Raw genomic sequence first — 72,089 nt, 5'->3', positions numbered from 1 at the left:
CGTTCGACACCCCACCCCTGAAGCGTCTGCGCACTCGCAAACTGCTGCTAGCGCGATAACTGCCACGCTTACCGCATCATGGCCGCTTCGCGATGGCACGCTCTGTGTGTTATATTTCCCCTGAGTGTTACACAGACTGTATATAGTGTGTCTCTGTCTTTCATAACAATAAAAGTAGCCTGGCTGCTTCGCATATATTTTCCTGAAAGCTATGCACTGACAACCTTTCTGTGAAAAAAGTTATGTCAAGTTGACCGACTGATATCTTAGACGTGCGGCGATAACGCAAGAAAACAACGCAATACACATATGATTATTTAGAGTTTAACGTCGCGAAACGACGATGAGAATATGAGAGACGCCGTAGTGAAGTACTCCAGACATATCAACCACTTGCGGTTCTTAAACATGCACCTATATCTAAATTCAAGGGCGTTGAACATTTATGCCTCCATCGAACATGCAGCCGCCGCATGCGGGATTCGATACCGCGATCTTCGGGTTATCAGTCGATCGCCATATCTACTACATCACCATGGCGGAGGGGGGGGGGGGTATACATGTTTACTTTTACATGCCAAGAAGACATGCCATATATGACTTGTGGCTTGAAATATTTCATAATAATGTATTCAAACAGTCAGGCCGAAAAAAAAAAACATTGAGTCGCTGAAAGGCTGGAAGTGTCAGGGAGCCAATCAAGAAGAATGGTATCACCGTGCGGTATCACTGTGGGCAACGTAAGTTGCTCCCTTCACTCAAAGCTATGCGCGAGAGCACATCTGTTTCCGTAGACTAAACTCAAGCCACAAACACAGGTCACCGGCTTTCAGCCTGGGTATTCGAATGTGAATGTAGACGCAAGCTTCGCTTAACTCCTGCCATCGCCTGTATTTTTAGAACAGACCACACGCGAAAATGACAGTTGTTAACAAATTTCGTGTAGTTGAGCCAGAAACAATTATACCCACATGTGGCGAAATGAGTTACGCACGAACATTTGTACAAGTTTTGCTCGTGATTGCCTTCAATCATTAGGAGCTTAGGCAGCTGGAACAAGATGCTTCGTTTAGATTCTTCCCTACAATACAATGTGCTTACGCACTATGTCAAAACATGAATATGGTGCTCAGTTTAAATTACTTGTGTATGTAGGGAGAACAAAAGCAACACACATCACTGTAGAATTACAAGATTGCAGGAAACAGGTTCACGTTGAGAAGTACAGACAGGGTCTAGTACCATGCTTCGACTTCATCAAGTCTGCGTTTCTCTTTTCAGACTTCATTAATCAATAAAGACTGCCCTCGATATCCCCTGGAAGTGTACTGAGGGACCACACTAACTAGTTGAACCTAGCAAACTATGTCGTTCGAAGGAGTGTTTCACATGTTATGCTTATGAAACAGGAAAAGAGTGGTCGAAAATGGTTAGAAATCACTGGTGTACTTATTACGTGTAATGCCATACGTTTAGACTCACTTCCGCTAGGCGTAGTACGTAATTCCCAAGAAAGCTCACCTTTCGTTCCACTCACTCGCTTGATCTTCTTCTTCACCTTAGTAATGGCGGATCACACCGATTGGTAGGCTTTGACAAAAAAAAAAATAGGTGGATCATTCCACGATAGTTTACAGATTATAGTAGCTCGACTGCTATTGGCAAATATGGTATGGATTTATTTTAACGTGACAGCAGTAAATTGCCCGTTTCGCAGAAATTTCAGCGTCAGCGTCAGCATAATTGGTTGCGAGCGAAAAATCAAATTGCACGTCAACCAAAAATGATCATCATGTGCGTGACCGAAAAATCGAGATTGACGCAAATAAATAAATAAGACTAAGTTACCGGTCTTACTGGGGATAGAACCTTGGTTTTAAGCATTGCAAGCGGGCATGCTACCATAAAACCGTGCGTCTGCTGGTAAATGCAATGTATATACCGTCCACTGCTAGGAAATGCAGTGAAAGTAACTTCCACTCTTTAAAAAAGCACACGTTCTTTATACATATTTCACAATACAACATGAATTATTGCTGTAGCGTTGCAGTAATTTTGAGAGATACAAGCGTGAATTGCCATCGGGCAAAATAACACGTGATTGTTGCAATAAATTTATTGTTTAAAGCCGGGCGCACACTACAAAAGGCACACCTGTTCCCACGCCTCTTCTGTTAAGGCCACGTAGTGGGTGCATAGCGATTTCGAAAAGATTTCACAAACCAAATTTTTGATGTGCGTACTAGGGACACAATATCGCTATTGCGTGCAATTCTTAAAGGCGAAGCTGAAGAGTTGCCTGTGTTTAAAACATGAATTACTTTTTTTATTTAAATAAATATATGTATTAGACCGAGCAACACAATTTCCGAGGTCATCGGTAATCTTTCTGAACCATCCTCATTATTCGAAATATGAACAATATAATTTAAAACCACTAAACTCTTGGCCAATCTTCCGTAGTGGGTGTGCGCTATGGACACCATGTGAACAAGAACAATAATAGGAACTATAAAAACGTGGATATGAATTCCCCCCTGAAGTGAGAAGTTGCATAATGTGCGGTGTCATTTTGAATAGACTAAGCCGTACCCGCCTCTGCGTGAACAGCAATGCATAAAGATGGTGATAGATAAGTATGCTAATGAACTAGTCAAATGTTGAGCCCGAGCAACTAGTGGTTTATGCTAGCTGATTTTTTCTGCCACCGTCTTTGCATGGCAGAGTGCGTTTGAGCCCACCAACAATAAAAATCAAAACACTGTTCTCTGTGAACTTATCTTTATGCTGAATGTTTTAAGAACACAAGAAAGCAAGCGCATCTTTCTGCCAATAATATTTCGTTGCATGTAGCTGGATGCTACATTGTATTAGTTTGGACAAAAACTTAGCACTTTATATAGCACTATATAGGAAAAAGAACAGATAGCACACAATAATACGTTCGTTCATAAGCGTTTATTCTGTACCAAGCCAAATATTTCGAGGATCTTGCAGAAGCCGTGTAGTGCAGGCTATATATTGCAACAATGTAGCCTTTACAAGCCATAGTATCAAGTCAAATGCGCACTGGATGCATCTGATTATACGAGTAAGTCACCATCAATATACAATCTATGTGACCTAACACATAAAAAAGACTGGCTGGCTTTAAAGATGAACACACGTCTGGGATACAGGACTGCGAATACCTAAAGACCCTTCCGGTCCGAAAGTCACTCAATTATAATGTACAGTATTATCCAGACAGGAACAACACGTTGTTTCGCGAATTCATTATAATGCTGGGAATTCTGAACGCCAAGTATAGCCTAATTAAGAACGAAGTTTGCAAAAGAGCTTCAGTTGCTTCGTTTTTGGATTAGCAGTTTTGCTACTTATTATCATAGTATCAGCGCATTGGCTTCAATATAAGAACAACAAAGGATACCAACATGCTGTGTACAAAAAATTGCGTATGTCCTTGCTGTAGCCTGATACCGGGAACAGGGTAGAAGGCCTTCATTTTTGAGGCGCACATTGTCAACGTCAGCAAAAAGAGGCTGAACAGAAAAATAAAACCCACACTATACTTTGGCCTGTATATATACACTCGCTATCACTTGGAACATGCGTAAGCAGCAGTAGCTTGTGAGCACGCAATCAGTCCACCCGACTGACGTCACAACAGTCATCGCAAGGAAGAAAAGGTTTATATGTGCTTTGGTGCTAAATATATCCAGATATTATAGCTGTTTCTTTCTACCTAACCTTGTTGAATGAAATGCAAGACGGTCCTCTGTGTCCATTATTTTCTCCAAAATCTTACAAGATTTTGTCCTCCATAAATTTCAAATGATTAAGTGAATTTGCCAGCATACCCCGTGCCGGATGTACACAATGAAATATTATAAAATATAATCACTTTTTTTTTCAGAAACTTCTTGTGTTTCGAGCTAAAGTAAATTCTAGACAAATGTACACACTATGCCTCTGAGTTTGGACATTTTCCGTGAGCGAACATAGCAAGGTCTTGCTTGAAACATTGCTTTCATATACCTCGTACAGTTTGCCTATATTTGTGCGGTCCGTGCAAAAAAGAGACGAATAGAAAATTTTATTTCTCGTAATCTTCGTGGATGCCGCTTTCTGCAAACTTTCCACGCCATGGTGCCATACAAGAGATCTAACCATCAACAACAGCTCGTGTTGCGTTGATTTTTATTGCGTTCTTACTTTCTCCTTTACGTAGGCATTGTTATCCATACAAATGGTGAATTAATTTTACAGAAGTGAAAGCTGTCAGCACGCTGCTAAATTTTTTTCTTATTCATTTCGTTTATCGTCATGATTCCCCAAACATGCTTCGCAATCAACTTATCAGCAGCTATTTTTGAAACGACTACAGATGGAGTAAAACGAAAGCGAAAACTTATTTCATAGGAAACAAATCCATTCAGAGCGTTGCAAACAACCTGGAGACGGTGGATCATTATTGATAGTCTGTTTTTCCTCATAGCAATCGCCTCCGCTGGAGACAAAAGCACTCGTATCGGTATCTATTTTTTATACAATACTGCAGGCCTTGGGCGGCCCAAGCAGGAGTGGTTTGTTGGTATACCAATGATGAAAATCAGTTATAAACAAGATAGAAAAGAGGGGGAAAAAGGAATACTAATTAAGAGCAAGAAGAAATAGACAATGAGCAATCGAAGAATACACCAAAGAAAAGGAGGGGACTAATCAGTGCATATTTCACACATATGGCACATAAAAAGGTAATGACCAAAACAGCGAAGCAATGCAGCAATGATCAAACACAGTACCGTAGCTCAGATTCCTACAAAAAACCAATGAGCGAATAAAGTCACCGTTACAAATTTATTCTACGAGCTAGTTGAACAAATGAGGAACAATGTTTCATAAGAAGAAATCACATGGTAAGGCATTCAAATAACTTATGGTGCGTGGGGGAAGAAGACGAAGTTTTTCCTAAGTGGAACGCTGGTTTCAGTCTCTGTTATTTTTTCTCGTTTTCTTTGGTGTTAGTGGAAGACGCCGCTCTTCTGCCTGCGGAAATGGACGTAGGATCACCAGGGCCTCAACCCATACGTCCCGCGTCATCTGTGGCCACTCTAAAAAAGCGTTCCGGCCACCCAAGTGACGTCGACAGTGAGGACACGCTCATGTACTCTACGGCCAGTGATGAGAGCTCCGATGAAAGTGACTTTGTGCCCGTGGCAAGACACAAGGCGAAGAGGAGGCTGCTTACGACATCTCCTTTCCAAAGTAAGGCCACCACGAATATTCAAGAGCCACTGGTTCACACTATTTTGTTTGTTCCGCTGAATGCCGCTGACAGCATGAACCGACTTAATCGCCTCTATGTCACTTGAGGCGCTCGTTCCGGGACAAATAACACACGTGAGAATCAATGGCCGCAAGAACGTTCTGGCGATAGACGTTACGCAACGTACTGCTCTCAACGTATTGACCAAGGTGAATGTGCTCGGGAACATCAACGTACGTTCTTTCATACCAGATGGCAAGGACTCTAGGGCAGGCGTTATCTACGACGTCGACACTTCTATCAGCAATATTGATTTTCCCACTCTAATCAAACCAGTGACGGAAGTTACTATAATCTTGCAAGCCCACCGTCTCGGGAACTCACAATGCGTGAAGCTAGTTTTTAAGGGTGACAGCCTCTCAACTCAAGTAAGAGTTGGTCATTCTCCACACAGTACGGCCGTTCGTGCCGAAACCTCTGCAGTGTCGGAAGTGCTGTAAAATAAGACACGTGAGTGCTGTTTGCACAAGTTCTGCTGTGTGCTCCCGATGCTCGGAGTCGCACAACACGGAAGCCTGCCAGGCAGAACATCGCAAATGCGGCAATTGCCAAGGTCCTCACGAGGCGTCATCAAAGCAGTGCCCAAATGTGAAGAAGGAAATGCAAGTGCTGAGGCACATAGCCAGAGACGGTTCTACCCACAGGGAGGCTGCTTCCAAAGTGCGACGTCGGCGTTCGCGCCATAGGAAAACTTCTTAGACATCCTCTGCCAAGGCCAGGGATACACCGCTACTTCATATCACGCACTCACCACCACAAGCATCAACAAGTGCCAACAACAAGCATCCTCAGAAAGACGCAAGAAACATTGACTCTGACGCGTGGCCAGCGCTGCCGTCAGTGACACCGCCAGTAGAGCGGCAGCATCGCCCACTCAAAGCTACTTCAGGGCGAGTAAGTCATGACAGTCAAGATAACGAAATAATAGACGTGATTAAGACCCTCATCAAGACAATTCGAGTACTCCTGAATAATATACAGACTCCGGCTGCCCACAGCACTCTTCAAATATTGGACGCTTCAAATCCGGTGCTATCAAATCTACAGAAGCACCATGGATCTTTCCCTGCAGCCCTTCCGTAAACAAGTGAAAGAGGCATCAATTTTCAAATGGAATGCCCGAGGTCTTAAACCCCGCATTTCGAATTTTCGACCATATGTTTTCAAGAATCAGTTTTCAATTATCGTAATTTGTGAACCACGTCTTCACAATGCTATACGACTTTCTAAATACGAGGCTTTCAGATCGGCAAAACGTAACGAAACCAGTAAGGTCATTGTTCACATCAGGTGCGAACTCACATATATTGAGCATCCAGTGACACCAGACGACAGCAACCAATACGTGTGCCTGACAGTCAAGCGTAAGAACGTGAACTTCACGCTAGTGGCAGTATATATTTCGCCTTCAGGCCGCTTCAACCCAGCAAGATTAAGCGCCATTATATCAGCGACACCTGGGCCATGCATTATTACCGGTGATTTTAACGCTCATCACCCCCTGTGGGGAAGCGAGAAGATGGACCGTCGGGGAAGAGATGTGTCCTCCTTTGCATCTGACCACCAACTATATTGTTTAAATGATGGCGCTCCCACGTTTTTACGGGGTCTGACATATAGTAGCTGTCTCGACCTAACTTTTGTGTCAAGTAGCCTGAACACCAAGGTGCAGTGGTTTGCGGACAATGAAACGCATGGCAGTGACCACATCCCCACCTATATAAAAATCAAGGGGCTAAGCAAGTCGCAAATCGCGCCCACTTCACGGATAGACTGGTCAAAGTACAGATCATCCACAGAGAAGCAATGCGAGAGAAACCAAGAAGGTTCTCTTAAAAGCCTAGAAGGTATAATGGAGGCCGCTATTCAAGAGGCAACGATTAATTGTGGACCTTTGCCAGATTTTTGCAAATATGAGGCGGAATTGGAGCGACTTCGCGCAATCCGTCGTCGCGCTGAACGACGTTATAGGCGCACGAAATCCATCTACGACTTGAGGGAAGCGAGACGTCTACAAAAGAAGATTCAACGTCGAATCAATGCACTACAGTCGCAACGATGGAAGTCACTATGCGAGTCGCTCGATCCCAACAAACCTCTTTCGCAAATATGGAGAATCCGCGGCCTACGAACATTGCCACAACAGAATTGTCCGTTCAAGTGCCTTGCTCTCCACCAAGGCCGGCGTGAAATCGAGGTAGCGGAAGACTTGTGTGCCAGGGTTGCAAACAAGGGGTCCGGGATCAACATGAGTAACCTACGAAACGCGCCGGTGTCCAGAGACACTCGGAAGGACAATATGTTTTCTCTAGAGGAGCTTCAGGCAGCACTGGCAGCATGCAAGCGCTCGTCATCGCCTGGACCCGATGGAGTCACTTACATGGCCCTTGCTAACTTAGGACGAACAGCTCGGCGTGCTCTTCTAGCTGTATTTAATGACTCGTGGAGCAACGGTTCGGTTCCTTCTTCGTGGAAGTGCAGCCGCCTTGTGCCCCTGCTCAAACCAGGCAAATCACCTCTGGACATGGCCTCCTATCGCGCCATCGCGCTTGCCAGCTGTTTTGGAAAGGTGATGGAGAGAATGGTGCTGACTCGCCTGGAGTGGTACTTGGAACATAACAATATATACCCCGATACTTTGACTGGCTTTCGACGTGGACGGTCTTCCATAGACAATGTTGTTGATCTTGTCGCGTCTGTACAACAGCAGAAGAGCCTAAAGAGATTATCAGCGGCACTTTTCTTGGATATTAAGGCTGCATACGACAATGTATTACATGAAACCATCCTGGACGCCTTGGGCAGCATTGGATTGGGAGGCCGCGTTTACAAATGGATCTACATCTATGTGAAGGACAGAACCGTCTTCGTTCAGACAGAAGATGGTGCAGCAAGGCAACATCATACTTATCGCGGCGTACCTCAAGGTGGGGTCCTAAGCCCCATACTTTTCAACCTTGCGCTCATTGGCCTCGTTGACGTCCTGCCACACTCCGTACATCTGTCGATATACGCGGACGACATCTGCATCTGGGCATCAGGGGTCACGCGTCTACACGTACGAGCCAGGCTTCAGACAGCGGCTACACTGACGTCAAACTACCTTCAAGGACGAGGACTGGAGCTGTCATATGAGAAATGCTCACTAGTTGCGTTTACGCACAAGACAATGACGCCATACCGCATCAGAATTAATGGACACACAATCAGCTATCAAAAGACTCACCGTTTCCTGGGAGTAATAATAGATCGTGATTTGTCTTGGAGCCCTCATATCGCTTACATGAAGAAGAAACTGACCATGATCACCCACGTCCTAAAGTTTCTTGCGGGAAAATCATGGGGTGCATCGGTACGAGCCATCCTTCAGCTGTATAATGCACTTTTTCTTGGCTTCATGCGCTACAGCCTACCTGTGCTTGGCAAGGCCCGCATAACAAACGTACACGTCCTCCAGTCATAACAAGCTCAAGCACTGAGAATATGCCTCGGGCTGCCGAGATGCGCATCCTCAGCAGCGACTGTCGCAATCGCTCATGAACACCCTATCGCAACCTACATTCGTGTCGATGCTTTAAAAACGCACATAAGACATGCCACCCGGTTAAATTGCATCACCTCGCCTCCCTTCCAACTTCCAGGCCATGCTCTGCGTTCTGCTCTAATATTGCCCCACATCGCACGGTGATTCCCACAAATTTCACTCACGCAGCAAGACCGTCGTTACCATTGTGGTGTCTACATCCACTGGAAGCCCTGATAACCATCCCCGGAATGCAAAAGAAGAAGAATTTGTCAAATTTGGCCCTAAAACAAACAACAATACTGTTTCTGCATGAGAAACACAGTGGACGCATTCACATTTACACGGATGGCTCGGTCACTTCAACAAGTTCAACAGGCACAGTGGTAATTCCGGAGAAATCCATCACGATAAAGTTCAGGACCTCGCATCTGACATCATTCACGGCGGCAGAACTCGCCGCCATTCGTGCCGCTCTGGAGTTCCTAGTTGAAGAACCGCAACAGACATGGTCAATATTCTCCGACTCCAAAGCAGCTCTCCAAGGAATTGCCTCACCATATCGTCATGGACGAAACGAACAGCTAATGGCTGAAATACGACTGCTTCATCACCGGGCTATAGAGAAACAACATGACATAGTGTATCAATGGATACCAGGCCACTGCAGCATTGATGGAAACGACCGTGCAGATGAAGCAGCCCGAACTGCTCATGATGATGCCCCTTGTGTAGCTATACCATTATCAAGAACGGACGCCGCTGCAAGGCTTCGATCACTTGCACGAGAACTGACACTCGCTCAGTGGAATTCACCGGCATTCACCAACGTCCGCCTTCATAATTTGGACCCACACCTACAGGTCCTGTCTTCCATCAGGAATAACCAGAACAGAGGAGACACTTTTGTGCCGTCTGTTGATTGGGGTGGCCTTTACGAATGCTTATTCGTTTCGAATCGGAATGGCCAGAAGCCCGACATGTGACAACTGTGGCTGCGCAGAGACTTTCTCCCATCTTCTCTGCGAGTGTCCCCGCTTCAGCGTGCCAAGAAAAGAACTGTCAAAAGCTTTAGATAGAATAGACAATCGCCAATTGTCGGAAGAAAGGGTATTAGGACACTGGCCGAGACCATCCTCTGCACGCAAGGCATTGAGAGCGTTGTTGCGCTTTCTGCGGGGAAGTGGTCTTAGAGACAGACTGTAAGCAGCGTCGTGGATCGTCTGATGACCTTCTCTCTCTCGTCTCTTTTCTCTCATCCTTTATACCCCCTAACCCCTTCCCTAGTACATGGTAGCCAGCCGGTCTGAGAACTGGCTAACCTCCCTGTCCTTCCTCATTTATTCCCCCTCCCCTTCCTTTATGGTGCGTGGAAAAAAGGAATGTTTGAAATGGTTTGTACATGCAAAAATCGAGTTGAATTTACAAGGGTTAAAGTTCCTGGTGGGTCTATGGGACAAAAGGTATAGATAAGGAGCGGGGTCGAGTGCTAGTGTACGGTTCCAAAGCTGATAAAGAAATTTTAGTCTTGTTATTTTTCGGCGGCTCTGTAAGTTCATGATGTTGTTTCTTCGCAGTAAAGAGGTAGGCGAGTCATGTCGGCGCTAATGATTATATATGAACCGTACAGCCAGCCTCTCAATTTTTCAAGTTTGTTAATGTCTTTTTTAGTGTACGGGTCCCAAACGATACACGCGTATTCGATACGAGGCCTGATTAGCGTGTTATATGGAGCAAGTTTAACATGGAATGGGGATTTTTTTAGATTGTGTCGTAAGAGGCCGAGCTAATGCTGAATTGATGCACAGATCTTGTCTATATGCATTGACCGGGCCAGATTATTTGTAAATGCTAAGCCGAGATAATTAAAGCTATTGGTCTGAGAAAGTTCGACTCCCTTTACAGAGTAATTGAACATAAGAGGACATTTTCTATCAGTTATACGCATGTACACTGTTTTAGTTTGGTTTAGCTTCATTCCCTAAATGTCGCACCAGTTAGATAATGTATTCATGCTGTCGTTGAGGGTAAATTGGTCATTAGTTGATTTGACAGCTCCGTACAGAAGACAGTCGTCCGCAAATAAACAATTACTAACGATTTCGTGCACACAAGAGGTTATGTCGTTTATATATACCACAAATATTTAAGGCCGCAGGACACTTTCCTGAGGCACTCCGGAGTTAACTGATCCAAGATCTGAAACGTGACCACCGACATCAACAAATTGTTTTCTATGTTCAAGATATGAGGCAATCCACTTCATTATAAGATGCGGGACAGGAGTGTATTAAATTTAAAGAAAAGACCTGAAGGCGAGACCCTGTCGAATGATTTGCTTAGATCTAAGAGTGCATTCATTCATTTCATTCATTCATTTATTGATACTGCCAGCCCTTTGCGGGCTATTAGAGGAGTGGAGTTGACTCATATAAAACAGAAATTTGCATAAGAGAAACATAAGAAAAAGAACCTTCACTACTGGAACAAATCATTTCAGAGCACATACAACAAATATATCATAGTGGCTAAGCATATAGCTTACAGAGAAGTTAGTGAAAAATAAGAATGCTGCGTCAACTTGGCCGGACTTGTCGAGAACTGAAAAAAGGTATGCACAATAGAAATGACTTGAGTGGTAGTAGATAGGCCCCTACGGAAACCGTGCTGGAAGGGTGTTAAAATATTGCGGGAATCTAAAAAGTTGACCAGATAGTTGGAAGTAATATGCTCCATGAGTTTGCAGCATGAATTGAGAAGAAAAATACGGCGATTGTTAGTAACGATGGCTCGATCGCCAGCTTTAAAAACAGGAACTGTGCGAGCAATACGCCACTTGGCGGGGACAACACCTTCAGAAAAGGAAAGATGGAATATGGAACTAGAAATTTAGCTGTGCATTTGGCATACCGATATAAAAATATTTTTGGAATCTTATCAGGGCCTACAGAGGTTTTCAATTTAAGAATAAGTAACATTGCAACTATTTCTTCATAACTGATAATGTCAGAATTCAGTCCGGTTGCATTACTTATCTCTCCAATGCCATTACAAGACACTGAATTCGAATAAACAGATTGAAAGAAACATTTGAATTTATTCGCAATCAGCTGTTTATCTATTATAGTTTGATTCCCATTTTTATGCTAATACTGTCATCCCGCCCTCTCGCATTTAGTAGACGCCGAATCATCGAAGGATTACTTTTATAAAATTAGGCAAGGTGGTCGAATAAAAAAATCCTACTTGCACGAGTAAGAAATGTACTAACTTTGGAGCGAACAAAGGAATAAATTTTGACACGCGTGTTTTTCGCATCATCCAAAATGTACGCATCATTGTCAATGTGAGGTTACGCGTTGAGGAGGTACACGTTTCTACCACTGTCTTTATCTGCTTTGGCACTTTTCTGCAGCAACTTTCTTTTACGGAGCATTTGCCGAGAGTAGTCGTTTTTTTATGAATACCTGGTCGCTTTCAATTTGTTTGCGTTTTTGAGAATATTCACTTATTCGTTAAAGTCTTGCAAGTACAAAAGGTTGTAAGTTGAACCTGAATACCCTAGAGAAGCGTGTATTCTAAGGGAATAGACAAAAAAATAAATGGCATGCAGAACAACGACCGATATATCAACCATCTTCTCGTTGCTTGCGTGCCATATTCCACATAACCAATGCATGAAAGAAGCTGAATGCTTTGTTGTCCCTAAAGAACGTTGGCCGAAATTGTCAAGCTTGTTTTGGCTCGAAAGCCGTTCGCGAACATCCTTCTGGTTTTACGCTGTATGAAAACTTGAGTCATTACCTAAATGTCGAAAATGTGGTGTTTACTGTAAAGAGACGTATTTTGTTTAGGTGGACCGACATTTGAAATGTATGTTTTCCTCAATGAAATGCAAACATATAAACACAAAAAGGACTAATTGTACTAACACTCTCAATATTTTTTTAACTTTTGCCCCTGAGGTCCTGATTTAGGATGGAAGTTTCGTTAGTGAACTGAACTAAATTAATATCGCTTGTTGATGTGTTGTGTATTTTTATGACTCTTGGGCAGACGTACTTATTCAGAAGACTGCACAAGTTTTTTTTTGAAACCCTTGTTTAGGCAATATATGTAAAAGAAAACATATTCACCTGCATGTGGAGAATAGTCTTCTTCAGGTGAAGAAATCTTCTCGATTGCGTGTTCCACTTCTGCAGTGAGTGTAATGCAACGCGACGGTGAAGAGCTGTATAATTTATGTGGACACCAGAGTAGTAACCTACTACGTTCTCATGTTTCCCTTGATCTCAGACTGTAGCTGCCACTCTACCGATATCTGTTTACAACTACGAATTCGTGGGCCTTCCTATATTCATATTTATCATCAACCCTCTTCCTTTTTGGAGCGTACAAAGCCTTGCTACGATCCTCCCCCCCGTACGAAGCAAGCATCCTTGGCTGCAGTGTAATTGTCACAATACTGCTAATAATAACTGAAGTCCACACAACTAGTCCAGAACAGATACTCGGTGCCCATTTTGTGTAGCTTTGACTGGAAGCAGATTTGTATTTCTAGTATATATTCTTCGATTTGCCCAAAATTATCACATCAAACTTTACCGCACTCACTTCTGTTGTTTATTACACAAAATGGAATGACATTTTTCTATCCCCTGGAAGAAAACTTGTTCTTTATATGAGAAATCTCGTAAATCACACCTCCTGTATCTTTCGGTGAGCGCATATGTATGATCACAATATTCAAACATAATCTGTCACTAACAGTTAATTGTACAGCTTGCGGTTATTGTTAGACGTAGCCCTGGGTGCTCTACGGCTGCCTAAAAAATATTCCTTGGGATGGAGAACTTTCTAGCAGCGAATGTGCATGGCCATCCGCTAAAAACCTGTGCCATACTTGGTAGTACAGTTCTTTATAATATTTTTGTGCTCCTTTGAATGCATTTTATGTAAGTTTAGAGTTATCAGCGGCAGTTTATGCCATTTTGTCATTGCTATTCAGCAGAACTAGCAGTGACGTGAATTTTGCGTTTCTAATTTGACTAGTGATCCTAACAATAATTAGGTGCAATTTATTTATAATTAGTTATATACTTCAAACACGAACAAATTCTCTTTTGTGCAAAACTAAAAGAGTGTCCCATAGTAGTATAGTGCTTCTAAGTACAATAATTATTTGGAAGCGAAAAGCTACTTTTTCGACATTAATCAATTGTCTTCGCAGCTTCTAGAGAAACGTGTGCAGCCCAGCGTCGCGCAAGCTTTCACTTTCAACCTTGAGTGCCATGGTCACTTCAATAAATCAGGTAAACACACCCAAACTTTGCATACCAAGCAGGCCGATATCGCTGAGCACGCTCTTTAGGTACGTGTCAGCAAATGTTGCTCTATAAGGAGATTTTCAGTGCAAAGCCGTGATTTTGAAGCGGAGCACTCAATTTCGTATTGTGAACGAAAGGTAACTAGGTGCTTTTTAATGAGCATATAGAATGACAGTCATAATCAGGGCAAGAAATTAGTAGATACTAAGCTAAAACAGTCATTTCTATCGTTGTCTTCTTTCACTTTTGCGCTGGCTGCTACGACGTGCAAGGCTCTTGTGTCGGGTAAGAAGAGCGCAAGGTGATCGAACGCACGTAAATTATTCCAATGCAAACTGCAGCCATGGCGATAATGCCTAGTAAGAAGAATGCGATGATTCCCCACGGCGATCTGGTGCTTCCACCACTGCTGTCCAAGCCATCCGACTCTCCTGGTGTATACTGCATAAAAATAAATTAACAGTAATTAAATATCGTTTTCTTTTGCGCATTGTAACCTGAAGTATGAAAAATAGCCTTTAGTTGAACGCATTCTTTTTTGCACAAAACCTGGAGATTCACCGTATTACTTAGTGTCGTATTATAAAAACTGTTGCTAACTGTAGCATAAGGTGTTTTGAGCATTGTGCAGGCAGAATGAACAACTATACATGAAAGAGTGATATACCACCTGCCCTAAGTCAATTGAGGACCAAAGGGGTAACGATGGTTTTGCCCAGTTATACTTATTTCTACTTAGAGGAGCCCAGCGGCACTTTTTTAGGTTGCCATGTAACGGACTCACAAAAAGAGTGTATTGTCTTACAAATACACAGCCGCAAAAATTTTCAGAATCCATTCAGTACCAGCGAAGTTACAAACATTTGTCGTACGGAGCTACTGCATTCACTCTTCTCTGGTCCCTATGAAAGCGCAAGAAGCTAAGTAGGGAGGGATAGCATGGGAGAAAAATACATCCCTCACATTTAGCCATATTGAGTACCTCTTCTCTTCTTAAGGGCGAAACATTTCTTTGCTTACTGCAAGCACTTTTGATGTCCATATAACTACACATCTATATAGCTGTCAATCTACTTAGCTACCTACGTCTGGGTGCGCTCGTGATCATACCCTTCTCTTGGGGCCAACCAAAATTAGCACGGGAGGGTAGGTAGTTCGCTGAATATGACTCGCTCGCCACGAAATAAGTATGTCGTCATCTAACCGCATACGTCGTCGAAGCTTTTCCGCCAGACGTTTGGCACATACCCGTGGGCAAGTGTTTGCCAAAGGAGATTGACACTTTATATCAACCCCGGACCAGTGACTACATACATGGGTAATTTTAACGTGTGAGCGTTAACAAGAGCCAACATCGAAAGCATTAACCAGGTAAATGAAAAAAAAATGTCCGTGTCACGGCAGGAATCGAACTCCCAAATTCTGCATGGCAATCAAATATTCTACCACAGAGCAACGCAAGGTCTTTCTACTGCTTTTCAGATAAAACCATAATATTCGTTAAGTGCAAGTTAGCGAAGCACTGCTGCATTTCAACTCGATACCTTTAAAGAGCTCGTAGAGCAGAAATTCCGATGCCGGCGTCATTGCTGGCGTCAGTGTTTCTCTCGCCGCCTGAGTAGTTCGTTGTGAGCGAGAAATCGTCATCATGTGCGTGTACGAAGAGTCGTGGAAGATCAAAATAAAGTAACTAATAATAAATTCTGGGACCGGGTGGGGATCAAAGCCAGGTGGTTTTCATGGCAAGCGGGCGTTCTACTACAGAGCCACGCATCTGCTTGTGAATACAGTGAAAATAACTTCCTATGCTTCGAATATTGCAGTCAAAGTAACTCTTACTTTAGAAACACACACGTCCTGTAGGCTTGCTTTGCTGTACATCATGTAATATTGCAGTAATAATGCGTGGTACAAGCGTACATTACCATCGGACATACTAACAGTTGATTTTAACTACTTCCTTGTTTGAAGCCAGCCACCCGCTACACTATAGACTCACGCGTTATGACACGCATTCATTTATTTAGGGCCACCTAAAAGCATCTATACATAATTGTCTTTTAGACTCACAGGAGACGCCATGTTGAACTGATGAGCGTTTTTTTTTCTAGATTTGTTATGTCAGAATATGAAATTATTGTGGTCGTGAAACGTTGGTAGTGCCGGCAAAGCGCTTTTTTGCATTGGTGTTCACCGTAGTACTGTTTGTTTATTTAATACGAATACTAAACTGCAACGTTATGAGTCCAAGATGGCGGCGCTTGGGCTTTTTGGAAAGTGGTGTATATGAAGGCAGAAAACATTTCACATCCATAAATACTCGTAGTTTAAATCACGCTCCTTATTACAAAGAATGCACTGGGGACTGTATGTTGCAACCGTCCGCAACTTAGAAAGCCAAAGGTTAAGGCTCCCTGAATATTTCTTCAGCCACGTCATTACGCACACGACTCACACGCATCCTACTATCTACAAAAGATAAGCTAACTTTACATGTGCTAAGAATAAAACCGGACTGAAAAAGGTATTTAAGTGTAATCAGGAGAAAACCGCTGCGAAAAACGTATTACTCTCGTTGGAGCGAAAAAAAAAAGCGCACGAGTGAACTGTCATGTACTTGAGGTCATGAACCCTTTTCATAAATACGCCACTTGACGGTGAGCTTTTCATCAGTTTCAATTTTGCAAACGCTTCTGGGATAGAAGCCGCCAAGATGATGTGTGCGCGCGCTTCGTACGTGCATCCTACCACCAGTGAAAGTCGTTCCACAATAGCGCCTCTATTTTCAACGTGAAATATGAAAATTCCCCTGTAATGTTTTTCGTTGACCTATTTGAGACAGAACGCAGCTCACACCAGCAAGGTATTCGTTTTTTTTAATTTAGTCGTTCTGACTTAACGTTTCCGTGCTTGCGAGAAAGTCCCACCTGAAACGCTGAGCGACCTCTGCGTCTACATGAAACGCTGTTGGTGTCGTCTGCTCCGGCAGTCTATACATGGCGGTAGTTCGCGTAATGGGCGCTTCTGGCGTCCTTTTAAGAAAAATGTCTATTGCAAACCAATTTACAATATATTGGACATTATCAAATTCGCAATGCTAAAAAAAAACTACCACATGTTTTGCTCATACATGAACTTGTTTTTGTGCTTCAGCCTTTTACGCACACAAATCAATGCCTAAATACGCTTTAAGACATCCAAAAATGAGTATAAGATCACTTCCTTTATAGGTGGCAGCTGTAAAACCCATCCGTGCTTAACCCCGCAATTTCGAGTGCTTCTGTAAGGCACAAAACGCATCGACATTGACAATGTTCGCTAAAAGGCACCACGGGTGTCACAAGCAGCCGATAAAATGTTTCCTGGTAACAAGCAAGCGTTTTCAATGCTGTGGCGCACTGCGTTACAATGCCCAATTTATTGAATAAATTTCCCATAGCCGAATATCAAGTGGGTATAAATTAACAAATGATAATACTCACCACTTTGGTGACCTAAAATGTAAAAAATGACATAAAAAGGTTTATGAGGAGGAATTTGGGATCGCAAAAATATATTCTTTATGATTAACTAAGTATATCAAACACACGAGAATGCTTCTGATCATTTGAATTGTCATGATACTGCCAAGTTTCTAGCTGCTGCATTTGGGGACTAGCTCAACGCACGCAGCCAGCGTTGTGTTGAGCTTCACATAATGAACTGCAAGTAAACTGTGCTGCTGCCCCTCGCAATATTACCTAACGTTTCTGGAATGCCAAAGGAGTTTCTTGTGGACCAAAAGAGCAACGAGAATAGAGAAAGGCTGGGAGTTGAGCTATGCAGAGAACATGCGAGAAATAAAGGGATATATGCGTTCAGTCTTCGACGCGCCGCTTCAAACGACTTGTCATGTGCTTCACAGCATGTCATAAACGAGACCCAAGGTAGCGACGACTTCAACGGCATTGCGTGCCAGGATGTCGTGAAACAGAAAGTGGTTAGGACTTTTACAGTGACCGCGCAACCTCGTAGAACCGTCAGTGCCACGTAACAGCCATTGTTGAAAGCTTCGCAAATGTGCAGTATGTGGTCTGCGATGCAGTCTTTCCACCGTGCGCAGCACGTGATGGATGCTCTTGTTCATCGTCAGCTAGCCGCACTGTTATCTTTTTAACCAATGCATCCTGCATTTAATGTTATTCCTTATTATGTATTCGTTATTCATACATAGGTCCGCTTTGCCCAGCGGCGTTATAACAGGGTGGTTATAAAAATGAAAACACGTGTGTTAGTACGTGTGTGCGTGTGCGCCTTTGTGTATGTGTGTGGGTGGGTGTGGGTGTCCATTAGATGGACAGGTTAAAAAAGGCGAGCTCCTCGTGATGAAATGTTTGGCAGACCCGAGTTATGTTTTTCACCAGTGTTGACATATTTCACCTTTATAAACCATAAATTATTGTCAGCCACCAGCTGGCATATCCTTGTGGACCGGATGAAAGTTCCTGCCCTGTGCATAATGTTTCTTCTTGTACCGTGTATTTGCCAGGAAGCATGAACCAACTGTGCTTCTCAAGCTGCCTCCTTTTCACTGCTCGGAAAAGCATTTGAGAATCGCTTGTTTACAGATGATCAAAGCGAAAATAATCCACGTTGACGCGAATGGCAGTAATTCTTGATTCCGCTGTGTTTTTCCTATATCACTTGTAGACAGTGATGACGGTGGTGATGACGATAGTGATCAAGCAGACACGACTGCACATTAACGTCTAGAATACAAAAGGTGAGATAAAACTGCCGTCACCCTTTGTGCGTAAACGTCGTCACGAGTACTCTTTTGGGATGTGACAGCGGGAGGTCCCGCGTCAGCGCCACCAACCCTGCATTTCGGCTGGGTTCACACTTGTATGTATTTGCACGCGGTACTGCTTCTACTAATCAGTATTACAAATATTTATTCTTCCTTGCTTTTCATTATCAGTAGCGAATCGTTACTAGGGGGACAATAACTACATTCTCGTCGAAAGACGATAGTCTTGCGTCTGCAGAGAGTGAAAAAAACGTTTATTTGGTGTTCTGCGCAAGAAAATCAGTGAATGTTAATCTGGACGTGCTACGCTAGAGTACCTCCAGCCCGCAGCGGAGTCGAACGAGCGCCTCAGGTCACGTCACACGGGAGACATGAGCGCTATCTGGGAAATATTTGGATAACGAAGAGCGTGTCATGCGCGCCCGTTTCGTAGGTGATAAGGTGTAGAACGCAAGGCGACGAGCAGGTGCCTCCACCGTGTTGTCTTAGCGAAGCGTTCGAAACGTTTGCCTTTTTGTGCAAGCGTTGCATAGTCAGTGCAGTGGGATAAACGCTGCGATCCATAAAATTACCTATGTAAGCTTTTTCTAACAAACGACACACATGCAGAATATCGACGTGTTCTTATGGAGCCTCAGATATGCGCAATATTCGCTTTTAAAGACGATTCTTTCTTGGGTACCTTCGACGCAAAAATTTTGTTCTGTCTGTTTATCTGTACATTTGTCTGTTTTTTCACCCTTAATGTACCCCAAACGGCACCAAAGTGACCAGACGATACTCCAAGCGTCCGACCCCATCCGCCGTGCCCACCAATGTTGCTCAAGGTTCAGCGTTCATACTTGTGCGATTGTCAATTAAAAAGCAATTATTGAGCATATCTGAGGCACCATAACAACACGTCAATATTCTGTATGTGTAGTTTTTTCTAGAAAAGGCATACACAAGTAATTTTAGGATCGAAGCCTTTATAACGCTGCACTGGCCATGCAACCCTTGCCCGAAACGGCAAGTGTTTTCTACGCTTTGCTAAGACGACACGGTGGTGGCCCGTCGCCTTACGTTCGACGCCTTATCACTTCAGAAGCGGGTGTGCATGGCGCGTGCCCCGTTTTCCAGGATAACTGTCAGGTAGCGCTCATGTCTCACGTGTGACGTGACTCCATGCGCTCGTTCGCCTACGCTGCACGCCCAAGGCACTCTAAGGCAGCGCCTCCAGAATACCATTCATCGATTTCGATTGATTGATATGTGGGTTTTAACGCCCCGACACCACCATATGACTATGAGAGACGCCGTGGTGGAGGGCTCCGGAAATTTCGACCACCTGGGGTTCTTTAACGTGCACCCAAATCTGAGCACATGGGCCTACAACATTTCTGCCTCCATCGGAAATACAGCTGCTGCAGCCGGGATTCGATCCCGCAACCTACGGTTCAGCAGCCGAGTACCTTAGCGACCTTACCTTACCTTACCTTAGCGCAGTACCTTAGCGCCGAGTACCTTAGCGGAAGAGTGAGTGAAAATTAGATCGCCTTGCAAGTTTACGGCGCGTGGCAAGGGAGGGCAGATTAAGCGATTTCAGTATAGAACATACGCTTTCACACGGTGAGTAGGACGGCGCTATGAAGCGCGCAGCTTTGTTTTGAACTGATTCAACCAGGTAAGCCCTTGTGTCTCTCTAACCTTGCCTAGACCCTTGCCTAGACAACTTCACATTTTCTAATACATTGATGAACACAAAGCAGGTTGTTTAGAGCATTTTAAGTATACATATATAATAAAGACTATTTTAAGTGTTTGTTACACATACCTTCGTTATAGGCGCTGGTGTGTTGATATTTTCATGTTGTGGTCGTACAATTGTTTTATTAAAGTTTCCTTCGTCTTCCGTCTGTAATGTTAATTATTTTCAGGTAGTAGAGCCACGATAAGACTGGTACTCTAAAGATAAGACCCAGAAGCCCTTTTTACATGAGTAAGGTTGTTGTCACTACTCATTTACACGCGTTTGTCCTTCTTAAGTACTTGCCTGAACAACAAGACATCTTCTTGTACATTGACGAACAAGACGCAGTTTTTTTTTCAGAGGCAGGCCGTACATATATATATGAAAGACTACGCTGAGTGTGTGATACACATACCTTCGTCATAGGCTCTGGTGTGGTGACATTTTCATGTGGCGGTGGTACAATAGTTTGATTAAAGTTGCCTTCATCTTCCGTCTGTAATATTAACGCTTTTTTAGGTACCGGAGCCAAAATAAGATTGGTAATCTGGAGAGGAGACCTAGAAGCCCATTTCTCAGCTATGCATTCTGCACGACAGATAGGGGGAATTCAGTGAACGCAAAATGAGGCTTTGAGAAAAAGTATTTGTATTCGTCAAATGTCTCTGTAATGTATCCGAAACAACAAATATGTCATTGTCTATGATATGACCGATATATTACATCACCAAACAAAAAAAACGGATTCTAAAACAGACATGGTTTTCTTTAACGTTAACCGAGATTCAAAAACATTCCCCTTCAGGCGTGGATTCCCATCAAGCTTTTGTAAATGGGCTGATGTTACGATGCGTTGTTCCAACGCAGCCGATGTTCTATTTGAAGAAAGAGACTCCGGTGTAATGCTTAGGTGCAGATTTTATCAGAAATTATTCCAAATTAGACCACAGTCAAAGATTCAGTCATTATTAGCTCAAACATGTTCAATTCTATAAGAAAAGTAAAAATTGGTCGAAATGCATGCACCATTCTATCAGCGCTTTTACGTTTATTTAGAAAAAGAGAATCATAATTTTCGCGTGGCTTTCAGACGTGTAACGTCGAATGACTGGTGGAGCTGGCTATTCAGCGCCATAACCATCCGGAGACTCAAATAGTCTTACATACATTAGGGGTAAATATTCCAGAACCTTTTGTCATCTCAAGAAGCATGTAAAAATTGGCACGTTCCGTTGCAAGTTTGTACAAGTAGAGCTCGCTTCGCTGCGCGCCTCTACAGCTTATGTACACTATTGTAGACATAATCCCTGAAGCACGTATAGGTGCACGTAAATACAACGTTCTTCTAGAACCACTGGTTACGGCAGTGAAAATCGAATAGGTGATATGTAATAAACTTTCACTTCAAAGGGAGGCAACAGCGCACACATTTGCTAATTCACGTGTTCCTGAGACCAAAACCATCTATGGTTAGGTGGACTCTGCGTGCGTTCGCGAGAGTGATTCTTTGCAAAGCCCTGGTAAGGAGCTTAAAATATGAATAATAAATAGCCATTGTTCACATTACTTCGCGACACGTTCATACTGATTTGTTTCTTTTTTCTAACCTCATGTTTCACGGGAAATAATAAGCGTGAACTAATCATTAAAAACCGCGTGTTAGCTGCACTGCGGGGTCCTTGATCAAGAGTCGCGCAACGAGGCCCTTTTACAAGGAACATAACGTCTATGGTTTCATAGTGTGGTCAGTGCACACAATTTCCCGCCATAACTTTTTGCCACCAGTCGTGCTTTCGTCATATCCGACAGGTACGCAACCAGTTAGTTGGTTTGACGGAATGTTGGCTAATTTTAAAGATTGTCAAACAAATTATATAATAATATTGTATGTTATTTCATATACTTGGGAAATAGTCATTTCATTACGCTACTCATCGTATTATTTAGGAAGAGTTGTTTGGTCATTGTATCCTTCCCGTTCAATCCATTTTTGTTCAGTTAAGCGTGAAACGAGCCGTTACTTGCACCGTGATTCTCTTGTACTGAGACACAGCCCTTTGAGCTGTAAAAGTTAAAAACGTTTTAAATTTTGTTAGTTGTAATGAACGCATCATGTCGCTAAGCCACTTCATCCGGATGTGGTGGTGCTACACAATTCTGAGAGTATGTAGGTTGTCCTCCCCCTGAACAGCGGAAAACGCTTTTAGGCACTAAAGATGTCGGTTCAGACAAACTGAACCGATCGGGTTTTTGACCGTACGGCAGCACATAACGTGGAAAAACGGGTTTTTGTCGTGCATTTACGGCACTGCCTTCATACTTAAAACCATTGCCTTGTCTTGCCTGACATGTGCTGCCACACTTCGGGAATACGTGGAGGTTTCTTCATGTGCTGATGTTTATTCGTTCGTTCTTTTTTGTTTCGCTCCGCACAATGGCCATCCGGCAACCGCTTGTGAGCCCGAGTGTGTTCACAGCTCAGCTGGTTTAAAACAAGTGCCTTTATTATCATTTTCAACTCTTGCCATGTGCTGCCATGCTTAGGGAAACTGATTTTTAGTTTTTCTCATGCGCCGACACTCCTGTCTATCGGATGTCGATTTTTTATATGCCTCGCCTGGTGGTGCGCCAGATGTCACTTGTGCATTCGAACGTGTCTGTGTTGCGGCCAGTTTCCTGATCGTTCAGTTTTCATCCTTGGATAGTACTGCCACGCTTCTCTGCCACAGCTACCGAGAATTCATCCGCGCGCTCACTCTCGCTGTTCGCTTACGCTATAAAAGCGCGTGCTGGTTGCTCTGCTGCTAGTGAATAGACAAACAATTCTTCCAATGTGGACTACTGCGAGAAAGCTGAATCTGGTTCAATCAATTCTAACTCACCAGACAAGGACTTGCTTATGAGTTGCGACTAGGAAATTGATGAGAGTGTAACATCTCAAAAGCATCAGAGGCGATGTGATTAGGATTGGATCAATGGTGACTATTCCGCAGTGTTTAGCGTTAGAGCCCAAACATTTTTTTTATGGGAAAGCATTACGTAGCGCTCATTCATATATATATATATATATATATATATATATATATATATATATATATATATATATATGTATGTAATATAATCAACATGGCTCACGTATATATATATATATATATATATATATACGTGAGCCATGTTGATTATATTACATATTCTTTAGTGATAAAAAGTAACAAAGATGTTTTTGTTTAGGATTTTGTTTAATGTCACTACGGATAAATCATGTGTGTGACAACACCAAATTACATTTCTGTCCCTTTACCGTAACAAAAAAAAACATTATACACAACTTTTTTCTGAAATGTAATGGTTGGAAGAGGTTAATGCACCAATAAAAATTCCGTATTTTGGCCATTCAATTCTCAAAAGAGAAAAACAATGAACCTCGACAGGATTCATTTGGTACAGCATCTAACAATCATTTTCTAACTGTAGCTGGTTGCTTCCGCTGAGTGTTAGGCATTCCTCTGCTTTTTTTATGTGGAGCAACACTTCTGAATCTCGGTCAAAGGAATGAGGGAGCTACACTAACGAATGATTTTCAAGAGTCAAGATCTTGTTCCTTGTGTGCAAGACTCAAAATGGTTGTTTCTGTAGAACACACGTAGTTATCCTGTCTTTTTTTTATTTCACACAAAATGTCCTTCGTGGCCAACAATCTCTGTGACTATATATACTCAAGACAGCCTATTTCGCTTGTCGTTTGTTTGCGTACTTATAGAAGGCTGGTTTCGTCAATGGTGAGCGTTACCAGTCTTCAGGTGACCCTGAATGATAAGAGAAGTGTTTGTTCACCAAAGTTTGTGCCCAATCACCACATACTCAGCATGCGCTTCTACTCGTAAAGTTCAAAGGCTAACGACGAAGTTTTTAAAGCATTGTGTGAAGACTTACTTGCTGCAAATTCATACAGCAACTTGGTCAGCGTATAAAGTCTGCAGGTGAGGCAACTTCAGTCTGAATTGGGAGTTGGTGACTAAGGCGAAATAGTTTCGCGAGAAATTAATTTTATTTATATTTTATGTTGTTATGAAACAGGCTTTAGTCGTGAGATTTTTCCTTGCTCACGTATGTATGCAGAGCACAATAAGTAGATATGCACTTTGGTAATAAATTTCTTGGTGTGCTTTTGTAACGCTACTTAAAGAGCGTGAAAAGTCATATTTTAGCAGAAATCATTATACTCTTTGGTGGTGCAGTGTGTTTTCGAACATTTCGTCGTTGCTATGGTATCAAGTGGCATGACCCTGTGAAGTTTTGTGGACACCTGATCATCACATAGTATTCGTACACAAAAATACACAATATTTACCGATCAAGTACTAAACAAATCCACCGAACATTTCTTGTTCTCACTTCATTTCTTAATATGAGTTGCCAAAGCAATCCTAGACTTTTTTTATTTGTGAATATAAAGTGCTGAGTAAATGTTGCCTGATCTTATTGCATCATTTATATACACGATTTTTTTTGGCCTCGACTCTCATTTTCTAAGATCATTAGCTCATCATCTGCTTTGCCCTTCTTCTGCAATAAGAGGAAAACAAACACTTTCACGTAGACGTGCTAATAGCGCTGCAACTTCGGACACTGCTGTAACGCTCAGAGAAAGTGTTGCGTGAAAAGAATTCAGTCTTTACTTAGCACTTAAAAGTAAGAGTGAAAAACAAACAAGCTCTAAACACATAACATATATTGTTAGAATGGCTATACATCTTATTCTATACAGAGGCAGGTAAACTACTCGAAGGGAGAGCCATAACAATCATTCTGCCGAAATATTCCCCCACGCTGAGCACGCAACACTAATTGAATAGCGTGTGGGTTCAAGGCGGAAGGCATTTATGCTGAAGGAGTAAAGTAGATGCAGATATCCCAGCGTGCGTTGCCAACGAAAGGGTGTTTATTGTTTAGTCTAAATATCCTGTGCGCCATTTCGGTACAACCAACGAGATGCACCCTTGCAAAAAGAAATAACACGTCGTAGCTGTGCAGGTGCTATTATGCATTTTCATGCCGATGGCATCTCGCCATTACCACGTGATTTATTGACGTCCTTTTGTCATTACGCCACCTACTGCGCTATGCAATAAAAACGTACCTACAATGTACTGAGTTTGCGCACAGATGGCTATGATATTGTTATCTAGGACGCTACAATAATAAGCGCTGAGTTGATACTCTGCGATTATTACTTTCTCTAATGCGTCATTATTGTATATGGATACCAAAGCTGAACGAAAACAAATAAAAAATTGCCATAGATATCCATTAAAACATAGAACACTGCTAATATACACGCAACCTTTATTTGTATTTATGCAATCATGCATATAAGTAATCATGCAACCAACCATTCATGAATACTAATATGCATGCAACCTTTAAAATGATTAGCAAATCAAGGAATTTGTAATGGTTGGTTCGTGATTTTTTCATTGCCTGACGTTTCCTCTTTTTCGGTTTTGCAATACATGAATAGAAGGAACACCCTAAAGACCAATTCAAATTACGGACTAAATTTGTTCTCAATAGCATTTTTGTTGTATAACAAGCTCCACGCTATCCGAATAGCATCAAACATGCACAGAAAATGTCTGTCGTCATTGTCTTAGAAGTACGTAACATACTTTTCTTGCATTGTAATAAGTGTGCTTATCTTCTTATCAGCAGGGCGGAGACGGCTCACAGTTGTATCGAACTATGAAAGCCTGAATAAAGTATGACTTACGCATAGACCAGTAGCTTTGTCACACACTGTTCCCATTGGACACGCACTGCAAGCTGCTCCTATCTTGTACATGCTTTTGCCGATCATGTTGCCACTGCCAACAAATAAAGCAATCACTTGGTTTTTACTAAACCACAGCTTCAGTGCAACTGGCACAAAATAGTGCCACCAAGACTCTTATATAATTGAAAATAAAAGATCAGTGATGTGCATCCCAGTGAGGTATGCGTATCGTGGGCCAGTCAATGGTCCTCATAAGCTCTAACTGAATGCAAATTCTTTCTTCAGCCTTTATTTAGTAGACCAACAGACCACATCATTCACATAAAAGTTTGCAATGACAAAATATTTTTATGTATAGCAAGGTAAACAATGTAAAAACAGAATGATCAAAACAAACAACCACTTATTTTTCGGGTGGCTAAGCTGACGTCATAGCATGAAGCGCGAACATCTGTTTTTTCGTCTTTTACGCAGACGCTAAGAAATGTCTACACTAAAGGCTCCCACCCAGCGATGAAGGCCGTGCCTTGTGGTGGTTTCTATTCTTGGGATGTCGTTGTCAGCATCCACGCGAGATGGCTTCTAATGTTATCTGTTGCATAACATTTCAAAATCAACATATTGTTACGGATGTGATGGGTTTATTTACAATGGAAAATGTCAGCACTCTACCGTCACTGCCGAATCACCATCGCTCGAGCGCGTCCGATCTCTTCTTCTTCCTCGCTCTTTCAGTCCGCGTTACATTTCTCTCCGGGCCAGACGAAGCTCACCGTGCGAGTAGAAGCGATCGGTTGTTGTAAGGATTCAATCGGGCAATGTGCACAATTTGCGTCTTGCGCAAACGCCGGTTCTGAGCTGTCACTTTCGCAACAGTGTAAGTGATGTCACTTAAGCATTGAGTAATGACGAATGGTCCTGAGTACTTAGAAAGAAACTTCTGGCAATGTCCCTTCTTTCGAACAGGCGTCCACAGCCAGACCAAATCACCTGTAGCGAAAGTCACGGGCGGGTGTTCTGCGTCGTAACGGTCTTTCGCGCGAGCGTGGGCGGAAAGAGTTCAGAGCCGAGCAAGTCGACGAGCTTCTTCGGCGCGACACAAAGTCTGCGCGACACTGGAGTTTTCGTTCGTCGAAAATGGAAGTATGGTGTCAAGAAAACTTTGGGGATGACGAGCATAGTGAAGAAAGAAAGGCGTATAACCTGTGACTTCGTGTTCCGCGGTATTAAAGGCGATTGTACCAAAAGGTAATACGGCATCCCAGTTCTTGTGATCCGCTGCGACGTATATTGAAAGCATGTTGATGATGGTACGATTGGTGCGCTCCGTGAGGCCATTGGTCTGAGGGTGGTATGGCGTGTAATGGCGATACTGACACCCACAAAGCCGTAGCAACGCTTCGACAACGTCAGCGGTAAACTGTCGACCGCGATCACTTATCACCACACGAGGGGCCCCGCGAGGAAGTATGATCGAGTGTAGAAGAAACCACGACAAATCAGAAGATGTGGCTGAAGCAACCGCCATCGTTTCAGTATACCGTGTCAGGTAATCTACGCACACAATAATCCAGTGGCGGCCGGTGGTAGACTTAGGGAAAGGGTCCAGTAAATCTATGCCGAGTTTTCGAATGGCGATGTCGGTGGCTTAACTGGCTGCAGTGGGCCGGACAATGGTGTGGTAGGTTGTTTGTGGCGTTGGCAGAAATCACAACTTGCGACGTAGTGCTTGGTGGTCTTCCAGAGTCCAGGCCAGTAAAAAAGTTGTCGGATACGGTGAGGCGTTCGGGCAAATCCAAGGTGCCCGGACGTGATGTCATCGTGCATGGCTTGGAATACCGCAAGACGCAGGCATTCTGGTACGACGAGGAGTAGTGTGGAACCATGTGGAGTAATTCTTGCGATATAGTAGGGCGTCATGAATCACGAATAGCTTGGCGCGTTTAGAGCTACGAGCCACATCAATCATTAGTTTCAGCGAAGGTCTACGCTGTTGCTCGTGACGGAAGACATCCAAATTTGGGAAGTTGGATGAGATTGTGGCCAGGTAGTTGTCGAAATCATCATCATAAGCATCCACAGTCAGAAATGGAAGACGAGATAAGCAGTCGGCATCTGCGTGACATCGACCGCTTTTGTAGGTAACAGAATAATTGTATTCATGAAGCCGTAAGGCCCAGCGAGCCAACCGACCAGCTGGGTCACGTAGTCCGACAAGCCAACAAAGCGAATGATGATCTGTGACGATCTTGAACTGCCGGCCGTACAAATAAGGTCTGAACGTTTGGACGGTGAAAACAACTGAAAGACATTCTAGTTCGGCGACCGTATAATTCCTCTCCGCCTTAGTCAAAGTACGACTTGCATACGCCACGACGTGCTGCTGGCTATCGTGATATTGAACTAGCACGGCACCAACACCAATACCACTAGCATCTGTATGCAGTTTTGTAAGTGCCTGCGAGTCGAAATGGCGCAAGAGGGGCCCGGAAGTAGGCAAATACTTCAGCTGCTCGAAAGCAGCCTCACACTCAATGGTCCATCGGAATGGGGTGTTTTTGCGGAGCAACTCTGTCAGGGGATGAGCAAGCTGGGCGAAGTCTTTGATAAACCGACGAAAATAAGAACACAGGCCCAAGAAGCTACGGAGATCCTTCAAAGACGTCGGTTTCTCGAAGTCTCGAACAGCACTGATTTTGTGTGGGTCTGGTCGTATACCATCCCTGTCAACTAGCTATCCAAGCACAAGGGCTCGACACTCACCAAAATGACACTTCTTTGCGTTTAAAACGAGACCAGCTTGTTTGACGCAATGTAGAGCAACGCTAAGCCGATGGTTTGGCTCATGGAATGTCTTGCCAAAAATAATTACATCATCGAGATAACACATACATATCTCCCATTTGAGACCGCGAACGAAGTAGTCCATGAATAGCTCGAAGGTATCGGGGGAATTGCATAAGCCAAACGGCATAACGTTGAATTCAAATAATCCATCAGGCGTGACAAAAGCACTATTCTCTTTGTCAGACGGATGCATTGGTATTTGCCAGTATCCAGACCTTATGTCGACGGACGAAAAGTATGCGGCCGAGTGCAGACAATCAACAGCATCGTCGATGCGTCGTAGCGGATACACGTCTGTTTTTGTGACGGCGTTGAGACGGTGGTAGTCTACACAAAATTGCCAAGAGTGCTCTTTCTTTTTTACCAATATAACAGGAGCTGCCCAGGGACTGCTTGACTCTTGAATAACGCCTTTATGCAGCATGTCGTTGACCTGATCGGCGATCACTTGCCTCTCTGACGGGGATAGGCGATAGGGTTTCTGGCATATTGGTGTAGCATCTCCCGTGTTGATGCGGTGGTTCATACGGAATTCGGGCAACATATAACAACGCTTGTTTTGAGCGAAATCAAAGACTCCCGCGTAGCGTGTAAGTACCTCCTCAAGGACATTCTGCTCGTAAGAAGGCAACGACTTATTGATCATACGTTTATTCTCGGCTGAGTAGTTGAGCGCAATCTGACTGATGGCTGGAGACTGAGACCATTCTGACGTCAATTGTGGTCTGCTCCTCGAACGTTCCCAGTTTGAAACCGGCTGGTAGAACAACAGGCTCTGAGGCTGCGTTGAGCGCCCACAAGCAAGCATGTCCGTCGATGGCTGTAAGGACAGACCGTGGGACCAGCCCATTCTTCTTGATGGCGTTTGCATGATCAGGCTCCACAAGTCCAGTGCAGGGTCCTGAGCGGACATGAGAAGAGCATACGGGTACAAACACTGCTGTCCGACCAGGGATCGTCACATCTTCAGACAACGAAAGAGCATCGATGGGCAGAGTCGGAAAATCGTCAACTATTGCTGCGGGCAACGTACTTTGTTGTTGAATCTCTCAAGTTCCACAGTCAAGCGTAGTGCCGCATTCATGAAGGAGGTATATCCCTAAAATGATGTCATGAGTTGAGCGAGCCAGTACAGTGAATTCAACTCGGAAATTTTGTTCACCAATCGTGAGTACATCTGAACAAATACCAACAGGGCATAACGCTTCGCCTCCAACTCCACGAAAAGTTTCTTTGTGATTACACGCGAACTTAACTTTGTGACCCAAGAAACGATGTTTGAAACGAAGGCTCATAACTGAAACCACAGCACCAGTGTCTACAACAGCAAGAGTATCTACACCGCCAATACACACACGCACTTTGTTCATCAACATCACAGCAGAAGGAGGAATTGGTGAAACGAACCGTCCCGCGACCGCACCTCCGTCGGTCGCACCAGTTAGTTTTCCAGCTGATGCGGGGGAGGGGACCGACAACGCGGAGACGGCGACCGGCGGGACCGTGTCGGAGGCGGCGTCAGGCTTCTCTCGGATGCGGGGGCCTCGCTGTAAAATTCGTTAGGCCATTGCTGTCGGGGACGGTGGTCGGCCGAGTGAGAGGTCCTGGTTTCGTGCATACGAGGCGGGTGTGTCGAAAAACGTGGCGGCCCAGGCGTTTCGTACATACGAGCCGGATACGTTGAAAAACGTGGCGGTGCAGGTGGCCGTCTGGGACAGAAGCGCGAAATATGCCCTGGGAGACCACATGTGTAGCAAACGGGGACTTGTCGACTTACATTAGCGGGAGCAGAGGTGGCAGAAGTACGCGGAGACAAGTCGTGCTCCACAGGAACATTTTGTGATGACGCATAGTAATCTTCTGGTAGAGGCCTGGTTGACGACGGTCGGAGGTTCGCAGCGGCACGTCAAGATGATGACATTCGGTGGTGGCCACGACCGTCGGGAAAAACGGAAGCCGCGGGGTAAAATCTGCAGTTTCTGTGCGTGGTCGGTTTTCGACGTGACGCTCTCGCATCCACTAGGGAGGTGGTTCGGGCACGCGGCGAACGAGCATTGGGGGTGAATGCCACCTGCTTGAAGTCGTACGAGCTCTTCTCAAACTACCCGACGTACGAGGAAGGAAATGTCTTCGCAGGTGGCGACGTCTATACTTGCGACAGTGGGAACATTGTCCAAGCACCCGAACTTGGGTACAATTCCTCGGGTCTTCAACGCCTCGAAAGCGCGACACTGCTGCCTGAAACTTGAAGGAGTGTTGAAGTTTTCTTTTGTTATCAAAAAATTGTACACGTCCTCGGTGATGCCTTCTAACAAATGACCGACTTTGTCTTGATCCGACATATTTGCGTTGACAATCCAGCAAAGCTTCAACACTTCTTCAATGCAGGTTGTGCACGTCTCGCCGGGCAACTGACTCTATGTGACAGCGTTTGCTCAGCTTTCTTTTTCATGGAACTCGTGTCCCCAAAGCCTTATCAGTTCCTTAAGAAATATATCCCAAGTGGGGAGGACATGTTCATGGTTCTCAAACCAAAGCAAGGTTGTCCCGGCAAGGAAGAATACTACGTTCACGAGCTTCGCCGGTGCGCCCCATTCATAGTAGCGGCTCACTCTGTCGAAGTGTTTTAGCCAAGCGTCCACGTCTTCGTCAGTTTTACCTGAGAAAATTCGTGGCCCAGGTGCCCAGTAGTCTGGTTGTCGAGGTCGACGGCCACCTTGTGCCATGTCGGTGGCACTAGTGGATGCAGCAGCGTAGGACGTCGATGGGATTGCAGTGTCGTCGTTCATGCTGATGTTGTCCGGAGGTAGGCCAGCTAAGCGTCTGCTTCTTCGAAGAACTTCTGCTGCGGGGTACAGGATGGCAAGTTACCCAGCACCACTCCACCAAAGCTGTTACGGATGTGATGGGTTTATTTACAATGAAAAATGTCAGTGCTCTACGGTCACTGCCGAATCACCATCGCTCGAGCGCGTCCGATCTCTTCTTCTTCCTCGCTCTTTCAGTCCGCGTTACAATATGATTATAAGGAACGCCAAATATTGAAGGGCTTCGGAAATTTCGAACACGTGGGGTGGTTTTAGTATGCATCAAAATCTGAGCACAATGGCCTACAGCATTTTCGTCCCCACCGAAAGTGCAGCCGCCACAGCCTGAATTTGATCCATCGACCTGTGGTATTCCATGGCCAGTGCCTAGAGTAATATAAAAGGTCAAGAGAGGAACACTTCCATAGGCCCCTGCGGCTGATTTGGGTTCGCAGCACACCGAACGTGTGTGGGAAAACTTCGCAGCCTCGGAGATGGTAGACCGCACAATGCACTGCCTAAAAGGCTATTTTGTAGTGGCTAGAAATACTATGCAGCCTCCGAGAACACTTTTACGAGGTCGCTCGTCTCTGACGTCATACTTAATTTTTTTTACCGCGTCGTATGCGGGCACCGCAAGGGCGGCAAGCACACGATGTCAATGTGCGTTTGTGCACATATTTTAAATATAGCTTGAAAATCTTTGGAGGAGCGAAAACATTCATTTTCAAGTGATCTTGGTAAGCACATGTCCACTTGGTTACTATTTCATAAGCACAGGCACAAAGAAAGGTTCCCAACTGTGAGACGCGAAAATACAGCAGCCATATTAATAATATAAATTAAACACAAGATATAAACTTATAGGCAGCAATGAAAGAACAACCGCAGCAGATTAAAACTGCAATAAACGCACACCACTACACGTAAAGCGTACATTGCTGCACGCCTGTAGTTGCCTCAGCACTTGACTCCGGCAGGAAAAAAAAGAAAAGATAATGTTGCCTACGTTTTTTTCTCACCTTCACATTAATTTTATCCTACACAGTTTACATTGCTCTTTCACGAAAACCAATTATTCACACGTAGTTGCCGCAGCTGGAACAAAGCAATTTTAGGTGTCGTGCAACCCGTTAATGAGGCAGGATGTTTACTCAAAGATTACGCATCCTAGCTATAGCTAGCAAACAATTTTCTAGATTCACCATTTATATCTAATTGCACTCGTTAGAGCTTCAAGCGATTCGCGGAAGGCACAGATAAAAATACTGAGCATAGCTGCACTTTTCACAAATGATAACCTATGCAGTGAATTTGAAAACACGTAGTGACACAAAGAAAACCTAACAACGCGAATGGCGGCCTAATTTCTTGAGCCAAGAAACAATTTTCTTGCAAACGTGCTGTGAAGCATTCCAAGCAGCTTTTTTCTGTGAAGCGATCCACGAAAACAGTGCGTGAAGAGCACAAATAAGTTCTCTGCGCCGAACAGCACAATCCCGGAAACGTAAGGTTAAAGCTTCAATGACAAATGTAATACGCACTTCACATAGCATTGAAGGCATTTGTACCTAGCAGCAGCCGAGCTGAGAGGCAGACAAAACAAGCGAAGACCACGACGCACGCCGGTAACGTTATCGCGCATATTTATGGCAGCTCCCTGCTGCTGCCCGTACTTTCATTTGCCGTACATGCGCATGAACACGAAGCGTGACAACGTTGCCGTCACGTCGACGCCATAAGCACTTCTCTCGCTTCGGTTCATGCCTCATCCCAGCCCGATGACATCGCACTGTACAATCAGAGAACACCTGAATCGCAGACGATAAAAACCATTCCATGTGCAAAAAACGTAGACGTATAATGCACTAGAAAAGGTACTTTAGCAAATAAATAGTACGCGTGTTTCCTTGAAGCAGTGAGAGCTGTGTTGCCATCTCACGGCTGTGGTGAAGCTGCGTAGCTCAGCAGATGTTTGGCCCGAGTGATCACTCCTGTCATTTTTATGTTACACTATGGCCAGCGTCCGATGTGTGCAGACGTGTTTCGAGCGCACTCCTACGCTATTCACACTTGGCCGGCACTTCGCTGTCAAGTTATCCCGGCAGCTGTTGCTGCGCTAGCTGCTTGTGCGCTCGTTATCTTACGGCTGCAGGTGATACTGGGAGGCTGTTTTTTTTTTGAGCTCGTGTGCGGCATCGCCGCCCAGCTAGCTGCCGGCGGCCATTGCTGCTTGTATCACCCCCGTCATGGTTTCGAGCTTTCATGGCTTCTCTGGAGCTCTGCGCACTCCCAACCGACCTTTCTGAGGACATGGACTTACAGGCATCAGACAGCCTCACTGCCTCGGTGGTACTTCCGACTTTAACGAACGATTCGGCTGCCGTTACCATGTCTTCAAGAGTGCTGCTGCTGCCAGACACCAACCCATTCGCCCCACTCCGGGAGCTCGAGGAACAAAATACTATGAAAAGAAAGTCTAACAATACATTTCATTAAGCTTGCATAACTCCTACCGCACCGAACGTAGAGAAACGTGCGCGACGTTCGCTTCTACCGACGACCGAACGACAGCACCTTAGCATGCGCAAAGATCACTCCCACATAAGAAGTGCACGTCACACGCTCCTTCCTTCCGCTCGTAACGAAAACGAAGACCATAGTTGGATGGAAGTTGGCTATCGCCGAACGCACCAGAAGCGTTTGGTGCTCACAGTGCCGCCGACCTCATGTGCCTCATGCTTTTATCAGCACACCGTTACCCTTCGGCCTAAACAACCATGCCGCACCATGGATGAGAAGTTCATACGAGCGGATAGAGTAATATTTGGCCGCATTTCAGCTAATCTTAACCTCTCTGAGGAAGACCCACTACCAGAGTTCAGGGTTCACTATTTTGGTCATGCCAACAAGCTAGCAGTCGACGTGACTGACCGGAGGTGTGCAACGCCCTTCTCGTGATAACTTCTCTGCGAATCGTTGGAAAGTAAGTACCATTTCAAGCATGTGAAGCGGTTAATCGGAATCAAATCAGAGACTCCATTCGCAATGCTGGAGACATGACCTATGAATGCTTGATGAAGTCATTGCGCTGCCACAAGCGTAAAATTTTGCACGCACGCCCACTTGGTGACAAAGGCACTAACTACTATAGTACCAATTGCAGGTTACAGCTTACCCTGTAAGGTCGGCCTGAGCTCATTTACGGTCCGTGTTTCTCCGTATTGTGCATGAGTGACTGTTTGTGACATATGTCACAAACTGGGGCATCACCAAGAAGCAATGCCCTAATATTTTGGCAGCTAGATGCTCGACATGTGGTCTGCGGCAACACAAAAAGGGTACGCAATGCCCTAACACAGAACAGGAATGCCACAGCCGTGGTGATTTTCACCTGGCCACAGCCACGAACTGTCCCAAAAGACAAGAAGTAAACAAGAAAAATGAGCAAAAACGCAAGTCGGTTGCCAAAAGCCAAAGCAAGAAAGAGTACACGCAGACTATGACACAAGGTTTTGCAAGACCCATGCTAAAACCAACAAGTCATGGTTTATACACTGGGCTATCAGCACCACCAGCTGCACAGTCAGGAAGCTCCGGGTAGTACGGAACCTTCGGATGTAGTTCCTTCGAATGCAAGGAACCTCCGAAGATGCAGTTCAACGAGTGAACGTGCCGCTAATTGGTTCTAGTAACGGTGTACCACGTTTATGAAACTCAACACTGGCGTCCTGTGTGCCACAGCTTGCCTCGAGTGGAGTGATGAAGCATCCTCAAGCGGGTGTAGCTCAGTCAACGGCGCTTCCGCTTACCAGTGGCTGTTCACGTCCTCCTGCCCCAGCGATGCTCGAAGAATTTGAGCGGTGACCAGATCACCGTGCGCCTCAAGTAAAAAGTCCATTTATGAAAGAGTTGAACATCTTATTACCCGGGACATTGAAAAATGCGTTCAAACCACCATGGGTCGCATCATGCTTTCCGGCATGCTCCCTCTTGGCGCAGCTTCGACCACAACCGCAGGAGCACTTGTGATGGGTACACCTTTGGTACCATCGAACTCCACAGCTCCTTATACATCAAAGCCTCACCATGGCTCGCTTTAAAAAATAATCACCATGGATAACTATCTTGCAGTAGAATTTCTGCTCGCTTCGTCGCAAGAGGGCTGATTGATTGATTTGTGGGGTTTAACGTCTCAAAACTACCAAATGATTATGAGAGACACCATAGTGGAGAGCACCACAAATTTTGACCGCCTGGGGTTCTTTAACTTTCAACCATATCTGAGTACATGAGCCTACAACGTTTCCGCCTTCATCGGAAGTGCAGCCACCACAGCCGCGATACGCAAGAGGGCTGAAACCAACACTTGCCTCTCCAGCAAGACAGACGACACCAGTCCATTAGTTATTGCTCTTTATGAAATCAACGGCCCTGTGCTTAAAATATGGGGCTATAAAGGCTACGCCTCGACTGAAGAACAAGCCACTTCTACGAAGACAGCATTGTACATGCGACGACGAGAAACTATGCTTGTGCAGCTAGTTACGCAACCACAGTGCAGCACTGCTTTTAGTGTTCTCGGTTGCCGGGTAGAGTTCTCACTGCAGAGTACAATTCTTGTTCTCTGCGTTTGTGTTGTTTCTGAAAGCACTTGGAATAAAGCCAATAACATGCCGCTTGATCTTAGTTTCATATTCCACTTTAAGAAGGTTTTCGCACAAGATATCATAATCTTGCACGGAGACTTCAGCTGTCTTCAATTTCACCTGGGGATACAACAAATTTAGCCCACGTGGCAGGTACATCATGCACGATGCATCGGAGTACTGGCTAGTGCTTCTGATTACGTCCTAAATACACACGAGGCTAGAACAGACAGTTCACAAAGCAGACACACCATCAGACCTTACCTGGAGCAACCACTAACAGCTATTTCAGTGGGAAGATGCTGCATGATTGTATGGGAAGCGACCACTTCCCCATACTCCCACAATTTCACGCAGGTGACGCCAATACGTAGATAAAGTCACGCGTCAGTACATGGTTCTGCCACATCACACACTGGCACGAATACCGCAATTTATTACAGCAACAGCCTCCAGCGAAGAACATAGACCATCTCTTTTCTCAGCTATGCTTCGCGACGCGGCTGTCACAATCGAGCGCTCAACAAAGAGTGAGTCTCCGAATACTAACCACTACCAAAGTCCTTCAATATTTTTACTGGTAATGAAGCTTCGGTTAAAATTTGATACAGAGACAGGATCAACCACAAGGGCCCGGGCTTCTTCGCCTATGGGGGGGGGGGGGGACGAAGCAGCCTCGGCGGTGAAATTGTGCGGCACGCGCCGGAGCTGTGAAACGTTATTAAATCTAGCCGCGAAGGTTGAATACGTCTTCAGTCATATGAGCGTAAAGGAAATTCCGGAACGTTTTACTACAGTGAAGTTTAGAGTCGAATGAGGCATGCTGATTGCACTGTAAAATATGCTACCACTATAAAAGTCTGTTATTTTTTCCTCGAGGCATCTAGTGAACATTTGTGTATAATCCAGATTTCTTCAATGAATCTGGTAGTTAAAATAGCATCGGGGAAGTGCAGTGGCTGCAACTTCGGACAGCGCATATCTAACCTTTCAGGCTTCATATACTTTGGGTGCTTCTCTATACGAAAAGAGCTAAGTTAAAATAACCTCGCACCGACTATACCTACGGCCACTATGAATTAATCAGTGTTTTTTTATTAGCAAGTTATGAGGATCAAGCAACAGTTTATATGGCGTTTGCCTCGTTTCGTGTTTTGTTTTGCGCTAATTTATCACTACGTTATCGTATACTATAGTGTTCTAAGTTCGGTTGGCTTCGCAATGTAGTTTCTTGGTCCTTTACTCTGCTGTGTAGAAAATACATGTTTTCCCTGTCCTTAATTGTTTTTGCTGTAAAGTCTAAAGCCTTCAATGGCTCTTCAAAAGTTAAGTTTAACCGACTGGGTCCCGCGTCGGAGGTGTCAACATGTGACGCAAAATGATATCTTCTCGCGCTTATGACACATTGATATCGAAAATCGGCTTTCCACGTGTTTACAGCTTGATTAACTTTTTGTACAGCATTTTGGTGCAACTTCTCTTGCGTTGTCACTCTAGCAAACTTCTATTGGTAGCACTCAAGTCTCCGTTCCATATGTAATGGATGTGCGCTTTGAATTTTTCAAGCTGTGAGAAGTTGCATGTAGCTCCGGCTGCTTGAAATATCACACCTCTAAACTTTTTGTCATCTGAGTGCCCGTATAAAAAACGGTGAGCATTTCACTCATTGGGCTTCTGCATTACTTACTGGCATAGAACGAGGAAGAGACGGCCGGTATGCACACCTTTATTAAATGCGTCATAATTCATTGCAGCTACGTCAAGACGGCTCATGCATAGTCGGATGAAGCCTCAACAGTCTCCAACTTCCTGACATTTCCCCTCGATGGTTGGTAGGTAGGTGAACCCTGAATCTTTTTGCACATTAAAAATATGGCATGATGCTAAGGAGCATTCTCGGCACAGCGTCGACTGAAGTGTCGGAAGGTCACGTGGTGACTTGACAGCAACGCTTACGAGCAGCCACTGGTCTACGCAAATGATATCACTCTCATCTAAGTGCTTTTCGCACACATGCAAATTATGGGAAACAAATGTGAAAACCACCAGATTATTGTAGGGGCATTGCGCTATTTCACGTTTCTTGCCGATCGCTGTAGACAGTGAGATGCCGGAGACTTTTTCGTCATTTATCTTGTAACTGTATCGACAACGAGGTACCAAGCTGGTATACGGCATCTTTCCCAATCTTGACTTTAGCCACCAATCAGATAACCTCATTCTAGTTAATTGTACCCGCTTAAAGTCTACTTTGCCTTCCCTGTTTCTAAACTCCTGCGCTTTTAAAAAGTCTGCCCCATTTTTCTGAACAGTAAGGTGAAGCCGTTTACAAAACATTATCAAGTGTTCGACAGTTTTCTCCTCCTCTCCGCACTCACTGCATACCATGTCTACACCTTCGTATTTGGCCCAATATGTCTTGGTTCGCAATACTCCTGTCCTGGCCTCAAACTGTAGAGAACTACCCCGAGTATTATCACAGACCCTACCTTTGGCAATTTCCTGCTTAAAAGTTTGATAGAACTCTACTGCGGACTTCTTAATCATGCCCATTCTCCACATATCGGTCTCAGCTTCCTTCACCGTCTTCTTAACTGTTAATTCATTTTGGTTTGGCCCCCTGCTGTTTTCTAAGTATATACTAGTCAATTTTCTGGTTCGCTTCCTCTATCAGTATCGACATTCTTCATGTGCAAGTAGCTGAATACCTTCCTAGTCCAACGCTCCTCCCCCATTTCTTTCAATCGCTTCTCAAATTTTATCTTGCGGCTAGGTTCCCTGCCCTCAAACGATGTCCATCCCATATCACTTTGTACTCCCTGATTTGGTGTATTCGCGTGAACTCCTAAGGCAAACCTACCTATTTCACGTTGCTTAATTTCTAATCTTGCTTGAAATTCTGATCTCATGCACAAGACCGCATTTCAGAACGTCAGACCAGAAACCATGACCACTTTTCATATTCTTCTCACAACATCCCATCCTATTGTGATTCCACAGTGCCCTGTTTTTCATCCCTATTCCATTCCTGTTACCTTTCGTCATCACATATATTTGTGTTCCCTTAGGTACTCGGTCCCATTGCTTAGCCGTACGCCCAGATATTTGTATTTATCTGTTATCTCTAGCGTGACCTCCTGTATTCTAAGCTCACTACCTTCGTTGTCATTGAAAATAAGGACTGAAGATTTTTTCTTACCGAATCTAAAATCTAACCTATCTCCCTCATTACCGCAAATGTTCATCAATCTCTGCAAATCTTCCTTGTTGTCGGCCATTGCCACTATATCATCTCTGTACATCAATGCTGGTAGTGCCTGTTCAATGAGTTTTCCTTGTTTGACGAAAGAGAGGTTGAAGCCCAGTCCACTTCCTTCCGATTTGGCCTCTAATCCTTGTAGGTACATCATAAATAAAAGGGTGACAGAGGACACCCTTGTCTAAGCCCTCGTTTTACCTCTGCGGGCTTCGGTACCTGATCCTCCCTCTTTATAACTGCGTTGTTACCTTTATAGATATCATTTAAAAGATTAGTGACTGCATCTTCCACACCTAGTGTATCCAGTATTCCTCACAAGTCCTTTTGAACAACGCTATCGTACGCTCCCTTGATATCTGAAAATGCTAGCCACAGGGGCCTGTTTTCCTTTTCTGCTATTTCGATGCACTGCGTCAGTGAGAACAGATTGTCTTCCAACCTCCTGTGTTACCGAAACCAGCACCCACTCATCCTCTATCCATGCCTGCAGTCTTCTTTATAATTTACATGGGCAGCAGGTAGACTATTGATGTCACTGTCATAGGACGGTAGTTTATGTCAGTTTTGTTCCCCTTTCCTTTATAGATCATGCTCATCCTGCTAAACTTCCATCCATCGGTCTCTTCACCATTGATTGTTATTTTCCTCACTTCCTCTCTCAAAGTCTGCTTAGAGTTCGGACCCAATGTTTTTATCAGCGTAATTGAAAGTCCATCTGGGCGTATTGATGTACTACTAGGAACCCTCTTCTCAGCCCTGTCCAACTCTCGTTTTGAAAATAGACCCAATGCGCCACTTGATTCATCCTTGTCTATTGTGGTGCATAAAGCACTTCTTTGTTGAAATTTTTCTGTCATAATTCTTCTTATATATTCAATAGCTTCGTTTTTCAAGTCTAGTACCTTGAGATCTAGTTAAAACCTCTGCTCTAGGGTCATCTCCTGCCCTATAGAGTTTAGATGATTTCAAAATATCGCAGCTGCCTTTTTATCTTTTTTATGTAGTTCTACCAGCCACTGAGCTTCCTTTTTTCTAATATTTTCACTGATCAGAAGGAATGAATTGCTTTGACAGCTGAGAAAGATTTCCTATTTTCTTTTAACGTCATCTGTTGGTTCATCCCGCTGCTTAGAATGTCTGTGATCTCTAGAGCCTTCCTGACATTTTGCTATGGCTGTCTTAACTTCCTCATTCCACCAATTCTTGTGTTTGTGTCTTCTTTTCCGGGGTGAATTGTCAGGTGAATTAGCAAGCTCCAGCTCAAACAGTCTAATTAGATTCGTATATGACCACACTGTTTTATTATGTTCAGTGATTATTTTATGAATTTGTTTAGTAGCTATTTCTACTTGCCTTTTTGAATGAAAATTTTTCTGTAGTTCCTCAACTTGTCTCCTTCCCACTTTCACTGCTATTTCAAAACTTAGCTTGATACGTTTGTGATAACTATGCAGATTTCTGGAGCTACATTCATCTAAGTGCATTCTGCTGAGTCTGTCATACATTCTAGGTTACATCCGTACGTAATCTATTGTCGAATCCAGCCCTCCTACCTGCCATGTTATATGTCTTTCAGCCTTCTCTGTACCGTTAGAAATAATCAAATCATGCCCTTCACACATATCCATGATCATTTTGCCTGTTGGGTAGGTATACCCATCTATATCTTCTATATGCACATTCATCTCTCCTAGTATAATAATCTCCCACTCTCCTCCTAAGTTCTCAATGTCTTTTGATATACACTCTACCATTGCCTGGTTTTCCTCTGTGGCTTTTGCTCCCGTCCACAAGTACACCAAACCAAGAAGTGTCATTTGCCCTGTCACTTTCCCTTTTAGCCATAAATGTTCCTTGCACTCCTGCGTTACCCTTTGCCAGTCTGTACTTTTATGAATGAATGCCCCAATACCACCCCCCTTTCTGCTGCCTTCTGTTCTATTGCAATGTTCCCACGCGTAGTCCGTATTCTTTGGAGGTTGTTTTATGTCCTTAAGATGTGTTTCTACAAAACCGTATACCATCAGCCTCTCCTTCCTTAGCTGTTCTTCTATGTCTTCCCACTTCAGCATGGTTCTGCCACTCTGCATATTAATATACCCTATGTCTGAATTGGCTCGGCCCTCGTGGCTACGTCTATTTCTTCCCCGGACTCTACCTATCTTAGATACTGGTGCCACTTTGGAATCGTATCGGCCCATACCACCTGTCAAAGAGTCTCCCTGGTTGTTTTTCTCGTTACTATAGATATCCTGCAGCCCGAAAGGCCCGCGTGACCCCCCCCCCCTTTAAAAAAAGCTATTGCGCGTCCTGCAATCGCCAACCCACCTCATGACCTAGCCGCCCATCGAAGTGAATTCTGTCTCGCTGAAAACCACCCCACCTATGCACCTCTCTGTTTATTTCCCCCACCTCAAAACCTTTCTCTCGACTCATCCACCATATCTCTTGGTTTGCGGTGACAACCACACTTTGTAGGTTGCCGTCACGCACCGGTATTTCCGGTATCGTGCATACCCTGTACCTGAGGAGAAGTGGCGCGCATGTCATCAATCCCTTAGGCAGTGTGGCTGCTAGTCCCACCGTATCTTCTTTTACGACATCGTTTAACGCACTAAAAATGTCACGAGCTTTTGTCTATCAACTGTAGTTTTGAGTTTTGCGCTCGCTTGCCTCATGACTGCTTCCAGATTGTGTCCTGGGAACGTCCCTCTTCTCATTTTTTACCCTCTATTTCATTGCTTCTGCGCATCGATTTAAATTCGAGTCCCCGGCGGTTATCACATGCTGTGATTTTTCAGCGGGAGCGTCGTGCACCTGGGGGTTATTTGCACCTGTGACGCCGGCTGCTTTGTCCCCTCCAAGCCCCATCATTACTTCACTGAAGCTGGGTCTTGTGACAATGAACCGGCTGAACCTGGTTTTTGCAAAGTTGCTTGCTCTTTCTTCTCCGCGGTTCTGGTTGCCGGTGCCCTACTGTTCTCTTCGTCGGCAGCTCCTTTGTTCACCTTGTCTAGTGCTTTCTCGGTGGAATTCAGCCCTTTCTCCATTGCCCTTGTTTTCTCTTGTTCTATCGCCAACGCAGTCTCCAGCTCGGTGATTCTCATCAGCAGTTCATTCTGGGCAACCATCATTTTCTCCATTTCTTCCTCGACCTCACATTGCCTACACTTCGCGTCAGCCTCTTCTACATTTGCTTCTGCACTTGGGTCCTTTTTAAAACCCACCCCGCATCCTGAACATTTTACAGCCTTTTTAACCATGTTTTTGTGACACCAACTTTCTTTATGACTTGTCTCACACGATAAATAAACACAATCCCTGCCCTAGAAAAACAGAAAGTCTAAGCTCTACTACAAATATTTGCGTGTTCAATGTACGTGCACCTCCCCCACGGTGTGGCAAGAGAAAAAACCGCAAAGAAACAAAAACACACGCGCACAAGCTAGTAAATACCTGGTTACTGATCCCCGAAAAAGCCGTAGAATGTAGTAAGTGCTACAAAGATGATAACTGCTGCCTTAATAATTATAAAGGCAAGCTCAAATCATGCAAAACCACTTATCTGCGCAGTCAATCAGGAGCGCTCAAAAAACACGTCCATCCACCGTGCCAGTGAACTGAACAGCGCGGGGATGCGCGGAGAACAGCGCGGGAATGAACTGAACAGTGCCCTGCGCGGAGATGCAGCACCGCCCCGCGGCTTCCGCTGAGCATCACAAAACATGGTTGCACAAAATACGACGTTCTATTGAGAAATGTACCACTACGCTAGCAACAGACCACTAGATGGGAATTTGTAAAATCATCAATTGGCAGACTCGCACGTCAAAGGTATGGGTCCTTCTGCGCTCTCTATTCGACCAACGCATAACAACTGCGTAGTTCGTGTTGCCTTTCGGGAGGGCATGAGCAATCAGGAGCTCGCTGAACAAGGCGCTCAATTGTTTTTCCCGCAGACATCTCAGCCCATGGAATATGCATACCAGAAGATTGCAAGTGCTGAAGACACTGAACCATTTAATAGCCCTTTCTCCATGCTCGAGCTGGAATACGCCTTTTAACATAATATCGCACGCAGTGCACCAGGAGCCAATGGTGTATGCGTTGCTCATTCAGGCAATATACCCCTTGAGTAAAAAAGATGATCTTATCGAAGAGTTTGATACAGTCAGCGATACCTGAATACTGCCAGTAACATAAAAGGTTTTCATAGTCAAGCCCAATCTGAAGTCCAGTAAGCCACCCCATACCTTATCCAACCTCCGCCCAATCTCTATAAGCTCGTGTGTCTCTGAAGTAATTGGCAGCATGGTTAACACACGCTTGGTCTGGTACCTTGAAGATCGCGACATTTTGGCCCCTACAATGTACGGATGTCGCGCAGGCGTATCAAGAAGATGTACTTCTTCGCCTAAAATTAGACGTCTTCGACCCTAGCTCGGTGCACCCACAGGTTGTTGTAGAAGTGGTAATACGCAAGGCATACAATGGCGTACCGCACAGTACAATCATGACGAAAGCAAGTGCCCTTGAGATCAAAGGAAAATTGTATAACTTCATAGTGGGCTTCCTGGAAGGGCGAAGCTACCAAGTCGAAATTGGCCAAGACACCAGGACCGTACGAACTAACCAGGTAGGCTTTCCCCAGCGCTCGGTTATTGCATCCTACCTCTTTAAAATAGCTGTGTACCAGCTACCAAGACGCCTTGCGAACGTACCGAGCCTGAAACAAGGCGCATATGCCGACGATGTAACCGTGTGCACGCACCAAGGAACCGTCGGTGAGCAGGAGGATGTCTCACAAAGAGCACTCAGCATTATTCATGACTACGCAATAGAAACAACACACCGCTCCGGACAAAACAGTTTGCTGTCATTCATGAAGGCCAAACCACGTTGGTCGAGCAGGAGGAAAAGCGGTGTTTTAAACTTCACAAACAAATGAAAATCAGGGCTACGTTATCATGTTTCAGCGGAAGAGATGTACAGCACTCGAGTAGAGGTAGTGACCATCTTAGATTGTTTGGATCGGGCCATGAAAAATTGATCCGGCTTACCATCGAGTGTATACACCGATTCCCAGGCTGGCCATGGGGCATACACTAACCTTTTTTATACAGGTCCTGTACTCCGGAAGATAACGAGACTAGACGCGCCTGCTCCCTGAATACGGTCATCACGTTATGAAACAGCATGTGCCAGGGCGCTGTGGTATCGCCAGAAACGAGAAGGTTCACAGAATAGCATGCGCTCATTTCTTCACCGCGATAGCGAGAGCTTTTGATACTCCTTCCACTCTTCTGGCTACACCACCAGGGCTAGCAGATTCGATAATAGATAGCACATTACCAAACAACATCGTGCTGCCTGCCTCGCAGCAGTGGGTAATCCACTCTCAATACAATCACTTCCTTCGAAGGTCTTCACACGGCGAGAGTCTGTCCTTCTTCAGCGAATTCAAGCAGGAACATTTCTTACTCTTTTCTTGTTGATCCGTTTTCACAATGGTGGCACACCACCACCCGCTACAGGTTTTTGCTCTCTACGTGCAACTGCCGGACCCATCCCAACCACATGTAGTGCGAGTGCCCTGTGTGCACCCACACAGGGTTCATGTCTTCGCCACCATAAAACGGGAACCCTCAGCTTCTCTCTAGACGTGGGCATGCCCGGAGCCTTCGCCCCCAGATCGCGCCACCAAGTTCTGGCTAGCAATCATCTTGTTTCTCCAAAATGCGGCCACGCCACCGGTCAGCGACCAGCTCCGTGAGAGCCACAAGATTCAAACCACGCAAGCGGCCCGCACATTGCTACCTCCATGACGTCCGGTAATAAAATGAAGGCCGCCCTAGCCACTCTCCCTGCTATAGTGCTCTGTCCTGGTTCACCGAAGTGCCCTCGGCTCGAACAAAGTGTAATAAACGTGGTTTCGTTCATTTATAAACTTCAGGTCAGCAGCCGAGTGCCTTAGCCACTATATCACTGTGGCGGGACTGAGCTGCTTCAAATGGGTGTTGACGCGGCTGCTGGAAGTTTGAAGAAAAACTCGGTGAAGCGTTTACTCGAGTAAACTTTTGTTGCATACGCAAAGACACCGGAAGCGGGACGCGTTAAGGACGTTAGCGCTCGGCTTCCTTGGCTCGCATCTCGTCGGTATTACGCGCGCGTCATCTGTATTCTCGAACGCGATCGGTGTTCTTGTCTCATACTTCGTGTGTGTCGCTGGTCTTTCCACTACCGACGCTTGCGTTCTGCTGCCCTGACTCGAACCTAGTCGGCGATGACATTGCCATTCGCGAACGCGATCGGCTTCACTAACACTCGCAACGCCAGTGACAGCCGGGAATGGTACGCGCACACTATCGGTAAGTATGCCGTGTAAAGTTGGTCATAACGGCAATTGGTGCACCTTGCAACAGCCAACAAGGGCAAGAATAATGCGGAATCGGGATTTAATACTGTTCTAAAACGTGCCGATAGGCCCCTGGGATGCAAGGCCGCTCAGAGCTCACGCGATAACATTCATGTTGCCTGTGAGGGTATCTCAGATTGGCGGTTCCGAGGCAAATAACTCGCCTGTAACATCTTGCATCGTGCCGACAACCAGCTTTGCAGATGAGCACTCTGTGTCTTTTTTAACCATGGCGCAAAGACCTAGAGGAACGAAAGACAGGTGCCCCGTCCAGAATTGTTTAGTCCCCCGCCGCGGTGGACTAGTGGCTAAGGTACTCGGCTGCTGACCCGCAGGTCGCGGGTTCGATTCCCTGCTGCGGCGGCTGCATTCCCGATAGAGACGGAAATGTAGGCCCGTGTGCTCAGATTTGGGTGCACGTTAAAGAACCCCAGGTGGTCAAAATTTCCGGAGCCCTCCACTACGGCGTCTCTCATAATCAAATGGTGGTTTTGGGACGTTAAACTCCACAAATTAATCAAATCAATCAAATAAGAATTGTTTAGTCTTGCGCGCGGTGATGCTTCAGTTCACGATTGAAGCGTTCTACCATGCCGTTCGAGCTGGGGTGGTAAGCGGTAGTTCGTATGTGTATGCGTATAAGTGTTGCACGCCATAACGAGCAAGTCAGGTGTGCAACACCTGACTTGCTCGTTATGCATGTGCAACAGAATCTGCAGTGATGTCACTTATCGGCGTTGCTTCAGACCAGTGGGTATATCGATCTTTTAAGTGAGTATGTAACGTTGCTTTTCGGACAATGGTAGGAGACCCGCAATGTCGACAAGAAGATGTCGTGCTGAAAAAAGACCCGGCGAGCTGGTGGTGCATTTGTTGACCTTGGCGCTCTCTGGCACTGAATATATTCCCATGCCCAGCAACTAACGTTAGCCTTTTTATGAGGCCAAAGGTGACGAGACGCTGTGTTTCTCGCATTCCTGGGTGTGGTTAGGAGTATGGAGCTTTATCACCAAACAGTTCTCTTCAACGCAAACTACATTGCAGATTACTCAACGACACAGTGTACAAGTTATTATCTTTCTAAATCCCTAAAATAACTGGCTGAATATACGAACAGTGTCATTACTCACCCTGGGGCATAGTTGCATGCGAAGAGCTTCTTGTATGAAAACCTGGGATTATCGTCGTTGCGAAGCTTGTAGTGTGTATAGCCACATCCTATGTAACGTGTTTCCGCCCAAGCTACCTGAAGAAACAAAAATGCTCTCTGTCACCATCCTGTTTCAGTATAATTAGGTGGCAAGTAACGTTGACAAAGTGAAAACTACCCCAGCTGGTAAGCTTTAATGACAAACACAACAGTGTATATATAATACTTGTATTTACTTCACAATAAGGTGAAAATATTTTGCTTTTATCAGACTCGTTCTGAACAGTATCTTTTATGTGTATTCCCATTTTTATACAGAGAAGTGTTACTGACTTGTTCTACACTGGTCTAGCCAATTCGAAGTAACAAAATTTAATATTCTAGAAATAAATTTGATGAAGTATTGTTTCACCAAGCTTAATATTGAAGCTGTTAAGCATGGCTTATAGATTCCTGTTCTCCAAGAAATTTTGTTACTTCATTGACTTGGAACCAGTCAGGCTGCAGCTGTGCACTACCTGACCTCGCCTCGCCAAGCCACCACACCAACTTGTTACGATGTCATTCCAAGGCGAGCTCGGCAACAGACCTCACCACGTCTAGCTATGGTGACAGCTGATGTGATGTCACAAAATGTAGCGCATGAGCCACAGCAACAGCAGCTAAAGAGCCACAGTTGAGCTACTGAAACGACTAAGTGTAACTACTAAGCGTGATCACAATTCGAGTAAAATGCTGACCATCCAGCCACTGCTTTGATTTTTCACGTGAGGGACGGCGTGAAATTTACCGCGAAAGCAAGAGTGGCAGTGTCGCACCTGCGTGAAGTGAGTGACCACTCGTCCAGGGCTCACGCGGAAAGGATCAACGTTGCCGGGGTTGAAGTCTTGGTATTCATCGAACCAGTCCTTCACTCGGCCCGCGCTGTTGATGACTTCTGTCTGCGTTGGCTCGTAATTCCAGGCGATGTTCTGACCCACTTTCGGGAACTTTGCTGCATTGATAGCACATTGAACGTTGGGTTGGATACTTCGGAAAAATTAGATAGCCAGTACGTGTTTCTCGTACCGACACACAAGTAAAAAAGAGCCCTAGGACTCAGATAATGTACATTGCCTCAAGGTATGTCTGAATACATGGTGAATTCATCAATAAAATTATCATGAATAAGCCAGTGCAGTTATCACACTGAAAAAGTCCAATGGTTAAACAAGCGTCGATATTACTGGGACGCCAGATATTGATAACAGATATTACGAGCACATACATAGAGCAATCGAACGCGAGATCTATTCCTTAGTGGTACTTTCTTTTCTAAACATTTTTTTAAAAGATATGCCACTTTATGCAGTTTATCAAGCTGTTTTTGTGAAAATGTATAAATTCTGCCACGTAGGCTCACACGCATGGTTTTATTAGCTTATGCTTACGTAACTCGAGTGAGAAACAAAACGAACTTTTGTTTACATCACCAGTTGTCACAGTTTTCTAGTATATAAATTATTTTTTATGGCCAGCCCCTTCATGTCTCCTACAAAACATGTTGCGGCTTAGAAAACACTTTTCAGCAGCTCGCGAATAACAAGCAATTTCAAGTCTGAATACAGGGCTCAAAGTGATCACACGCTTACCACTGTACATTATTTTTGTACTTCATTTGTAGCGAAACACAACTTTACTAAAATAACATTACTTGGACATTGTAAAGGTTTCATATCTGCAAAGACTGCAGCGAAAAATAAACGTGCGAAAATTAAGCGTGACGGAAAGCCCAAAGGTGAGGACCGCTTTCCGTACATTACGTTCCTCACTATTATATGCGATACGATGACGTCTCCTTACCGAAAATGAAAGTGCAGCTCTGTGTGCTGCTCGTAGCTATTGACGCGTCATTACCTTTTTGTGGCTTAAAAAACAGTGCACATGCCTTCATGCCTTAGTAGCAAACTCTTGTTTTTGTAATTGTAGAGAAATAAAAGCGAAATAAAATAGGCTAGAAGGAAAGAATTCATTCTAAAAAACTTTTTGTGGTGCACAAAACACAGAGAAGTAAGGGCAGAATACTTACGAGTACTTAAACGTCACTTTTCTTTACGTCCTTAGTCAGAGAGTGCACGCTGATCGTTTTCCAGAATACTACGTAATGTCTTTTCATGTCATGACTACTGTTTCCCTATCCGTGAGAATCAGTACAATACTTTGGTTTACATGCGATTTTATTTTTGAAAATTACTTCATTCAAGTATTAAAATCAGCTGAATTTTGTTTTCCTGTTATATCTTATATCGCTTTTGTGGTACAGCAAGATTGCTTCGTGTACACGCTGAGACAAATTTAATATCCGAATGTTCGTGCATGAAGTGTTGCTTCACACTGTTTTCGAATTTCGATAACTTCGATATTACATAACCGTGCTTGTCGGCATCAAGTAGGTAACATTGTTTTGAAATAGGTGACTGAATGTACATAATAATCAAGACAACTGTTTCTGCTTTCAGGAACATCATGTAGGCTCCAGGGGTTTCTATCAAAGTTGTTTAAAAATACTTATTACATTTGGAGATGTTGTAGCCTATGATATTCCCCTTTTTACTTGTCCATGACTGACTCAATGTGAACCTTTATTGTTCGCGTCATTACAATTCCTGGGGAAATATTTGAATGTGGAAATTGGCATCTTTAAATATGCTGCTCAGAGCTTTTCTTTTTGTAGTCACTCGAGGTAGAGGAGGGTTTCGCAACTTACATGTTTTCCGCTGCACTTCTTTATCATGCCGGTCATCACACAGATTTGTGAACGCCTGGGCCACCTGTGCTAGGTCGTCATCCCATTTCTGCGCTACAAAAAGGTTGTACTATTTACAGTGGCCAAGCACACATTACTAAAAAACGCCAGCCTGTTAAATCTTATGACGCGAAGGGGAGAAATACAGGTATTAGGAAACACTGCAATAATATTGCGCAAATAGCAGCGCAGATTTCTTAAAGTTTTTGTGAGGTTTTACATATTGTAATTGGACTTTGCTCATGCCCTAAAACAACAGTGAAGTGAGGTTTAATACAAGATGCGTACCACGTGAAATACATTGACTGTCACCTACAGTGAAAATTCAAACACGCTGCCTGGCCTCAAAAGTGCCCCAAACAGTGCAAATCGGCACCTACCTGGAAAAGAGAAATTTGTCAATTAAACTTGCTACGTTATTGATCCCAATGAACCAACCTAACATCTGTCGGTTGCAAAGTTGAGGCTCCGGGTCATATTACGTACAGCCAGCCAGCTGTAACTCCTATTTAGCAAAAATGTACATGCACAAAATCCGTGCTTCTAATGACCTAATCAGTGTTGTGTCTTCGGTTTGCCATAATTACATAGTGCTTTTTTTATTACGCTGAGTGACGGCAAATAGTAAGGCTCATATATAAACAGAACATGGTGGTCTATAAGTTATGGGGCCCAAATGCTGCTCCGAAGGTCTGCGGATTGAATTTAGGCCATGGCAGCCACATTTTGGTGGAAGCAAACTGCTACAAGTCTGTGTACTCAGGTTTTGGCGCTTGTTCAGAAACGGTAAAATAGCCAATTTTTTGGCGCGCTCCACTACGATGTCTCTCAAAATGATGCCTTTATTTTGGGGCCTGAATACCTAAACTTTATCACGTAGACAGAGAAAAGGTTCAGAATTTCGCTTGTGTTTCCATTGCACCTCACTTTGTGCCCAATAGGCGCAGCGCAAAACCGGTAATTAAATCAGTTTGTAAAGATGTGACGATTATAGTCCTAAAGGCTTTGGTCGTTAGCCGCGAAGCGTATATTGACATTCAGTGTGGACAAAATCGCAACCAGGCCGCCAAAATGAGAAGCAATAATGTCCTTGAATATATAAAAAATTCAGCTTACTTTTAAGAAAAAAATTAAGACTGTAGTGTTTGTCATGCACTGCTGCTCATGGACGACTTTTTCGTTAGTGGCTGGGAATGTGTTCTTACGTAGCTCATAATTAAAAATTTTGTTGAAGCGCACTAAACAGCACTAACAAGGACAGCGCTTGTTGTCCTTGTCAGCCTCTTCTGTCCATCCGTTGTTTAGTGCGCTTCAACGAATATTTCAATTATGAACGTAATCCAACTGGCCCAAATTGCCATCTTAGGTAGTTGTCTGGAATATATATATATATATATATATATATATATATATATATATATATATATATATATATATATATATATATATATATATATATATATATATATATATATATATATATATTTATATATATATATATATATATATATATATAGTAGTAGATTTCTGTGAGAAGTCACAACGTAGTTCATTTTTTCGACGTTGCAGTCAGAGTCTGGCCTTCATGACAAATGAGGGTACAGTTTATTGGTGCTCAGCTTTATGCAATCCTAAAAGATAGAGGGTACGCAAAATGAAAAACAATAGGAAAAGAAAAACATACTGAGAAAAAGAGGTACACCTCCTTCCGTCCTCTTATCCAGCCAGCCGCCTCCTTCCACCTTTTTTTTTTCAAATATCACTTTTAGAATGTCCGCGGTCTTCATATCCTTCCTTACACTAACTTAATGTTCCCGACCAGACGGCGCCGCATGGATCCGGCGGTTCGGTGGGGGGAACAGAGCTTTTTCAAGAAGTTTAAGGTTTTACCTACTCAGTGTCACGTGGACGTCTCGTCGTTGAGGGAGGGGCGCCATGCATTGCCGCGGAGGGTGGAAAGCGGTTGCAATATTAATTCTGGCGGACTCCTGGATTACGCAGTAGGGGACTCCTGATTGTGAACAGGGATGCTGTTTTACATGTCATCTTTAGCACAATTGATTGGTTAGTAAGTTAGAAACAGAAACAGACGACAGCTGTACTTAAGAGTACGTACACTTAAAAGCATATTCATTTGTCCCGTGACCATCGCAGTAGCAGTGTTATGAACTCAATTATTATTGTCAATATTGCCGTTATAGCTTTTTAATGTTTCAATGGCTGCAAGTGTACGTGGATTCTCATTTATTTCTTTTTCGAGGATGTTAAGTTGGTGGATGAAATATGACTTTCATTGTTCACGTTCTCGGTTTGATGGAAGGAAGGAAGTATGTTTATTTACAGAAAGGCAGAGAGGTCGACCTGAGCGATAGCTTGCTCTAGCCTGCTACTCTACACTGGGGGAAGGGAAAGGGGAAAAAAAGATGAATGGATGACGATGGTGAGATAGAGAGGTGAGTATGTAGTGTTCCTTCTAGCTGAGACACATTTTATAGCCGCGCACATAGTCCAGTTGTTTCTAAAAAGGTAATAATTGCTCTTGTGACCGCAGTTGCACTGTTGGTGTCTGGCCAAGGGCCTAACATGGTCTCATCAGTTAATGACCTACTGCGATATTGTTCAGTAGAAGAAATCAGTGTTTGTCGTTCACATGCGTATGCTGGGCAGACACAAAATATGTGCTCAAGTGTTTCTGGCACATCACAGTGTTCACAATTAGGACCAGTGTCACTGCGACCGATGATATGTGCGTAACGTCTGGTGTACGCTACACCAAGAGGAATGCGGTGGATCATACTTGTGAGTTGCAGTTTCAATTGAGGAGGCATGCGCAACCTCATTTCCGGGTCCCATTTGTGAAGTCGCTGGTGTCGCCATTCCGGTTTGGTCCAGTGCTGAAGTGTGTAGCTACGCATCACGCAGCGAAGCAGGGCGTTCGTGTCAGCTCGTGAAAACGCAATGCCTACTTCAGGGGCACTGCTTAAGGCATTTTTAGCTTGAGCGTCTGCCTCTTCGTTTCCCATCACGCCGCAACGAGCGGGAATCCACTGGAAAGTTATAAGATGGCCATTTGTTGAAGCAACCTGAATAAGTTCTGTGATTTCTTTTGCCAAGCTGCAATATGGACCTTGCTTCACGATGCAATTAATGGTTTGCAAAGCGGGTTTGGCATCACCGAAAATCGTCCAGGCTCGAGGTCGCTCGCCGGAAGTAAACCTTATTGCCTCTCGGATAGCGACAAGCTCTGCGGCAGTTGATGTGGTTTTATGGTCTACTTTGAATCGTCGAGCGATATCCATGTCTTGGATGACAAAGGCTGCGGCGGAAGTGTTTAGCGTGGTGAATCCGTCGGTGTACACGTGCAGAGAATCACTGTACGTTGTATAAATGTGATATAGGGTCAGTTGTCTGAGGCCAACAGAAGAAATGAGCGACTTCTTCGTAATTCCAGGTATCGTAAAAGAGATAGGTGGTTTAGGCAGAACCCATGGAGGCACTGCAGGGGCATTTGGCGGAGAAAACCTTGATGGTATATTATTTTCAAGCCGCAATATTACTTTTGAGAAACTGCAATCTGGGTTAGTGGCGGCTAGTACTGACAGTGGGTGCTGTCTGTGTCTGCTCAGTAATGGGAGGTGAACTCTAAGTGGCTCGCAGAGCATGTATACACTGATGGGACAAGCCCGAGCCTCTGCGATTGTCCCATTTGTTGAAGTGCAGCGTGGTAGACCCAAGCATCTTCGTAAGCATTGAACTTGAACACTCTCGAGTGTCTTCACACAACTAGGTCTCATGTTGGAAAGCACCGGCATGCCGTATCGAATGTATCCCACAAATAGAGCATTGTATAATTGAAGTAGCGATGATTCTGATGGGCCCCATCTTGCTCCTGCTACGTGGTGAAGAATGAGAGCAAAGCTCTTCAATTTAGATTTAAGTACGGCGACATGCCTCGTCCACGATAGATCTCTGTGTACGACAACCCCAAGGAACTTGTGGAGCGTTACAGCAGGTATCGCTGTCCCATTAATAAATATCGGGTATTGCGACATATGCTTGCGCGTGAACGCAAGCACTGCGCATTTGTCGATTGAAAGAGTGAGCCCCTGACGTCGTAGATATTTGTATGTGATCGTCACTGCACGCTGTAGTCGAGCTCGCAATTGCGGACGAGTAGTTCCGGATGCCCATATGCATATGTCATCAGCGTATGCAGTGATCTTCACCGTGCTGGGAAGTTCTGCTGCTAGGCCGCTCATTGTGACATTGAATAGGATCGGGCTGAGAACTCCTCCTTGGGGAACACCACGATGAACCTTATATCGATCGGTGTCTCCGTTACTTGTCGTCATGTAAATGGTGCGTTCACTAAGGTAGCTAAAATTCAAAGCGTACAGTCGTCCACCGATGTCGAAATCTTCCAGTGCGTCAAGGATCGCACAATGCAGCACATTATCGTAGGCACCCTTAATGTCTAAGAAGACCGCCACCACTAGTCTGCGTCGGCTTCTTTCCTCATCAACGCTGGTGATCAAGTCGACCACACCATCAATGGCAGATCGGCTTCTTCTGAAGCCGTTCATAAATGCAGGAAAGGAGTTGTTGCTCTCTAGAAGCCACTCTAATCGTGCCAGTACCATTCTTTCCATCACTTTTCCGACGCAGCTGGCTAACGCGATTGGTCTCTAGGAGGAAAGTGCATAAGGACACTTCCCCGGCTTGAGCAAAGCAATAATGCGACTGCATTTCCAGTTAGCTGGGACTTCTCCTGACTCCCATGAGGTGTTATAATGAGATAACAGGATACGTCATGCTTCTGTATCAAGATTGTTGAGTGCAGCATACGTGATTCCGTCAGGCCCTGGTGCCGATGATCGGCGGGAGGCAGAAATCGCAGCGTCAAGCTCATGTATTGTAAAACGTACATCAAGGCGCTCGTCAGACGATGGAGGGGCAATGGTAGAAAGAAGCTCATTAGTGGCAAGATCATCAGTGGTGTCCACGATGAGGCTACAGTAGTCACTGGCTATCTCAACTTCTGTCCGTCCCTGATGTAGAGCAACAGCTTGAAATGGTTGACGTTGTTGGGGAGTTGTCTGCAAACTTCGTACCACCCGCCAGATCTTAGATAGAGGTTGCCTGGGGTCCAGAGATCCACAGAAATTTCTCCAACGTTGCCTGTCAATCTTGTCAAGATGCCGAAGAACATGTCGTTGAGCTCGACGACAGGCGGAAAGGTCTGAAGGTGACTTCGTTCGTCTGTATCGGCGTTCGGCACGGCGACGGATTGCACGAAGGGCCTCGTATTGGGAGTCAACTGCTGATCTCTGCATCGGTAGGTTAACCTGTTTGGTTGTGTCACGCAGTGAAGAAGCAATGATGTTTTCTACCTCAGATGGATCAGTCGTGTGCTCACAGCCAGACTTGACAGATGCCTTGAACAGTGTCCAGTCGGTTTGACGGATGTAGCGTGTGTGCGTGCGGCGAAACCACCTGAACTGAACATAGGTTGGAAGGTGGTCACTGCCGCGAGTGTCCAAATCTGTGCACCAACATGCAGAAGACAGAGGTTTCGGGAAACGAAACAGAGGTCGAGGAAGCTGCTGTAGGACGTGCGACGAACAAATGTAGGTGATCCGTCGTTGAGTACGCTTAGTCAATAGTTGTATATAAAATTGGCTAAATCCTTTCCGCGATAATTCGTTGTAGTGCTACCCCAAAGAGGATGATGTGCATTAAAATCGCCGATCACAATGTGTGGCCTCTGTGCCGCTTGAAGAATGGTCCCCAGGTAAAAGCAGTCCATCTGTCCGCTTGGGTGTATGTATCCTCCTATTATGGAGAATGTTCGCTTTTTATGTGTTATAGTCAGGCTCACGTAATCATTGCTGGTATGCGACGCGACTTCATGTCTCAAGAACGTCAAATCACGGCGTATACAAACGAGAACTTTGCTCGTACGTTGATCACTGCGGGACCAAATCTGGATATATCCAGATATACGAAAAGGTGAAACCATATTCGGTTCACATATAACGATAACAGGAAATTGATATTTAAAAACCCATTGTCTGAAGTCTGACAGACGGCCACGTAGGCCACGAGCATTTCATTGCATAACAAGCAACTGGCGCATGCGTTCTTCGAACATCAGTGCCATGTTCACTTACTGAAGAACTAGTAAAAGAGGCTCCAAAACCTCAAGTAGCTGCACAGCCGCCTTAGCAGCGGGTATGTTTAGGCTGCTGAGAATCTTACGCATCGAACCCATCAGAATTTTAAGCATAGCCTTGACATCTGTGTTGTCCATCTTCTTGTTTTCTTCATTGGGGGTAGGGGCACTATGTGATGATGGCGCTACCGTAGCTCTTGACGGTAGTGAAGGCCACTGAGTCTGCGACGTGGGGAGAGCCAATGACTGGTTACATTGTACTTGCGTGGACTGTATTGGCATTTGAGCATCTGTATCCTCCTTTTTGGCCGACAAAAGTAGGCTAGGAGGTGGTGAGGGCACGGTTTTGTGGGATGAATTTGATAAGCTATGAGCACTGCTGCTTCGTTTGCGTCGATGTCGCGAACGATGTTTACGGCGCCGTACAGCCCTTGCAGCTTCTGTGTGAGTGGAGTGGTCCCGAACCATCTTCTTCAGGATACTAATTTCATTCCTCATTTTGGGACATTCCTTTGATGTTGCGTCGTGGGCGCCTGAGCAGTTTGGGCATTTGGCCACAGCATTGCAGTTATCACCATCATGAGGGCCACCGCAATGCTTGCAGGTTACTGCACCCTTGCAAACTGTACTAACGTGCCCAAATTTCATGCATTTATGACAAAGCAGAGGTTTTGATACGTAAGGACGTACCGAGTGCATCACGTACCCAACTTTTACATATGTGGGTAACGTCTTCGACTGAAACACTACTTTAACACATCGCGTGCGTCCAAAGCGGTGGAAGCCAAGCACGGGAGCCGACGATGACAGCAGTTTCTCGAGACTCGAGTCTGTTATCTCCTCATCCACATCGTATATAACTTCTGTTGTCATTTCTTCGTCGTACGCGGAGAATGCGCGAACTGGAATATTTCCTAATCGAACAATCGCTTTCAGCGTGTCTATTAAGGCCTTCGTAGTGACCTCCACGGACAGTATGTTCTTTCGGGTATTTATGCGTATTTCTACGACTTTCCCTGGAGCGATGAGCTCAAAGTACTCTGTCAGGCTCTGCCTATTTAGAGAGTTCAAGATGTCTGTCTTCGATGTTGGCACATACGAAATGGTGTACGACCGCATGCTACTCGCCTTTGTCTGTGCTTGCCGACTAGTGGGCGATGTCCGGCTGATTTTCCTCTTCAGGCGTCGGCTTGGCACGACCACGTAGTCGCTGTCCGAAGCCATATCTTCAACGGAGAAGTCATCAGAATTGTCATCGTGGGCCCCGCTTGGGCCGGGGTGAGAACTTGCGTCAGACGCACTATGATGTGGTCGGCCCGGTCCCGGTTGCTGGATGGGGTTTTGATCCCCCATTCTAAGGGGGAACGCCCTTCGAGGTGTGCCGATTATTGAAAAATCTTGGCAAAAGAATTAGAAAACTCACAGAGCTCGAAGCAGAGGCTGTTCTCTGTGACAACTTCTTCTTCTTCACACAAAAAAAATTTGATGAAAATCCTGTTTCAAAAAGTGTTACTGATAGTCTGTTAAAGGGACACTGACAAAAAAACTTTGGCCTCGCCTTTTTCTGCTGCAATGCGTTCCTGGGGGCTTGTTAGTCATGACACGACACATCGTTTGCTGCAGCCCGCGACAGATATTTGATTACAGGCCCCTCATTATTAGTCAGTTTCAGTTTCGTTTTGACAGAGTTCCGAAAACTGGGTGCAACTGTCGCCACCTAGCGTGTGCAGCTCTCGACCACGTCAGCACACAGAAATGTGACGCACATCTGTACCGTTGGCATCAAGAATTACTTTCGAATACAAAACAAGACTGGAATGTCACCAAAGACTAACATTTCCAAGCGTGCGCCACGGCCACGCACTCGCAACCAGCCACCGAGAAATATAGAATTCGGGAGCTAACGCGGCAAACGAGAAAAGGCGGCTATGACGTCATCATAACTTGTTTTGTTGACCGCAGGGTGGTGACGTGCGGGAAGTAGGGGGTCACCTTGGGGTCACCTCCGAGGGTGTCTATAGCGCGATATAGTCGGTCACTCGCACAAACTTCAAAATTAATTTTTAAAACCTTTCAAGCTATATTCGCTGTGCATATCTTGCAGTGATGTACCAATGTTCTCGAGAATCGCACCTGCAGGCTATCTCGGCCCCGAAATATTGTGTCAGTACCCCTTTAAATAAATGGTCGGGAAGGTTGAGATGTTTCGATAGACGTAGACTTGGGGCTGATTTCGCATGGACGCTGTGATTATTTAAACGAATGTTAAATTGTGGTTCTGTTTATCTGATGTGCTGCATACTACACACGTTGCATTCGAGTAGGTATACCACATTAGAGGAATTGCATGTTAGGTTTTCTCCTATGTCAATCGAACACTTCGATTGTGTGCTGGTTGCCTTTTCTGTTTCTCGCATTACCTTGCATACACGACATCTTGACTTTAAACAAGGTCAGCATAAATTATTAGGGCGTGAAGTATTGATTTGAGAGTGGACAAGTGTGTCTTTGAGGTTGCGCATTCGTCGGTAAACGACGCCAGGAGCTTATGGAAATGCGCGTTTCAGGCGTTCACTTTGTTCCAGAATATTGTAATGTCGTTTAAAGATTTTGTTTACATTGGGGAAGTTCATGATGTAAGTTAAAGGCCAACTCCGACGATTTTTCGACCATGTCAAGGAAATGGTGTTTTTATGTTCATGAGACACTCTTGTCACAAGACCAATATCTGAAATGCTCAGGAAATGCGAAAACAATTTTTAATATGCAAAAATGTTCAAAACCGACACCGATACCGGACCGGGCGCCCTGTCTGCGTATGACGTACTTTTTTTTTTTCAAAAATGGAGGCGGTATGCTGGCTTTGAGGGCACATAGTATGAAAACTGCAAAATCCAGACCAGCGAAGTACCGGCCAAACAACACAGAAGAAAGAAGAAAGCTTTCCCGTGCTATAACCGTGCCGAAGACCGACGCCGTCGCTTTGCGGACAGCACAATAAACGCTGTAGTGGCCGAAGTAGTGATGCGATTGGCTCCGTTCCTTCAGTTGACAAGCAAAACATGACGTCACACAGACAGTGTTGCTATTAATTCTGGCAAGCTAGGTGAGCTTTTCGAGGCAATCTTTAAAATTTATTTGAAAACAATCAACGCATCTCTAAATCCTGTTTTTGGCACAAATGACGGAAATGTGCAAAGGAACGTACCCAGTGAATTTCATTGAGATCCATTGATCTAAAAAAAATCACCGGAGTTGGCCTTTAAGCAGAGGTTTGTTTGTTACGGGTCTTCTTGCGGTGGTCGCTTCATAAGTAAGTCATCACGCTTCAGTTTTTTAGGTTTCTTAACAGCGTCACCAAAAAAATATTTGGGGTATTTTTGTTTATAAAGCATAAGTTTTATTCCCTGTGAGCTCGTGTCAAAATCAGCGTCTCTTGAACCGATTCGCTTAAACCGGTGAGCCTGGTTGTATGCGATACTGTTTTTACACTGGCGCGGGTGATCGCTTTGGTAATGGAGGTACTGTTGTCGATCCGTTGGTTTACCACATGAGTTTGTAGAAAGCTTTTATTCTTTTATCGTTATGGTAACATCAAGAGAATGTACGGTTGCTTGCGAGTAGGTGTGTGCAAAATGTATATTTGGATTTACAGCGTTGTAAGTGTCGATAAAGGTGAGAAGTTCATCCTCGCTGTGGGTCCAAATAAGAAAGATGTCATCTACGTATATTCTGAAGAAGAGCAGTTTCAAAAACCTTTGTGTAAGAAATACGGATTCTAACTTTCCCATATTACGTTGGCATAATTGGTGCCATTTTGGTGCCAATAGCTATCCCGCTAAGTAGTCTAAAATACCCTTAGTTAAAATAAAATGAATTCATTTCTAGGACCATCCTCGTCAAAGTTGCAATAGTCCCGACGAAAATGGTGCCTGTTCACATAGCTTTTTTTTCAATTTTGTTTTCTTTTTTTTCGCGTAACCTCTCTCTTTCAAGATTGCATAAAGCTGAGCACCAACAAATTGTACCCTCATTTTTGATGAAGGTCACAGTCTGGCTAAAACGCCGAAAGAAATAAACTACGTTGTGACTTGAAATCTGAGCACCAACAAACTGTATATATATATACTGCGACAACTCCCACTGTGCACTGCAGTAATAAACTGGGGAATTCAGCACTAAGTGGTGGCGTCCGTTGCCTCATGTGTCAAACCAAGTGACGAATTACTGCATTTAAAGAGAGAAGAATGTGGGAAAACGTATTGCAGTGCTTCAGTGAAGTGCATTCACTCAAAGTATAAGGTAACGATTGAGACCCTACGGTCAACTACAAATTGTCACAGAAGGAAGAGAAATTATAACGAAATACAAATGATCTTTAAAGCTGAATGTTATTTGATACAATTGCCTCTTTTATTCACCTCTACAAGGTAGTGCGCTTCACAAAATGTGATTTGCCAACTCACCCTTATGCGAGTTTGTGGACACTTACGATAACGAGTGCAGATTAAGTTCTGAACGGCGCCACTGTTTATGTAAACTATCAATAATATGTAATTATTATGATAACCGGATGTTACAAGCAAATTTAACAGTAAATATTGCTTCTAAGCTGAACATTGATTTACCTACCTAAGACCCGAATAGTGCAAAGTTTCATCTCATATTTTGTAGCCGTGATGGCTGCTGAAGCAATTATATATATGTGGTTTGTATATGATTGCTCCTTGGATTACTGTGTCATGCAACTTTATTTGCTGCACATGCCATGTGTAATGACGCTGTCTATTACAACAATAAATATTCTTTTTGGAAATACGCCCTTATTTCCCCATGCTTCACTGTAACAAGGCGAAAATGAACGAAGATAGTTATAATAGAGCTGTAAAATTATAGTGATATATTCTGAAGCGTGCTCTATGTATGCTTGAACATTTTACCTCTGTATATTATTCTGGCGTGAATTTCTCAGTACTTATGGGCGCATTTTTTTATTAGCTTTGTCATGAACCACTTCAATCTATGCTCCGTGGAGCAGGGTGGCTTAAATAAATTAATAAGTAAATATATGAGTATATGGGTCAATATATCATGCATATAATAAGTAATGCTCGTAGGGCCTACCATGCGGTACATGTTTGTGGCAGCGGGGAAACCGGAAAGTTGCCCTTGAGCAACTCGGGATCGAAAGTCATTGTGCGCCTTTAGAACGTCAGCCTTTTCAGCCATGTTGAGTCCAGTTGAAACGAAGATGCAGTTGTTGTTGGGTGGTTTGCAGGCTGTGTGGACCAGGCCACCCGACAGCTTCTGGTACTCAGGACGACATGTAGACGGAAGGGCATCGGCGGGGCATGACATGGTAGACAGGAACAGGCCCACTAGTAAAGATATCGCTGCGTCTCTCATCGCGATGGGGTTGCTCTTCGTCTGATGGCCAGCGTGATTCCGTTGTGCGATTCAGAGAATGTATGTTGTGAAGAAGCCTGAAATTTGTTTTGCAGTAATCAGCGCAATGACAAAGAGCGAGAAGCATGTGCTTCCCACAGTATGTACGCCGAATTTGACGTTTTGTAGAAATTGCCTGAAAGGAGTTTGTTAGCGAAACACTGAGCATTTATAGTAACACTGAAATATGCTGTTGATACAGTATAGTGATAAAAATATGCACCATGCGATGTCGATATAGAGACCTGTTGCCCAGAAAGAAATATTTTTACTCGGATGCCATTCATAGGGTGTACGTTTTTTTCTCTTCTCTTTAGTAAAAGCCTACGTTATGAAAAGTCTCCTCACATTCATTCTTCCCTATGTACTTATTCACACAATAGCTCTAAATCTCTGCAAGACACGAAAATTGCATGCAGTGATTGCAGCTCTATAGAGTACACAATAACAAATGCACCAGATGTTGCTAAGAAATGTGTGGAGATAGACAGCAACACCCTTTCAATATCTATCGAATGCTGATTGCACATATATTGAAATGTTCGGTTAACTGGGTATAGGACAGTCGATGATTTTCTAATCCTTTCGAGTACAGAGAAAATTCAGAAAAATACATGAGACAGCACGGCAGCAAGGTCGATGTCGTAAATAATTTCCGCGTCACCGCGGTGTTCTAGTGGCTAAGGTACTCGGCTGCTGACCCGCAGGTCGCGGGATCGAATTCCGGCTGCGGCGGCTGCAGTTCCGACGGAGGCGGAAATGTTGTAGGCCTATGTGCTCAGTTTTAGGTGAATGTTGAAGAGCCCCAGGTGGTCGAAATTTCCGGAGCCCTCCACTACAATGTCTCTCATAATCAAATGGTGGTTTTGGGACGTTAAACTGTATATATCAATCAATCATGAATCGTAATTAATTTCACCTAAAGAGGTACGCCATTTTGCTGGCGCGCATGACGCAAAAATCACACCTCTGCTGTTGTATAAAAAAAACTAAACATTTCGCGCACCAACAGCCATTCGAATTTGTCCGACACCACCAGAACCAATATATGTCATCTGAACATAACATCGAAGTGCGGTTAGCTCAGAAAGGTCATCCTTCCAACACAGCTAATCCCATATTTTGCTGTAGTGGCGTTTCTATGCACCAAGACAATTATTATGAATTCTAAATGAATAAAATACATGCACCGAGTGCTATAAAAAGTTTTCATATGTTGTGCTGATGCACAAGGTGAATAGGCGCTTTGCTAGTTTAACACACTAAAACAAGCAAATAACTTTCGTTTTAATATTTGACTGTTATAATAAACACAAGTGGTGTTTTCGGACAATACTCCCACTCCCGCATTCAAGAACGTCCCTTCACTTAACGCTTCACCTTCACTTGAGAAAGCCGATGGAAGCGCCCTCCTGAGGCACGGCAAGTCACTGCATATCAGTGATAATTTGGTGCGATTCTGGAGCAGCACAGCGTCATTTTCAGCCGAGAAGTGGCGCAGTGCTCAACTCTGTCAAGTGAAGGGTGAAAGTCAAGTCAAGGAGCGTTTGTGAATACGGGGGAGTGGCATGAACATAGTTTCTGGCTTCTTGAGCACCGTATTGATAATGATCGTATTTACACTGTGTCCTTCAAGAATTAAACACTTTTTTTGTCGGGACGTTCGGGACAGAACTTCAAATCATATTTGATGAAACCTATTGTTCGGCTAGTTGGTTATTTGTCATATTTTTATATAATTAGGGAAACTTTTACTCCCGCAAATATACACTCATACTATCCCTCACTTATGCACACGAGAGCGTTTGCGACATTCAAAGTTGCGCTAATTATCTCAGAATATGAGATTATGTACGGCTCGATATCTATACACAACAAGCTTTCATAGCAATGCGCCTAATTACACCATTTCTTTACAGTTTTTGTGAGTGGTGGCGACCATATTCTATCTTACTGACCTGGACATGTTGTCACCGGGTAACGTAAGTTGGAAAATATTTGAACAAAAGAAACTCTTACCTTAACAAGCTCACAAAATAGTACCAACGATGATTTACTGTCAGGTAAGTCAGTTACGTTTCATCACAAGACAGGATGTATGTATGCCTCGGAGCTGCATGTATACCTCCGTCCGAACAGAGCTCACAAAAAATAAGACGCCGAACTAAAAAACAACACTCAAGCAATAGCGATGTCTGGATTTGGAGCCTTTAAGTTTTTTAAATACGGCTTTGTTTGTCAGGTGCAGTTCAGTTCACGAGACATTAGTTGCCCCCCTCCCAATGAAGTTATAAATTCAAAAGCTATCTCTACTGTTCTGTAGTGCTAGGCTACACGTATATACTTCATTCACATTAAATTTCAATATCTGGATCAAATGACTGCATGTTAAAGATGCTCACATGAAGCTTAAGCGAGCCAAACACCCCATTTTCTGGAGCGATAATATTCTTTGCCGTCGAACATATTGTCACATCTTTCCAGAGGTCCAGACAAGGTTTATCAAAATTATTTCGGCATAGCAAACTTGCCGAAGCACCAACTCTCCTTGGAATGATTATAGCCACAGTTTTCGCAGCCCCATTTTTTATGACAGACAGTACACCTGAACTGCATCTCAAGTTTCTTGTGCAGATAGATGATAATATCAGGCGCAATGGGTGCTGGCAACCACTCTTTATTTCTGTCGGGCTGAAAAAAGCGCAGGTATACATTGTGTTACGCTATTAGGCTAGTGAATAGAAGAAGTCAAAGCAAGGCGGGTCTGCTGACATCCAATAGTTTAGCAGATTTCCCATGCGTTGAGTGCAGCAATATTGATCACCTGTGTAATTAGGGGTCTCGAACATATTTCCAACGAATGAGATTTTTGTATTTATACGCAGTATGACTGTTGAAGGGAATACAATCCATTTCGTGGAGAGGGTACGTTTTTATTTCGAGTGGATGGCCACCTATTCATACTACATAGAGGTCCAAATACGTCGTTTTATTGCCATATCAAGTATAGTGCTGTATTTGCCCTTTACGAAAAGATGCTCGCATCGCTGCCAGAGTGCTTTCATTCGTATATGCCGTCGTATGGCACTCCTCCTCAAAGTTTTCCCATTATTGTCAGAAATCACAATGGCAACACATGCGGGCTATCATGTATCCACAGCGAAGTCTGATGCTATCTTGTTAGCCTAAGACAACCGTCAAAATAAAATTTTTTTCGAGAAAATACCTGGTTTAATCTCTGAGGCAATCAACAACAAACGTCTTACATGGGCACCCACAAAGGCTTATAGTAGTGAAAAATTTACACCAACTTGACTATTATCTAAAGCAAAACTATGCACTTTAGCTGACTCGCGCTTTGCAGCGAATATTTCGTTACTTCTGAGGCACAACTGTTTCCGTTTTCTATATACCAAGTGTGATACTGCAAATTAACTTTTAAATTATATAGCAGTGGATGTGTGCTTGTTTTTGTAAAGCTTAATTGCTTGCATTAAAAAAAGTCCTACTTAAAATAGTAAAATACCTGCAATCTTGGCTTTAAAATTGCATATTGAGCAAATTCAACATATTGGGTTGAGCATTTTGTATTCCCGAAAAGTGAAGCTACTTGGTAAGGTATGCAGGGCGCTAATGGGTTGGTAACATCATAAATATACTACGTACCTTGAGAACGGCAAATATCTTAGTAGGTCTGAATGTCTTGCGGTAGAAGCTTTCTCATAATTCGCCGTAGGTCCACCGATAGATTGTGCCTTTATAGGAAAAGTGGGGACTGTTCTTGACATTACAGCCCTGCATGAATGCCAGATACAGTATAGAGGCATGCGGAGGAAGACAGCAATGACGGGCTGTGCGTTGCGAGAGCTCGGGTTGAGGAAACACAGGAAGCGTGCCGTCGCCGACCGCGGGGCCCAGTTTAAGGGGTGCGGCCTCCCCGCTGACGGACGCTTCCTGCGCCGGAAACGCCCTTGCGTGCATATATAGATACACCACTGTTCAAGCAGACGAAACACCGTGCTGCCAGCCAGAAGACTGAACGCAGAAAATATGATCGTCGATGCTGACAGAATCGGTACACAGAACATGCGGCTTCTGCGTGTATTTATAACTTGTCAATAATGATCACATGGGAATATAGCATAAAAAACGTAATAAGTAATGATATTATACGGAATAACCAGAGCTTATGTGTTACATTTTCTGCTGAAAAATTCTGTATTCACGTGCATGCAGCATCGCACTCGACGTGCGTCAACACTGTCGTGCAATCCCTATTAAAGGGGCAATTGTGAGTAGCTTATGCGCCTTTTTATATATGTGCACCATGTCGCAGCTTAATTGGCCACCGAAATGGCATAGCGATGTCTAGGCAACTTTCATGAAGCCATAAAACTACATTATCTAGCATAGAGTTGTGTGCCTTTGCTGTTCGCAGATTTCACGATCTCAAGTGTTGCGTTCGTAGAGCTTGCTCCTGTTGATTGGCTCACAAAAAAAAAGCACCGCGTACTTGGCTGCAGACACGATAACCCAAAATAGAGGCGATACACTCAATCGCGTCTGGGGTGAAAATTACCGGGTGGCTGAGGTAGTTTTCTGCCCTCACTGCTTTCAGAAGCCTACGTGTAGAAGCGCTTGCCTTGCATGCGAGCATTCACGTGCACACAATATAAGCACACTCATGTTGCAGGTGAGCAATATAGTCTGTGCACATGTTTTAGTGGATCACGTAGTTAACGGCAAAAAGTTTTTTTTAACTAACCAGAGGGTACTCTGGCGCTGCGATTGTTGAGCTACCATGAGAATGATGGGTAGGACACCAATTTGCCTAGTCTTTGTCTTTGCTGCCTTGAATGCCCTTGGGGCTTTGTTTATTGCTGAGTCTTGGCTTTGTTTCGAATCAAAAAGCGGACCATTGTGAACTTAGTGACCCCAGTGGAATTGTTGAGTCGAAAGGATTAGGGTGGTTAGGCGCAACTACTGAATATTTTCTGAGAGCCCTCTTGTGATAAAGCAGCTCTGTGCCATGAAAAGCCAAACGAAACACGACGTATGAAGGTTAGACAAATTTTTGTACTACCCATCATTCCCATGTGGACTGAAGCGTCGTGCGTAGCAGCTCCCATAGACACCAGCGCTAGGATTTCCTCTAACATATTTAAACGAAACTATCTCTTTAACAGCCAGTAAAACGCTGCCTGATATTTACCGGGCCCGAATAAAGACGCTAGAATGTCGTTCATATCATCTTTTGCATCATACGTATGCGACACTCGCGTTACTTTTTTAGCGTGCACGTAGGGTTTCGTGTTTTCGGAGCTATATTTTCTTGAAATGCAAAGAAGGTTTTTCGGAGTTTACTGCTAGGAGGAAATTCAGCTCTTGTCGAAGCTCACTGCTCATAAGTATTATATTCTCTGAAGACTAGCGGTTAGTATCGCACCGTAAGAAGTTGCAATCTATTCTAATTTATATTATTTAAACTGAAATTACGTTTCAATATTGCTCACATTTCTGTTTCAACATACTTTCATTTTTGTCACTTCCTGATGGGTTATTGAGTTAATAAGGCTGTTAATGTGCACCAATACAAAGTCTTCAAAGTGTATACTCCTTCATCTGTTTAATAAAATCTTTATCTTTTCGATTAAGCAACGAAATACAGCTATCTAAGTCATTAAACTTGTTCTCGTCTTTCTATAAGTCCTATTCTCTGACCCGCCACTTTCCCAGAGAGCTGAGTGAATCGTACTACAACGACTGATGAGTTGCATTCACATGTGGTGCAATAAATTTACGATTTATATATACAGAATATTCTTAGTTGTAGGAATAAACATTTCTGAGGGCATCTGTTAGCATTAACCTGAAAAATTATACTTTTATGTAGGCTTCATCTCCTATACATGCAAAAGTGTAATGAAACGTACGACCTAGCAGCGCTAGAAAACACATCTTTTACGTGAAACAAAGAAGTTGCTATGAAACGTTGAGATCTGTTACTAGAGGAGAAGGAAAATGCAATATAGCAACACTCAGTTTGGTGCAACAACGCAGAGAAAACAAGACACCTACCATGCGTGTTCTTTTCCTGAAATTTGTCTTCGTGACCACACAAAACTTTCAGTGGCACGTAGAAAAACGTAGAACAAACGGTGACCACTTCACACGTAGTCTGCAATGTGTGGCCCGAGACAATTATTTGGTGTAAAAACACAACTTTGACAATCGCAAAAAAGCACGTGAAGAAAACATACCCTCGCCGTTGTAACAAATATTTTGGTGGCTATTTGAAATTATCTCGAGAATAGGTCAAGAGTCATTAGTAAATGCCACTTGCTAGATACACAAGCTGGTCCGAGAAAATCACACAACAAGCAGCACAAAGAAAGAGAAAGACTGAGTCATACTAACGAATCTTTGTCGCAAAACATCACGAACAGCTGCCGTAGTAGACCTATTTTTGCAGGTTGTTTATTTTTATGGCTTTTATACTTCTAAGATGTAGGCAGCTTCTGCCTTTTGTTTGCGGAGGGAAAGAAAACACTTCTGGAGCAGTTTCGCTTTTGAATCAGGTGTTAGACCCGTATTCACAAAGCGCCGTCTATAAGCAAAAATGCTATAGGGCCTTGTGCCTAGATTTGGATGCACGTTAAAGTACGCAAGGTCGTTGAAACATCCACAGCCCTCCATTGCGGCTTCTCACATTAACATCGTGCTTTCGGGACGTAAAACCCCACATATCTATCAAAAACATAGATTACTCAACCTTACTTTAAGTTTTTTTATCATCTGTAAGCCTTTATTGCGTTTCATCTACACAGTAACCTAGCATTAATGAACGACTTTTGTAATCTTTTACCTCTTTACCATTTTTTTGCCTTTATAAGGCACCTATAAGATACAGAAACTTGGTAAAAACTCAAGTAAAGGTGAAGGCTAGTTTGTGAATATGGACCTTCCTGTTACTTACAGTTTGCATGCGAATGCACTCCCCCCCTCCAAATAAACAAAAAATATAAGAAACCACTATATGTGAAGCTGCAGAATACTCGTGCTTATAAAATAAGCGATCATTTTTATTGTGTATAGCTAGAAACTAATTTATTTTATTTCTCTGTGTAAACATCCACACACTGCAATACTGCGCATTTTTGTTTTCACTGCATGCTTTCTCAACATTTCATGTAACTAACTAAATGCTCGTTTCCTTCGTGTCAAAGTCTTTAATCGAAGCATGCCTTCTTTTGCAGACTTCTGACGACAACCCTTGGCGAAAATACGAAAGCAGCAGTGCAAAACAAGTGAGGCTGTAAATGTACACATTCACTGTGAAGACAGCATTAATGTGGCGTATGAAGGCGTTGAAGAGTCATAAGGAAAGAATCAAATATAAAAAATTTTGCCAGCTCCACTTTGCAAGCCCATGCCAGTCCTTCATCAGGGTGTACACTGTTCTTCTTGATTTTAAAGTTTTTTGTTCATTGGCAAGTATCTTCGGCCTCTCTTGCGCTAACATCATGGTTGGCTCGACGACGACATGCAAGTTCTCACCCCAACTCTCTGTGATGCTCCCGTCGGGTGTCCTCTTAATCGGGAGGATGACAATCCTCACCATCTTTAAAACCAAAATCAAAACCGACACTCACGCGCAATTTCACACTCCATCGCACCTCACCGTCACCCTATATTGGCACGTTTGTCAAATAGTGAAATCTCGACATCCGTCACCCTCACATCTTGTATCAAACTCAAGCTTTAGCGCACACACATGAGGACAGAGACAATAAGGGCACAAGACCAGTGCAGGTCTATATTGTCTCTGCCCTCATGTGTGTGCACTGAAGCTTCTGCTTGCAGCGAAACCCACTGGCCCGCATTTCCATATGCTTGCAGAAATTACTCGCCACTCGCAGCACACACAGCTCTCTCTATCCTAGTCATGCTCACTCTGGTCATGTGAAAGATTGGTTAAAAACATTGAATGATAGCGAAGAAAATATATTTATATAGTATAATGTGATTACAGATGGTAGGGCTGTACATTGAACATAACAGATAAAGCCGTAAAGAGACCCTTAGGCTTCTACACATCGCTGATGAATGTCGGTGGTGCCGGTGGCCTATCAGTTGGGTATTGGTAGATGGAAAGAGATCAAGTGGATCATTAAAAGAGGACATACATCACTCCCGATGGGTTATATCAGTTGAAGGTCATGCCTTTTGGTCTTTTGAACGCTTGATCGACCTTTGAACGAATGATGCTTCTGCTCAGACGTTTTGAAGGGTCCACCTGTTTTTGCCACTTGGAAGACCTCATTGTTTTTTCACCAACATAGGAAAAGTATACGGGGTGCACAGCGGTATAATCTTGGACATCTTAGAGCTGAATTCGTTACTGATATAACTGAACTTGTCTGAATGGCACTTTGGCCGCCCCCAACTGACAGTACTTAGCCATTTAGTGCACCCTCTTGGTGTACAGCGAGGCCCAAGAAAAATTGGCACGTGATGTGAGTGAGGTGTACGCAGCTTTAACGGAATAACTTCCTACTTCCGATGCTTCGTAAAAAACTTTGTGGACATAGCGAGACTTCTTGTGGAGCTTCTCTAGCATGACGTCCCGTTTTCATGTGGCTAGGAAGAAAATTGTGCATTCTCGATTTTCATCACGCTCCTCACTACTACTCCAATTCTGGCACACGTTAACTGTGTTGTCTCTACGGATATCCGTAGCGATGCAAGTAGACATAGCATTGTTGTCCTGCTAGCAAAACAATAAGGTGGCCACGACAGTGTTGCCGCATACACCAGATACCTCCTATCCACTCCTGAACGAAGTTATTCGATCACACAGCAGGTGCTTGGCTCTGGCTTTGGCGGTGACGAAAGTGGTTTCATACCTACATGGGTGCTAATTTTCGGTGGTTATGAACTACCACGCGCTAAGCTGCCTGAACTCTCTATAAGATCCCTTAGGGCACCATGATCACTGGACTTAGCGCCTGCCAGATTTTTTCTATTCGGTCATCTACAAATATGGCACCGGCCCCATTATGACAATTGCCTCTCCCTATACCCCGTGGGTGCCCCTTATCACACTGACGTGACCACAGAGCGCTCTATTTTCTCAGTGTTCTAGTTCCTTCAGACTGGTAAAACCAGAAATGGGATGCATTGTTTCTTGACATCATCAGTCATACAATGTTCTGGTATCCCGTTTCCATCGAGAATATCAGAATTTTCTTTACGAGATGTCATCAATTCCTGGGCACAATAATTGACAAATGTCTTTCATGGAGTGCTCACAATGCGCACTTGAAGATGAGGGTCACCTGTATCACTTATGTGATGAAATTGCTCGCGGGTAAAGCTTGGGGAACATCTGTGTCAGCCATGTTCGAACCGTACACAGCGATCTTCTTGGAGTATTTTCGGTGTAGCGCACCCGCGCTTTCGAATGCCGGCAAAAGCAACATCCGCGTCCCGCAAAGCATTCAAGGCCAAGTTTTTCGCACATTCTTGAGATTGCCTAGGTGTGCTAAAATGGTCGCAACCATAGCCATTGCCCAAGACTACCCGTTTATGACATATATAACTGTCGACACACTCCAGGCTCATATTCGCCATATATCCAGGCTTCCAAACCACCACGTTGCTAGCCTGCCACTAAAAAGACCGCAAGCAGAGTTCTCCAGAGGGGTAGCGGCTAACCAGCATTTCATCTCCTGGAGGTTCTCACCCGCAAACATACCGCCATGCCCGAAGTGGTGCCTGAAGAGACCCCCTGTACAGCTTGAAGTGACTGTCATATACAAAAATGCTATCCTGCCATCTGCAGCCTTCAAGCAGATCTCATGGGACTTTTTGCATACATCATATGCAAACCGAACTCATATTTATACGGACGATTTAATCTCGCAAAGTTCAACGGGCGCTTTTCTCATTCCATCTCAGTCAGTAACCGTAATGTTCACGACTACACACGCCAAAACATCTACGGGCTTCGAGCTCGCCGCAATTCTAGCCGCAATAAGATTTGTTAGCGAGAATACCCTCCTAAGTGGTCTATTTTTGTGACTCCAAG

The 72,089-nt window shown here is 44.2% G+C and overlaps 1 protein-coding gene across 2 annotated transcripts; it reads right to left on the bottom strand.

Annotated features, from left to right (window-relative positions):
• Window positions 1-14,296: 14,296 nt before the first annotated feature.
• LOC119169402 (scoloptoxin SSD43) lies at window positions 14,297-68,277 on the bottom strand. 2 transcript variants are annotated; one of them, XM_037420490.2, is made up of 9 exons: window positions 68,260-68,277; window positions 68,078-68,177; window positions 65,666-65,794; window positions 61,679-62,037; window positions 50,344-50,431; window positions 48,416-48,591; window positions 47,578-47,693; window positions 26,468-26,561; window positions 14,297-14,620 (listed from the first exon to the last, which is right to left on the bottom strand). In XM_037420490.2, the coding sequence occupies exons 4-9, from the start codon at window positions 61,958-61,960 to the stop codon at window positions 14,438-14,440; spliced, it is 939 nt and encodes a 312-aa protein (XP_037276387.2). In that variant the 5' UTR covers window positions 61,961-62,037; window positions 65,666-65,794; window positions 68,078-68,177; window positions 68,260-68,277; the 3' UTR covers window positions 14,297-14,437. The 2 variants fall into 2 exon arrangements, with proteins under 2 accessions (XP_037276387.2, XP_075743009.1); XM_075886894.1 differs by lacking the exons at window positions 26,468-26,561; window positions 68,078-68,177; window positions 68,260-68,277 and having other exon boundaries at window positions 65,666-65,924.
• Between the last annotated feature and the right edge of the window lie 3,812 nt (window positions 68,278-72,089).

Source organism: Rhipicephalus microplus, chromosome 2, assembly GCF_043290135.1.
Source record: "Rhipicephalus microplus isolate Deutch F79 chromosome 2, USDA_Rmic, whole genome shotgun sequence".
Taxonomy (NCBI): Eukaryota; Metazoa; Arthropoda; class Arachnida; order Ixodida; family Ixodidae; genus Rhipicephalus; species Rhipicephalus microplus.
The sequence above is the reverse complement of the archived record's forward strand: the minus strand, read 5'-3'. Positions and strand labels throughout refer to the sequence as shown.

Coding starts and splice junctions, on each gene's coding strand:
- LOC119169402 (XM_037420490.2), bottom strand. CDS start 61,960: ATGAGAGACGCAGCGATATCTTTACTAGTGGGCCTGTTCCTGTCTACC. Junction 47,694..48,415: donor TGGTCACTCACTTCACGCAG/GTGCGACACTGC, acceptor TTGTTTCTTCAG/GTAGCTTGGGCGGAAACACG. Junction 26,562..47,577: donor GCATGCAACTATGCCCCAGG/GTGAGTAATGAC, acceptor ATTTGTTGGCAG/TGGCAACATGATCGGCAAAA.